This window comes from Natrix helvetica (genome assembly GCF_964273705.1).
Source record: "Natrix helvetica genome assembly, chromosome: 5".
NCBI lineage: Eukaryota > Metazoa > Chordata > Lepidosauria > Squamata > Natricidae > Natrix > Natrix helvetica.
Window position 1 is genome coordinate 50286343 of NC_138551.1, and position 72089 is coordinate 50358431.

The window sequence follows — 72089 nt, forward strand, 5'->3', positions numbered from 1 at the left end:
TCTTCCCAATTCATAAAAAGGGCCCAAAATACAGTACCAGTTTAGTTTCTATGAACCTGTGTGTCTGTGGCACTCTTGAAATGAATGTCCTTGCAAATACAAAACTAAATAAATTTACACAGAATGACCAAGACAAGACAGTTCTAAAATGCTGTGCTTAAATAAGAACAAATGAACTCACACAATGCTTCTTTATTTTGAAAACTTTGGGAGGTTAAATTTACACCTGCTTTTAGAAAGACAGTGAAGGAATTATCACACAGCCCTGTTTGAATCGTTAAAACAACTTCCAGAAATAAATCACCTATACTTTTTTGTTGTATGAAATAAGGAGCCATGGAGTCCTTAGTGCTCTCTGAGCTCTGTTTGCTTGCAGATATTTTATTACCCAACCAGGTAACATCATGAGTGGAGGTAAGTGTGCGGTTTGTTCCCTGTTTATATGTAGTACCTCCACATAGAGGTATAGAGCCGCATAAGACTATTCCCTTCCCTTGTTACTGAAGGCGTCTTCCAAATATGTGGATTTCTACTTCCAGACTGTTCCAGCCAACACAACCATTGCTGAGATTGTACATATTTCAAGGATATTTAAATTGAAAAGATAATATAACTCCCAATTCTGTAAACCAAATCTACCTCTAATTCTTGGGTCTTGTAACATTTTTATGTTAATTCTCGCTTTTTTTCCTTGCCAAATATATTTTCCTATTGTTTTATTTAATTTTTCGAAGTACTTTTTCCCCAGCTTTATTGGTATTGTTTGAAACAATTTTTTTTTTGCCTGTTTTATATAAAGTATGTTACATATTGAATAGGGGCGGAACTTCAAGTTTATAATTGTGTCTGCCATCTTGGCTTTTTTAAAAATTTATATCACAAACTGTTATGAAGGATAGCCAACGGGTTATCATAAAGTGTAGCCCCTTAAAGTAACAGTGGACATCCTTGGAGATAGAATACAGTGCTCTAAATTCACTTACCGGTAAATGGAAATATCTTTCTTTTTTATTTTCTTTGGGTTTTGTAAAAGCTTTGACAGATTAGATAGCGATGATAGGTAGATATAGATATAGATATAGATATAGATATAGATATAGATATAGATATAGATATAGATATAGATATAGATATAGATATAGATAGATAGATAGATAGATAGATAGATAGATAGATAGATAGATAGATAGATAGATAGATAGATAGATAGATCTGGATGGATAGATCTGGATGGATGGATGGATGGATGGATGGATGGATGGATGGATGGAGAGAGAGACACAGACAGACAGACAGACAGACAGACAGATGCACAGATATATAGATATACTTTACAAATTGCTTGGAATTACACAGCTTTTATAGAATAGCCCACCCACACCCCTTTTTTACTTCTAAGATTCATATTTCCCAGGTTTGATTTTGGAGCAGAATAATGAGAAAACATCTTTCTCATTCAATCTTTACCCCTTTAACCAGCCAGCTTGGGAAAGGTGACCAACTATTTAGATAACTGATTTGGATAAAGAGAAATAGCTGTTTCTAAAGTGTTACCTTGGCAAAGAGAAAATAACAATGAAGACCTATCCTAACCTTAAAATCTATCATTGTGGCTAATACAAAAGTTAATCTTTAAGATAACAAGGCTTTCATGGCTGTTGCAGGTTGATCCCATGGATCTTTCAAAGAGTTACACTTCAGTCTGAACCATTTAAAACGGAATATATGCTTGATCTGAGATGATGTTGGTTTTTCCTAATAAAGAAAAAAAGCATAGCTATCTGCAAATGCAAAGTAGTCTGAAAGAAATGTCCTGTATTTTAGATGCCTCCCCGCTTCCCTCTATTCCCAGTAAAGTGAGCAAGACTGTCACCATTGGCCTTATCAGCATGCTGAGCAGATAGAGTTACTTCTCAGACAGAAGCTGCACTGCTTCTGTTGTTTCTGGCCCTCTAGCTAACTGCATCCTTGCTTGATCTTAGCTTCGGCAGACAAGAGGAATTATTACTTTGGAACCCTTTAATGGTTTTCTAGGTGTTTATGCCACCAGTTTTCTCCCCCACCACAAAATCTGGCTTAGGCAGCCTTAAAAGTAGAGTGAAAGAAGTCGGGTAAGCGGATAATGAGACTTAGTACAGATAATAGATTTGGTGGCTTATTTATTTGTTTAGTAGCATGTTTTTCCTCTCCCGAAACTCTTGTTCTTTACTCTAATCCTTTGAATGTCTATCACTTGCTGTAGGTAGCTTGCGTCGACTGTCTCAATCCACAAAACCAGATTTCCACAGCTCGATGCATAATGATTCAAGTCCAGCACCTTCCTTCACTCTGCTGCAATGGGATAGGAGCACCCAGCCAATCTCCTCCGGTCTAGGACCCTGCCGATTCCTATCATCTTTAATCTGCAGTAGGCCTATAGAAGGTAACGGTCAAAGCATCTGGGAGGCCACTAGAGCAGGAGGCCTGCAATATCGCATAGGTTAAAACTGCAGCTGATGTCGCCTGTGAGTGTTGAACACGACAAGGCATTTGACTGTCAATATGTGAACATTTCCCTCCCCAAAACACTTGACTGCTCCCATTACCAGAAACAAAATTACAATGGGAGAAGCGGGGGGAACCACCTGCTCCAGAAAGTCACACTGTGGATTCTAAATTTCAAATTAAGAAATTCCATAAGAAATTGTTATATAATCATGGAAAAATTACAGTATATCGGGACATGCTACCCCATCATCTAGTGAATGAATTTTTAGATGACGTTTACAGAATGGTCCTCTGACTGGTCCTGAGCTTATTTGGGGTTTTCTTGGTATAACTTTGTTCTGTTCTGAAGTTCACAGGATGACTTGACAAAGTGATTGTAAAAATATCCGTTTATCATATTTTATTACTGTCTACAGTCTCTGGGATTGATCCATGACAAATAGCCTCATTTCTAGCAGCCAAGCAGGGCAATATCCAGCTTGTGCCTTCTGTTAACAGAACTGTGGTTGGATACAAGAAGATCGACTTTCAGTAAAAGACAATTGCTTTCCCAGAGCTTGCGTGGTGGTAGCGGAGAAGGAATGCAAGCTTCTCTTTCCCCAGTTTAGTATCTAGATCTGTGAGACGCTTACTGTGATCATTTGCATCCTGGCAGCTGTTGCTTTTTCCTCCCCCCCCCTCTTTCTTCTGTTATACTCTTGATAGGCAAGTATATCATGTACATACAGTTGCACATGCTCGTCTTAATAATTTTGTTTCAAAAATACGTTATTTTCTTCCCATAATTAAATGATGTATATTGCAAAATAATGCGCATGGCTATGTAAAGGTAGGGGAGTGGGGAGGCAGGGAGATGATAAGTTACTGGTTGCATCAGTGTCTGGAAGTAGTTCTTAATGAATGATTTCAGTTTTAAACAGAAAGGGGTAGGGAACCTATAGTCAGGCATTTTTGGATTCTAATTCTCATCAGATTCAGCCAGCAGGACCATTGCTTCAGATTGACCAGACCTATTGTCTAACAGCAATGGAAACATGTACATCAAGGGTCCCCAACCCTGGTCCATAAACCAGCACTGGTCCCCCAGCATGCCAGAAACCAAGTCACACAAACAAGCGAAGCCCCATTTGCGGCAAGCAGGTAGTATGTGAATCCACGCCCCCTCCGGTCTGCGGGAAGAACCTTTCTCCACAGAACTTGTCCATGGTGCCCCAAAGGTTGGGGCCCACTGATTTACATTACATCCCATCTTTTGACTGCAAACAACTTGGAACCAACAAAATGGATGGGGTTCCTACATAAAGCCTCCTCTTTTTAAGGATCAGCTAAGGAGGGTTTCTTCTGGGTAGGAGCTTCGAGGTGGTGACACTAAATTAAGTGTCAACAAACATTTTCATTTTCATAAGCTTCATCTAACATGTCCTTGTTTGTGTCATTTAGTTATACTGTACAATGTTCTGCTCTTTGAGGTTGTTTTGTTTTTATTGTGATAGGGTCAAATATTGTTGGATTTTTGTGTAAGATTTTCAAATTGTGGCAGAGCTGGAGTTATAGGTAAGTTTGGGGTGTTTTCTTTCTTTCTTTTTTAACTTTGGATACCTACAACTGTTTTCATTTATTCCCTGAACATAAAGGGAGGCTTCATAGTAGTCAAGGACAGAAGGAGCTCTGAGAGTTGCAGTTGCAAGTTGCTCACCCACTTACTTTATGAAGTCTGACCAAGCGTGGTAAGCTTCAGTTTGTGGAACTACAACTCCCAGAGTTCCTAACTGCATATCTGATGGAGATCATCTGTTGGAGAAGACAACATGTATTGGGAGGAAGATAGACCCCCTTCTCTCTGCTTTGTCACCTAAGAAAATCAGAACAGTCTTCTGAGTCATATTTTGAGTTTGAGTTTGAGTTTTATTAAATTTATATACCGCCCCCCTCTCCCCGCAGGGACTCGGGGTGGTGTACAGACAGTACAAATAAAACAACAAAGCAAGAACAACAATACATTAGACACCCGACATAAACATACGGTCTGTGACATACCCAAACTCATTTCAAGTTAAAAACAGTCTAAAACCAAATTAAAACCCCAAAATTTACAATATTAAAAAGCCATCCAGGAAGGGCAGTAATAGATTGTACTTAAGATTCCGATTAGGCTAGGCCTGCTAGCCGGAACAGGTGGGTCTTGAGTTTCTTACGGAAGGAGCGGAGATCAACAGTAGTTCTAATGTCAGGGGGGAGTTCGTTCCAGGGGGGTTGGGCCCATCACAGAGAAGGCCCTACTCCTGGGCACCGCCCGCCCGCATTGTCTAGTGGAGGGTACCCGGAGGAGACCCTCCCTGTGTGAGCGGATTGGTCGTAGGGATGTATGGGGTAGAATGCGATCTCGCAAATATAATTTAAGGGGTGCCTCAACTGCTCATGTGTTACTTCAGTCACTCAGAGAGCTTCAATAGACGGTCTCTAGGGTCATTTGTCCCCAACACTTGGTCTTCTTCAGAGGACATCTTTCCCTGAGGACTTTCAATTTCTGGACCGTTATTCAGAAATTGAAAGATACCTGCGTCTTGCAATAATGAAGTTAAGACATTTTATATAGAATCAATTCACATATTGTAGAAAACCATATTGTAGTTTATTTGCTTTTGACTCAGTATGATGTATGAATCCAATCACTATGGCTTAGCAGCATTATGAGTAAACCAAGCCACCATGTTCAAGAACTTGTTCAAGAACCTGTTTTGCCCTGATCCATTTTTAAATCCTGGCTTAGCATTATGTATGAATGCAGAAAGGGTATGAAGTCCTCGAATTCAATTCTTTTCTTTTTTCTTTTCCTAACTACTGTCTAATAAATTATTTTCCTGCTGGAAATTTCAAGTGGCTTTTGAGCCAAGGGAATTCAGTTTGCTTCACTCGCTCCCCATCTTCTTCTTCTCCCCCCCCCCCCCCTGTCCAGTTAGTAAAGGTGGACAGGAGCTGCGGTTTCACCATTCTGATTGCATTTTAATCTTCAAAGCGATTAATTTCTGAAATGCAGGAGGGTTCAAGCTGGTGTGGAAGCTCAGCCTCCATTCTTCTCCCCGCTTCTTTTCCTCTGAAACTTAGGCATTGTTTGGTCTGCCCTGTCTGGGAAGCACTGAATGGTTTCAGGTGTCTTATAGCTGTACCACACCATTAAAATCAACCGGGGCTGAAGGGCAGGTGTGTGTGTGTGTGTGTGTGTGTGTGTGTGTGTAGGCTTGTGTTCCTCTATGTAGTCCTAGGGTGAGGAAGCCATTCCTGGCCTTTGTAGGTATTTGATATTCCTTCACACAAGCTAACTCTTAACAAAGCGCCGTTGGTTAATCAGGTACATCCTATATCTACGTTTTGATGCTAAAGGGAGCCTACAACTTTGAGGAATTTCTCTGCCGGTGTTGGATGTAAATGAGAGGGAATGCTAAATACTCAGACGCTCTATCAGAAGTATCCGAGGTTTGTTCTGGCATTCCTTCCCTTCCCCTTTAGTCTCTTCGAAGCTGCCTCCGAGTCGCAAAGCCGAAACCCGCAGGAAAGCCTGCATTCCCTGGCCGCCCAGGTGACTTTCTGCCCGGTACTTTCACGGGTGTGTGTGTGTGTGTGTTTCTGTATGGCCTGGTCTCCCTCTTTTTGCTCATCTTCTCTCTCAACCCGCTGGATCGTTGCCCGCTTCTCCAACCGGTCAGGGCAAAGCAGATGCCCGGCCAGTCGTGACACGTGCGCGCAAACGTTGGACAGTAAGGAGCGCTGGAGATTTACCCGACCTGCGGTGCGCACAGGACTTTCAGCGGGGAAATCCCAGCAGCTTCTTACGCACGGCTACTTGCAAAGGGCCGCCATCCCCCTCAAATGATTCCCGTGCCTTTTCACCCCGGCTGCAGGTGTTACACCGATAGGCAGAAATACTGCTGGGGTGCAAAGCAGGGGGATCCAAAGGATATCGGTGTTATCGGTGTAACACCTTCCCCGTGCCCTCTTTCTGCACCAAAGCCATAACCGCGTACCAGTGGCGGATGAAGGTTCACTGGTGCCCAAATCACTGACAAATCTTGGTGTGTCTCCCCCCACCCCCAATCTGTACATACTGTACAAATCTTCATTGGTTTTTTTCCCCCCCTCAACTTTGTGGTGCCCCTTTTGGGTCTGGTGCCCTAAGCACGTGCTTCGTCTGCTTCGTGGTTAATGCACCACTGCCGCGCGCCCCAGAAACACGCGAGGCGTTTGCAAGCAGCCTTTTCCTTCGCCCCAAGCGGCGGGGCGAGCGAAGTTGGCTTGAGAGGGAGGAGGGCAGAGGGAGAGTCCCTGGAAATCAGCGCATCTGGGCCAGCGGGATGCTTTCAAGCGCTGCTGGGCTGGTCCCGTCGAGGGGAGGATGGGGGACGGTCTATGCTGGGAGGGGGGGGGAGAGAGAGAGGTGGGGAGGACGCGGGTCTAGGGACATCCCCGGACAGATGAGAAGGGGCTGGCACATTGGCGAGCAACGCACAAGAGGAGGGACCAGGGCCGGGCTGGTGCGTACTGCCCCTCGAGCGCTCCGAGAGTGGACCGCACACCCACCCGGCCGACTGCCTGCCTCCCCTTCCCAGCTCCGCAGCCGCCAGCCTCCAAACGCCGAGCTCGCCTGCTCCTGGCGCGGAGCTGTCAGCGGAGCCAGTCCTCATCGCTTGGCCCCCGGAGTCTTCTGACAGCCAGCGCCGCAGCCTCGGCGAAGCTTCGTCCGGGTGATCCTCTCTGTGCCGCTCGGCTGCGGGACGCTCTTCGAGGGATGGGCTGGAAGCGCCCAGGGACTCCCTCGCCCTGACCAGGAGGTTGAGCCGCCCCGGCGGGAGACGGTCCCTGCGGGCAGAGCGAAGGGAAAAAACGAGGCCCGCGGAGAGAAACCGAGAGCCTCCCCTGCACCCCAATCCTTACTCCGGACTCCTGCCGGTTAACATAAGCCAAAGGAAACCAAGAAAACCACCCGGGCCCGCAGCGCCTGCTTCTGCGCCCGGAGCCAATCAATCAAGTCCCCGCGTAAATATATATATATATATATATATATATATCTCAGGATGAATCTCTTCTCTTCCATATTCAGCTATTTGTAAGTATTGAGTCTTGCCGCTTATGGCCCGATTTGGTTTTCCCTCCCCCCCTCCCCGAAATAGTCTCCTCGATTTTCCATCTTTATTTCTGCTCCATTTCAATGGCAAAATTCATCTCACCATCTACTTTGTTTTCCCCTCCACTCCCCCTTTTCCATTATTCTAGGCTACTGCACTTGTTTGCTTTCTGCTTGCAGGCACAGGTAAGGAATTATTTTAATCATTTCTAAATAGCTGCGATTATTATTATCATTATTATCATTATTATCATTATTATCATTATTATCATTATTATCATTATTATCATCATTATCATTATTATCATTATTATCATTATTATCATCGTTATCATCGTTATCATCGTTATCATCGTTATCATCGTTATCATCGTTATTATTATTATTCGGATATAGCCAAGATTTTTTTTTCCTCTTTACTTTCCCCCCTTTAAAAACTGATGTAATAAAAGGAGCCCCTATGATTAAGAGACTAACTAAGTGCGGGGAGTAGAGAATAAAATGCAAAATGTGGGATCGATTGAGCTAAAGTAAGAATAGACGTGCACGGAACTCCCCAATTGTAAGTGTTGAAGAATCCCGATGGAAAATTAGTGATGATCTATTTAAATCTTAGTAAACTGCTTTTCCATCCAATTTCCAGACTTAAATAAGAGCACATTCCTTCCATTATTATGATTTTTTTTTAAAAAATATATACTTAAGAGATATACATTAATTATAGGAAAGACCTTATTCTTGCTTCCTAGAAATTAGAAACCCCATTAACATATGGAACAACACAGTCTGATACTCTGGAATTTATAACCCTTTTGGTGTAGTATTGATTGCAAGTTCAGAGGGTTAAAGCCAAATGCTTGCAGAAACATTCCCCCTGCAAGAGAACAGGTGTAGGATTCTGAATTAAATTTGGAAGGATCTCTTATAAAGCTGAGTAAACAAATTGAATTCAGTGGATCTGAGTGTAAAGGGAGTGTAGGCTGACCGTGTTGTAATATTTGGGGACACAAGATGGAAATCAAAGAGTATTATCGTTGGCCACATGGTCTACTCATTAGAGCAGGCAGAGCAATCCAGAGATGTTATGGAAAGAAATACCACTAGGAAACCCATGCATCCCTCTGTGTGTGCGCGCCTGCACACACACACACACACACACACAAAACGCACACAAAGGATAAGAGAGTTGCAAGGGAAGACTTTCTATAAAGTCTATTTTTCAGGAAGAGGTTGCTTCCCTGTATCTTTAGTAGCTGATATGGGGCTGAAGATGGGCGGGGAGGCAGTGAGGAGGGAGGCTTTTTTCATGCACTGCCACCCCATGAAGTTGAAAGGAACAAATCTCCTCAACATTTGCTCAGAATACGTCTTTATAAATGTCAGGGGAAAACTAAAACCCTTCAGACTTAAAAGGGGAACTGGAGACATATTGGGGGTGGAAGAAGAGCAGCCTGAGAGAGGAAGGGAAACAGACACGGGGCTCCGGGGCAAAGCCCAATTGCATGGTTGTGGTTGGAGCTCAAATCGCCGTAGCTGAACCTTCAGCTAACAGGCTCACGGTAACTTCGAATGTGGGCGGGTGGGTGGGGAAACCATGGCAAGCTTCTCTGTGTGGAAGGGCCTCATAAATATTAGTGAGAGACAATTCTGAACTGCCTGGACTGCTGACACAACCGATCCCTGTTGAAGGGGATAAAATACAGCTATCCCCATCCCACCCCCCACCCGCATCCACCAGTCACTCTGGTCCAGGGCACGGAGCCACAGGACAAAACTCTCAGATGGACCAGTTGAAATAGCTGGAAAGCCAATATCAAAGCAATAGAAACACATCTAGGCATTGAAAGCTTGATTTCCAGGCAAGTAGGATCCATTGTATTTCAGGTGATTGTATTTAGGCCAGTTCAGGATTTAGGGTGCCTTGCATGATATGGTTGTGAATAATGGGGCAATTTCATTTGTATTTTTGTTTGCCTTGTTGAGTCTTCCTTGATTTAAAATGTCACAAACAGGATTGAGAACCTAGTATAAATCTACGTAATCTCTAGACACATCTCTGAAACCAAAGGAGAGCCATGCCAGTACTCGATTCCGAACCAGGCTCACCTTTGTATCCCCTCTCACATGCTCGTTTCCCAGTGATAAACTCCTGGGCAGCCCGGTAACTTTTCAGTCACGGCTAGAATCCTGGTCTTTGCTATATCAACGCATAAGAGTCTCGACTCTACACTACACCAACTTGGGGCCCTCTCCAGATACACCAGGAGCACACCAAGATAGCCTTTCTCAGAGGAGTAGAGATTATAATGGTGTGTTGTATATTTTTTAATTTCCTAAAGGTAACTGTTCAGTCCCCACCTAATTTTACACAGCATGTGAGGGAGCAGAGCCTGGTGACCGACCAACTAAGCCGGAGACTCGTCCGGACCTATCAGCTATACAGTCGAACCAGCGGGAAGCATGTTCAAATCCTGGAGAACAAGAAAATCAACGCTATGGCAGAAGATGGAGATGCTCACGGTAAGTCTGCCTATGTGGGCAGGAGCATTGGGAGAGTGGGGGGGGGAGGGCATGCACGCAGCCCAGTAATTGATGATTTCCGTCCCCTTTGTTTGCCAGAAATCATTACAAGCATTTGGAATGCAGAAAGCCTCTGACGGAAGAATGTGGGGATCAATATTTGTAATAACAGTATAATGCATTTCCCTTTGCGGATTCGGTCGGAGCTTCTGTGGAGGAGATTGGGCTGGGTTTTACACCTGATCACTGACCACAGAAGTGGTGGGATGAGTGGCAGATGTTAAGAATTAAAATCACAGGACGGTGGGAGAATAGGTGTCTTCTTGCAGTATGTCCCAGTCTAACGGTGCAACCGAAAAGAAGGAAACTGGGAGCATGTTGTGATGTTAAGCCTAGGTTTTCTAGAATCACAGACAAAACTGGCCTTCAGCTAAGAAAAACAAGCTTTTAGGATGCACAAAATATCTTTCCCAAAGAGAAAAAGATGTGAGAATAAAAGACCGGCTGTAAAGTTTTAAGTGAGACTTAGTTTTACAAATGATCAGTTTATATTCAGTTCATCAAAAATGGACTGGAACAAACCATAAGCCCATGTTCTCCTCTCTTACCTTAATTATGCTTATGAAACACTGTATAGAATATTAAACAAGATGCTCCATAATTGCATTGTCCTCAATTTGTGGACTGTAATGCACATCCTAGTATTGAATCTTCATATCGCTACAATTTATGTAACATGACTACAATTATTGACCTCTCACATTAGCCACAATTTTCCCCTCCCGCATCAAACTATTATCTGAAAATCAGGCAGGCTTGCTTATATTTAAGGTGGCTGAAATTTTTATTAACATTTTTAGCAAGCACTGATAGTGAAGGCAAAGTTTGCATGTGGATACAGCATACAACTTAGTTTTCAAGAAAACTGTCCCAGCCATATCTGAAATATATAATATACTTTGATTCTAAATAAAGGGGGAAATGTGCATCCCTTCTTTAAATATACCGTTCTCTAAAAAGTTACTTCATGTTTAAATAACAGCATTACAACACACAGGAATGAATGATTTGAAAAAGAACATATTACTATTAAAACAATTAAGCATTTGAAGCATAAGCAGCAAACTCAGCAGTGATTTAAAAAGAAAGAGAACACAAGCAGTTTTTCAGATGTAAGGTTTTAGGAGAATTGCAAGTCTGTGAATGTTAAAATAGAGGTTCAGGATTGTTCTATATGAATCTCTGGAGAGACCCCCATGTCTGGAAGAGCTATTAAAAGTCTTCTTACTTTCACCTTTTTAAACATTTCCTGAATACTTTCTCCTCTTCGCAGTCCAGTTAGGGGATCAAGTGTGCCTCGCTGCATTTTTTCTGCATCTACGTAGCCACTTTCCTTTCAAAGTTTGAGCATGAAACATAATTTTTACTGGGATAAATCTGTCACTGAAGGGAAAGAATAGAGTTGGAACTGTTAAGCTTTCACCCCTTCGCTAACAAAACCAACTTTTCACACCCTTCACATCTTATGTTATACTTATTTTGCTTTTTAGTTATTCTTTCTTTCTTTCTTTCTTTCTTTCTTTCTTTCTTTCTTTCTTTCTTTCTTTCTCAAAAAAAGTGATTTCTTTCTACCAATGCCCATTTTCTCTGCTGTGACATTTTAATAGCTGATTTAAGGTCAGGTCCATTTTTCTTGGTTATCTGTCTTGATTGTCAATATCTGACTCAGTTTTCTAATTAGGAGTGAAGCCTATGGATCTTCAAGGTTGGTGTCTTTCTGTCTGTAATCTGGCTTTGAATCACTACATCATTATGAGAAGAAGCAGCGTTAGAAATGAATGATAATTGTTGCATTTCCCCCCCCCCCCCAGTTGTGCCGTTTAGGAAATTTTGCAAGCTCAGAAATAATAATAAAACATACAACTTTGGTATGTCTTATTATTCTTTTAGGATTGGAATGGGCATTTTGCTAGTTTGGTTTCTTGCAGGCACTTTATCGTTTTCTCTCTGGCATTTTCTGCTGTGTTTTCAGTCTGCATCTCCCGTGCCAAAGCAGTGCAGTTGAGTTTGTCAAGGCAGCAGCAATTCAGTGCTGGAGGGTGAGTCCCTGAAGAGACTCGTGTGGTAAAGCTGACCAACAGGCAATAAATCAGAAAAAGCCCTTTGAAAAGGTAGAAGAGGAAAAAAGCATGTGGTGCTCTGCCTGTGTTTGAGGCAGCTTTTCTATGCCTTTCCACCAGTCAGCAGAGGAAGAGCATGAAAACTGATGCTCTTTAAATGTTAACTGCTCTCTTGATCGACCTCCCTTACTCGTGTCCCCCAAAGAGAGATAAATAAGGGAACCTTGTCTATGCAGTTCAATGAAAAGGAGTCAGGGGTTCAATTGTCCTTGAGCAAGGAGGAGATTACAGATGTTAATATTTTATAGACCCCCAAAAAAGCAATAAAGTTAAAGGACTCATAATAGGTTAGAAGAAGAAGAAGAAGAAGAAGTGATGTGATACTGGAATTTCGCAGATTTCAACCGGGGGATTATAGTTGGTCCATAGTCGAAAGCTGGTGTGGAGAAGGCTACAGTAGTGTAATCCATATACAGCTCAGCATTCACCCAGGGAAAAGAACTGGTCTGACGCCGTTTCAAACAGCAAGAGTTAAGAGAGGCAGAAAGAGAGGGTGAAGGGTGAGGGTGATGACATCAGGCTAAATGGCTTTAAAAAGGATTCATTAGGTTTCTGGAAAAAAATGGTGTCCATTTCAGTGGCTGAATTGGTGCCATGCAGAAAATGCCCTGCGTGCTTCTACTAGTAGCGTCTATTTCCAATAAGAATATTAGTTTTTAAAAAATAAAATTTATTTTGAAAGAAGTTCTCAAGGATCTGGGCAATGAAGTAGAAAAACAGAAGGTGCTTGTAAAAGGGGGGAAAATGCTGTTGACAAATTTCAATGCTATTTCTGCATTATTATTAAATATTACAGTTATTGGACTTGTCTTGCCATTATGGGAAATGGAGTTCTATTCTAGACAGACTTGATTTGACCCAGCAGTAATTGTGGCTATGCTTTAATTAGAATAAGAGTAGAATAATGTATTTTTATTATAGAACAAACTATGTTTCTGCAGGAAAGCAGATAGATCGCTTGGGAGGGAAAGGTAAGACCATCCAAACCATAGGTTGTTTGGAACCTTAAAGGGTTTCCCTACCTGATCTGTTTTGTGCCCCATCCTAGTGGTGAGAAGGCAGTTTAAGATTTCAATAGTGGTATTTGGAATATTTTGGAGGAATTCATTGATGGCAAACCATCAATGTTCTTTCGATCTTATTGGAAAAACTGCTCCTTGCACAAAATAATAAGACCTTAGAGTAGCCACCTTCATTCCAAGAATGGGGTTTTCATCCCAAAAAAGAGATATGCTTAGATTTAAAGTATTTCCACAATGGTGACTTGTAGCATCTTCTCGCATCACCCAGCTACCACATTATCACTTTAGTAACTCCACAACAGTTGGATGTCTCTAGAACATGTTGCAAGTTCTTAAGGGGGATCTGGAGAAAGTTCAGTTGTAGCCCACAATCTTTGCTCTGTGAAAGACAGGGATGGTCTTCTTTGTGACTGGAATCACTTTTTCACTTTGGCTGTTGGGAGTCACATGATATGGCCATCAGGAGAATGCATTGATTGTGCCAGAGGAGAATGGAATTGAACTTATTTTGGAGAGTCTGTACTTTTGAAGTAAAACATTAAAGAAATAAAACAATTATCTCATCAAATTGGACTTAATAAATCAATCAGTTTATTTGGACTGTTATGTGGCATTTCTCAGATGAACATTGGCATTGGACCTGTGGTGGGGTGGGGATGAGTTCAAGAGTTCAATAAAAAGGAGCTACATGTAAGTCATATGTTGTCCATCTCTGTGGCATAAAAATGGAAGGGGGATAATTTGGGACGAACTATAGAAACCTGTGAAATAATATATCCCAAAAAGTGTTATAACCAGCTTCTAGTAACAGCAAGCTTCCATTAATTCAGGATACTCCTGAGGTTATTGTGCCAGCCTTGACTTGATGATAACAGTATCTTGGCTTCCATTAGTTTATTTATTTAGCACAGTAGAGGGGCAGTTTCTAGGCAACCCACATTGTAGGGTTTGTATGTGGACTTCCGGAGCAATTGATGCAGTAAATAACAAATAAACAAGTTCTTGCATTGCAAGCTGCAAGATGAATAAAGTGAATAAAATCCAAGACTTGATAAAGGTATCAAGTTTTCCAAGACACAGAAGTTGTAGAAGTTGTTTCTGTATTAACATAGTAGCTTGTAGCATAGCAGCCTGGGCACTAAAATGTGATCATGCCATGTAATCTCTCCCACTTTCTCCTACCTGAGAAAAGAGAAAAGGAAATGGTTTGCACTTAGCTTGTTGCATGGTGTAGATTCAAGAAGGCAGGGCAGAAATTATTTTTAAAAAGAGACGGAAAGATCTAACTAACTCCTGTAGAAATGTTTGTTGCTTATGGAGAAAGCATACAGTTAGGCTGAGCCTGACAGGTTTTTGTTTTTTAAATAAAAGCCTTCCCTTGATTATTTATCAAATATGCACTCTTCCTTGTTGCAAAGGAATCTTTCCTTTGCTTGAGGCAAGCATATCACATATTCAGAATTGATAGGATAATAGATGTGATATTTAAATTGATGTGGTAATTTATTGGTGCTAGGAAAACAAGGTATTCCTCCCAATCTAGCATTCCCCAGACACTCAGCATTCCTAGAAGTTACTCATAGTGGTTGGGAATTCTGGGAGCTGTGGTCCAAACAGTATCTAATTGGGCAAAGACTTTTTCTTCTGCGAACAGAACAATTGTGGTTGGAAAATGTGACTGTCTTATTATAATGATTGGTTAAAAAAAGAACAGTTCCTCCCACTGTGCCCAAACATCACGCTGGCAAGCCAGACAGTATGGCTACCTGTGTTAACAAGAGCAGCACAAATGCAAGATTATTGGAGAGAAGGCAGAGAGATGAATCCTCCAGGACTCATCCGTTCTTCCAAATGGCTATCAGAACTGCAAAATTGGGGATGATGCTGACATGGCAGCTGAGAAACTTTAAAAAAAAATCATCCAGTGTTTACTATAATTTTGCAGTGCAGTTTTAATAATTTTATTCTTCCCCTTATACAGAAGTATGTCTTATATTGGAAACTGATTAAAGAAATGATAAAAAGATGGAAGTGAGGGAAAGATCATTAGGAGAATTAATAAACCAGGGTTAAACTATTTGTGCAGTTTCTCTTATGCTCGGGCGTTTGCCCTTAATGTGTAATTCTATTCTTGTGCCACTGTTTTAAAGAGGGTTTTTAATATATATATTGAAGACTTCAGCTGTAGTATTTGGGGTAAAATACTGAGCCTCTCCAAACTTTACACTGAGCTGGTATAATTCCAGTTGTTCTGAAAGTCGACCAGCCTGGTTTTTCACTGTTGTGCTTTGATATCCAGTCTAAAAAGTAAAATACAAAAAGAGACGGGAGGGACAACAAAGAGTATTATGGAAAACATTGTGGCTTATCTCCATTGCTATTTCTCTTTCCCTAAAATTCATTACAGGTGAATAGTGTACTACTGCTTTTGAAAGGACCTTGCAGATAACTATCCTGCAAAGGCTGAAGTGCTATAAAACCAATCATCTGCTTGGCTGAGCATGTTTGTGTTTATATTTGCCCTGGTGTGATTAGCACAGCCTCAGTGAAGTAGGATTTGCATTAATGGATGCAAATTCAGGATCAAACGTGATGCACAAAGTTTTTTTTTTACTGCAGCAACATTATAGGTCCTTTTTGGTGGGTGATAGGTAACTTCATGCTCTCCAGATATTTAGATTGCAGCTTCCTTCGGTTTTAGGTGTCATGGCTATGGCAAGAGATACAGTTGAAGGCTATCTGTACTGAAACTCTTGTTCAGCACTGTTGTTCCTGATTGTAGCTCTGTGGTACATCTTTTCAATTCATAACATATCTTATGCCTTAAGTATGAATATGGCATGTTCTATCTAGCCTAAGCAAGTTGTGGTTTGTCACAATCTTATGTCCTTCGAACTCCTATAGAGGACTGGTCATACTGAATGTGAATGAATACCTTCTGTGGACTCATCCCAACCTTTACTCATAATGGCTAGAAATTCAAATTTGTAGGAATTATAGGGGAGAATATTTGGGAAGGAAAGAAGTAGCAACATAGAACTTTTTATCTATATATATTACCAAATCTTTTGTTGTCATGACCTTTACTGAATGAAATGGTGTAGTGTAAGGCAAAAAATTTTGAAGCAAGGTACCTCAAATGAACTAACTTATAGAATGCTTCCAAAATCTGAGACCCGTGACTTTGAGGGAATGAAATTTGGAAAAGTTGTGGCCTCTTCAGTGCTACTGGCTGTTGCTGTGCTGCTGGGTTACTGCTGTGGTCATGTGATCTTAATTTCCAAGGTTCCATGACAGTTTCCCAGTCAATCTCATAATTCCTTGCTTCTTCCCTCATCCAGCAGCAGCCACTTACCTGCTTGCTGAAAAGGGGGGAAAAGGACAAGAGAGGGGAGGGGAGAAAAAAGAATGTCTGATGATCTTGGTCATTCTGTTTCTCTGTTAGGTGAGGAAATATCTCTGAAACCATTACCCAATGGATTGTCTATTTCATATTCAAAACAGGTCCTTGATAGAATGGGGTAGGGGGGTGGTAAGAAAAAGGATCAAATATGGATCATAGAATAAGAGTTGTTTTATCTGTACAAAATAGGATGAATTCCAATCACTAATGCGAACATTATTATAAAGTTACAGAATTTGTCAGCAAAAACCCTTGTCTGCAATTACTGAAGTATTATTAGAAAAAAAGAAGAGTGGGATGCAATGTAGAGATATATCATCATTTTATGATCAGAAATGGCAAGTAAGAAGTCCGGTTCTTCATGGAAATTTTGGCCACCATTAATAAAAGTTCCACATAGAATCCTTTATGTCTTTCAGACACAATAATATGCCAGAGTTGGAGTGCTGAGATAGTTCTTGGAGGACAGCTGGCTCCAAAACTTGGGTTTTATGCAAAAGCAAGAAGAAAGGACAAGCTATTGATCTATAATTTGCATAGCAGCTCCACAAGTCAATCAATGCCCATTAAAAAACTGAGATTAAATCAATATACCCTCTCAACTCTCACAAAGATAAAATGCATTAAGGGGTGAGCTTTTCTCTGCAAAATCAGCAACCATACAAGGAGGGAAGAAGGTGGAAAAGTGTCTTAAACTGTCTTCTGGCTCTTCATGCCTTACAAAGAATAGAAATGCAATGAAGGCAAGATAATTAAGGAACAAATTCTAAATTCTTTTTGTGGCACAGAACATACTGTTGTCTTTAGAAGTTACCATTATTTTTTATTTATTGCTGACCTAGATTTTGTATTGACATCTGATTTTCTTGTCTCTCCATGTTTTGTGCTTTCACCATTTGTCCTGAACATCGCACAAGCATGAGTGGGCAATGTTTTTTCTTTTCTTTTTTGTGTTCCCATGATGTTCCCATCTTGTCTCTAGACTATGAGATAGACAGGCTTAATCTCTTCTTAGATGTTCCAGTATTAACATAGTATTTTCCCTTTATTTCAACATTGTCCAAGGTCAGTATCGGGGTATACAAAACCTATAAGATTGTGTTAATATAACACAATAGCCTTATGGCAGGGGTGTCCAAACTTGGGAACTTTAAGACTTGTGGACTTCAACTCCCAGAATTAACTTGAAACAAAGAGTTGATGCAGAATAGAGATGCAGGTCCCTATTCTGCATCAACTCTTTGTTTCAAGTTACTATGGGGATAACTAATTTCATGGTGGTGTAGGGTTTTTCCCGCAAATGAAGAATGGAAAAATACTATTTCAATTCAGAAGTCATGAAAGACTGTCCATCACAGATTCCTCCTCTCACTTTCCCTTTCTTCTCTGGTTAGTTAAATTCTAAGAGTTCTAAGTTTAAAAAATTATAAGAAATTTAGAATAGTCACATTTTTTGCTTTGTTTATTCTAACTTTTGGGCAAACGGGCTGCTGTTACAGTAATGAAATGAATTTCCCCCCCTGTTGCTGGGTATATACAACAGGGACCAATGCAAAGAATAATCTTGTGACGCCTTAAAATTAACCAAGTTATTATCACATAATTCTTCATAGATAAAAAATTCCCCAGTCTTTTAGTGACAAGTGGAAAAACGTATTAGTGCTACTGGTATAATTCTTTCATCGACTCCCTTACCATAGGGGAAAAAATAATGTACAGTACAGCTCTTGGTTCCCTGTAAAACATATTCCTTTTTGTCTTTGCTTCAAATGGAGAGCCTTAAATGAGATTTGGGTGTGGATGGAGTTTCAGCAGGCAAGTTGCTCTGTGTATTGAAAAATAAATGTAAGTGATTTTACAGCCATACTCCAAAGTTTTATTCCTTATCACAAGAACAGCACACAACCCCGGGTCCCTTTTGGCTCTACTGTCATTGTACAGAATGCCCAACTACATGGACCATCACTACTTTTCATTGTACTAAAAGTCTTGCTGCAACTGAGAAATGTCATTCTGTTTGGCTTCTTTTTAAAAATCTCTGGGATTTCTATATGATGTTGATCTTATAACTTGACTTCTTCTTCTTCTGTTGCCTTATTCTTTCCAGCTAAGCTCATTGTGGAGACTGATACTTTTGGGAGCAGAGTAAGAATCAAGGGAGCGGAGACTGGCTTCTATATTTGCATGAACAAAAAAGGAAAGCTGATTGGCAAGGTAAGGAGACAGACAATAAACTTTTGGGAAGATTGTAAGAATATGGCTAAATTGGCTTTTGATGAGGCAGTGGACAATAGCCTTATGCCAGGGGTGCCCAAACTTGGGAACTTTAAGACTTGTGGACTTCAACTCCCAGAATTCCCCAGCCAGCATGGCTGGCTGGGGAATTCTGGGAGTTGAAGTCCACAAGTCTTAAAGTTCCCAAGTTTGGACACCCCTGCCTTATGCAAACAGGAAGGCATGTGACTGAAGCTAGAAATTTGCTCATTTGCATACTTTAATTTGTTTTGGGACATCTTCATGCAGCAAGTTTACCTTAATCTCAAGAATCCAGTGTTTAAAGCAGTCAGTTAAATACACTTTTAGAAGGTGGAGAAAAGAGAAGAGGCTTAAATCAGTACTAGGTAGGTGATTTTTTGGGATTGGAGGAATATTTGGATAGATGAAAACATGTGGTTGATTTCTTAACTAAATAGTTGGTATTGGGATATAAACTTGACTATTTACAAAATGTTTACACCATGGCAGATGTGACCACTCACAAAACACTTATTTCTATAACCCCAACAATTGTTTAGCATTTTGTTTTCCCACTTACTTCTCTTTACTCTGCCAATGATTTTTCTGGTCATAAATAGTCAAGAAAACTTTATACCAGTTTTAGATGCAGTGTAAAATATAAACGGATGGGAAGACATTGCATATGGCCCTGCAGCCATCTTATTGCACGAGATCTATCACAAACATGATACTTCAGAATTTGTTTTTCCAACCTCAGACTGTTCATTTTGAAAGATCAACCATTTTAACTTTAAGTCTATGCAGGCTTGCTGGAGACCAAAACTGTTTGTATTGTAGACAGACCTTGACCCTTGTTAAAATCCAAATGAAATATCACTGGATTCGTGAAACATATTTTTGAGTCAACATATATGGCGAGGGAAGGAGAACAGGGAGATTTTTTAAATTAAGAACATAAAAGTGATGAATTTAAAATGAGAACATTAAAGCGGTGATACTTCTGCTAATTTTTACACAACTCACGCATGAAAATTCTACAACTCAAAGGTCTTTTGTAAGAAGACCTTGAAAACGGTGGCTTATCTTTTTTTCTATAAAAGAAAATCATGCTTGGTGCTATAAAAATAGTGATTTGCAGAGTGTACTAATAAGAAACTTAGAATTCGACTCATAGTTCCTTTACCCACCCTGAAAGCTATTATGTTTAATGCCACCTTTGATCACAGTATTATGAAGCATTCCGTTTTTAAATTCTCCCCTTTTTCTATATTTATATGAAGTATTTGCATGCTCTTTATTCCACCAATGCTCCATAGAAATACAATTAAGACAAAAGTACGTTTGAAGACAGATCTTAAAATGTTATTAAAACACTAAATTAAACAGTATGGAACAATCAAAATAACTTAAATATATTTAAGAAGAGTATCTACAAAAAACTTCGACAGCAGTCTAGTTAGGGGCAAAAGATCTGAGTGGCACACCCAGAACTTTTCTTTGGGGTTTGCAATCTAGGCTGCCTGAGGCAGTTAGTTCAGTCTGCTTGATGGTAGGGCCAGTTCCTTCCGGTTAAATCCTGAGGAATTAGACACAACATCAGCATCCTGATCCTTGGGGATTAAAGACGACATTGGGCATGACCATGCAGCCACCAGAAAAAGATTGAGGAAGCTTGGCCCCGGGGCAAGACCAAGCTATTTTACTGCCTGAAGTAGAAGAGCAAATGCAGTCTTTCTCCAGAGAAGATGTGGGGCAGGGGACGGGGAATGAACCCTGGCCAAGTTAGTTGGCACTTGAGACAGAAAATCCACAGACTTCATGTCTTAGGTGTAAAAATAAAGTGGCAATAAAAAAAAATCAAGATTTTTCTTTCTTTTCATGAAAACTCTGAAAAAGTTTTTTCCATGAATGAAACTAACTGCATGTGGGCATTGAGAATAAAGGACAAAGAGGAATCAGTGTACTACAGGACATGGGGCGATTTTACGATTGGCTTGAAAAAAGATATACTGTAAATAGAAAGAGACAGGAACAAAACATGAAATAAATAACTCAAATGACACAGTATTAAATTAGGGGGAGGGGAAATTATTTGTATTATTGCTGAAACGCCACCCCCAAAACCCATCAGAGAAAAGAAATAAGTAAGGGCAACAACGGAAAGGAGGGGGGATGAGGAGGGAAAAGAAGAAAAGGTAAAGCAGAGAAAGTAAGGGTGAGGAATTAAGAATAGGAGAGAGGGTAAGAAAGAGGAGAAGGGAGGAGTGGGGAAAGAGAGGGGAAGAAGAAAGGAGGAAGGAGAAGAGGAAAGAAGAAGGTAGAGAAGAGAGATTGAGAAGATGGAAGGAGTAAGGCTGTTGCAAAATAAGATGGAGGCACGGGGTGGCAAGAAAGTGTCCCAAACTGTATTATATATGTGTGTGTAAAAATGAGTATACAGTCTAATGATCAACAGACAAATGTTAAATAGCAATGATAAGAATATATATCTATGAATGAATTTGAAAGGGAAAAAAAAACTTTTCCAAAAACCTAACTGCACATGCAGCCACTTTAAAGACAGCAATTCAAGTCCTGGAGAGATATTTTAGGGAGGTTTCATATTTTCTCCTGTTATGCTTTCCTAATTCAGATATGTTGCAGGTGGGAGAATTCAGTCTGATAGATTACACAAAGAAAGAACTTCTTTCTTGGGCATTGGGGATCTGCCTGTTCCCTCGCACCTTCACTTCCCCCTACTCCCAGAGGACTTTTGGATCAGAGATCTCTTGCTGCATCTTCTCAACTTTTGAGCAGTTAATAAAAAATCTAAAATTCCATTATATTTTGCATTAAGAAAGAATGAAGTAGCTTTCAATGGTGAAGCCGGCAGGAAGTCACAAATTGTGGTCCTGTCTTTGCTTAACAATGCCCATTGTGGGACTGCAGGAACTGCCAATGCTAAGTGGTGCAGTCAGGTTATTCTTTCAATTTACAACTATGTTGTTTGAGGATAGATTTTTCTGGTCCCAAATAGCATCCTTGGGAAAGGACTACCTATAGAGATGTTTACATACTGTATCTGCACATTTAACATAAAATAAAGATGTTGCCCTTGGTTTTGCACATTTTCCTTTCTCTTTCCTGCTCTCTCTCTCTTAGAGCAGTCTTTGGTTCTATGTGTTCCCCAATATTTTATTTAAAAAATTGTGATGGAGACATCTGAGGCTCTTGGAAGAGAAGCTTGAGGTAGGTTGCAAGCTAGGCTTGGGTAACATGGTATAGTTGAGGGAGATCAGGGAAAATATTTGTTAATATGTCGCAAAAGTTGTTTTACATTAGCTGATGAAAAAGGCTCAACAGTATAAAAGTGAAGCGTATTCCTAAGTCTTGCCGTATGGATTCATTTCTTCCCATAGGCACCACTGCTACTCTTAGTAAAACATATCCAACATGTAGGGATGAAGTGTAGCTCAACATGTGGTGTCTTGTGTTTGGAAACACAAGATCCCAGGTTTAAGCTCTAGTCAACCAAATAAGGCTGCAGCTTAAAAGTGGCTAATATTACCAGTAAGCAAAGACAGTATTAAGCTTGAAGGATTAGGATCATATCATTACTTGTCATGTTCCTATTGAAATGATCCTACACTAGAATATGGGATCCTTTATTTTAAAAAGATATTGTTAGACTTCAAGATGCTTTGGTTTCTTAGCAAAACTTCCAATGTCGTTCAACTTTCCATTCAAATTATGAGGCCAGATTTAGATAAATAGATATATGGTATTCCATGATGACTCTTACTTCCTTTTTGACTTGGTTGTCTTTTAGATACCTCACTTTTCCTTTGCATGTATCTTCTCTTTATGGTTAGAAAGGATCAGCAACAGAGGAGCGCAGAATTGGTTAATCTTGTATTGAGATGTCCGTATTGGAACCTGACTACCTCTGTCAATCAGGAACCACAACACCACTCAATCTACCATGGATAGGCTGTGGTGTATTCTGTCTTCTGAATGAATCTGCATTCTTCTCGTGGCAATTATTCTTTGACATTTTAAGGGGAACATTTTATCTAAACCATATAGTAATTATATACATTCTAGATGTTTCTGCATTTTTTTTGACAGAAAATTTATAACATGCGGAGGACAAGAAATTCACAATCAGAGTGATTCCTTTTGGGCCCCCTCTTGATTTGCCAGTTGGTGTAAAGTGTTAATGTTTGGTTTCTAAACACTCCTATTTAAATCTGTAATGAATGAGGCTGCATTCAAACGAAGTGACACTAATTAGCGGCATCCCAAGTCTACCATGTTTGTAATAAGTGCTAAGGATACTTGGCACCTTCTGTGAGGTGCCACCTTCTGCATCACTTTAGTCTAAGTATTAAGGCAGGGAAAGATCCACTCTATCTAGATACTGCTTTATTAACTAAAACATAATGAAAGGAAATAAATATATACCGTATTTATCAGCGTATAACACGCACTTCCCCCCCCCGAAAAATAGGGGGCAAATGATGTATGCGTGTTATACGCCGATATACGCCAGGCGATATACGCCAGGTGCACAGAAAAGGATCACGGAGCGCTTCGCCCCAAAAGCAGCTGCTTTTCTGTGCGCCTGGCGTTTAAAACATCCGGCTATCTATCTAAACACCAGGCGCACAGAAAAGGATCACGGAGCGCTACTCAGCGGGGTGTGGGCGAGAGGAGGAGAGAATGGATGAGCCGTCTCTCCTCTCCCAGACACCCGACTAAAACACTTTCTTTCGCCCGCGGAAGAGCTCGGGCGGGCGAAAGGAAGCGCTTTAGACAGCGGGGTGTGGGTGAGAGGAGGAGAGAATGGATGAGCCGTCTCTCCTCTCCCCGGACTCCCGACTAAAAGTTAATAAAAAAAAGGAAGGAGGGAAGGATGGAACTGGAAGGGAGGCAGGGAAGGAGGGAGGGAGAAAGGAAGGATAGGAGGATAGGGAAAGAGGAAAGAAGGCAGGCAGGCAGAAGGGAGGGAGGTGCAAGGAAGGAAGGAAGCATAGATAAGCAGGAGGGAAAGAAGGCAGGCAGGCAGGCAGGAGGAAAGAGGAAGGAGGGAACTGGAAGGGAGGCAGGAAGGAAGGGAAGGAGGAAGGGAGGGTGGAAGATAGTAGCAGTGAAAGCAGCAGTGTTCATAGTTGCTTTTACTGTCCTTTTACATTATTTACCTTATAAGTGGTAATAATATTAATAAAAAAAAAGTTCTGAGCTACCCTTATTTTGCTTCAAAGTTCTTTATTTGAAATTTAAATTTTTTTCCTGAAATTTCCCTCTTAAAATGAAGGTGCGTGTTATACGCCTGTGCGTGTTATACGCCAATAAATACGGTACAAACTATAATTTATACATGTGTGTATATGTAAGAGAGTGAAGTAAGTGGGAAAAAGTAGACATGACAAGGTCATATCAAATGCCTCTTTCAGTTTCTCTAACTTTACATTTCTAGAAATATATGTTTGTTGACTGGAGAATCAAATGAAAGCTGCAGTGTTTGCGCTACTGAATATATCCAGCATTAAAATTAATAGTCTTATTGTTAACAGACTCTAAATTTCAATCTAGTTTTTGTACAATGTAGGGGAAAAAGTTTGAAAATGACATGTAGTACAGATATACAGCTTTGCAGGTTTTATGGAATCCAGTTGTTAAGGTATTTAGCTGCACACATGGTGGCTGAAGTATAAACAGATATTATCACTATTTATAGAACTGTTCTAATTCTGATTATACACAGGGATCTTGTTAAACAACAGTATATAAAATATTTGTCTCTTTCTATTTAAATTAGAGCTTTGGGTAATAATAAAAGAAAACTCGTTGTAGTTGTAGGGATAAAAGGATAGTCAAAGGATAATAAAGAAACAAATAATCATAAGAGTGAATATATGGGTACTCTCTATAATTTTTATAAACTTAGTTACTGTATCAGCCACTGCTATTTACAACAGACTCTCTGAATTTATGAAGAAAAGATTTTTCTTCAGTCGTGAAATTATGCCATATCACAATCATTCTGTTCTTTGCTTCACTAAAGCTGCTTGGTGTAATGGAGCTTAGAAGGTTGGATATAAATTGAAGCAGGAGACACCTAAAATGTTTCATTGGAAGAGGCCTATCCTAAGTGGGAAGCTGATACCTGCCCAAAGAGGCTTTAAGGACAAGAGAGATGGATAAGATGAAAGATGTCAAATTATTATTCATTCTTTTTCACTTGCAGAGCAATGGCAAAGGCAAGGACTGTGTCTTCACCGAGATTGTGCTGGAGAACAATTACACAGCATTACAAAATGCAAAATACGAAGGATGGTACATGGCCTTCACCCGGAAGGGACGTCCCCGCAAAGGCTCCAAGACTCGTCAGCATCAGCGTGAGGTGCACTTCATGAAGCGGCTGCCCAAAGGCCACCAAACCACAGAGCCTCATAGACGCTTCGAATTTCTCAATTATCCTTTCAATCGAAGGAGCAAAAGGACTCGAAACTCCAGCCCAAAACCATCGCCCTGACCTGCCTCACCTTGTCCCACTCAGCACCACTTTCCTTTGCTGGAAGACATTGTGCAGAGACTCAGTTGATGGACAATAACTAGAGACTTACCTATGGCTATAAAAGGGGATTGGAAGAAGAGGGGGAACAAAACTTGATTTAGTTGTTTATAATTGTTCTGTGTTTTTTTTTAAAAATAACAAAAGAGGCTCTATTTTTGTATTCCAACTTTAATGCTTTTTTAAAGAAAAAGCTGTATAATGTTTAAATACTCATGGAAGGTTGCTCTCCACTTAGGAAGATTTTGAGTTCTTTGGGAGGGGGCATGTATTATGTTTTGTTAGATTGGTTTTTAACTTGGGGTAGGGTTTGGTAGGAGGTAGTTGATCTAGGCATAAGCATAGAACATGCCCTCTTCAATAAATCATACACGTAGAAATCTTACAAATTTCTACCTCAGATAAGATAAGTAACTTAAGAGGATGGAGTCCATCCCCAATTCTTTGTACTAGGGGCTTATTTTGATGTGTTTGTGAAATGTCTCTGATACTTACAATACAATACAATAGTAGAGTTGGAAGGGATCTTGGAGGTCTTCTAGTCCAACCCCCTGCCTAGGCAGGAAACCCTATACCGTTTCAGACAAATGGCTATCCAACATCTTCTTAAAGACTTCCAGTGTTGGGGCATTCACAACTTCTGGAGGCAAGCTGTTCCACTGATTAATTGTTCTCACTGTCAGGAAATTTCTCCTCAGTTCTAAGTTGCTTCTCTCCTTGATTAGTTTCCACCCATTGCTTCTTGTTCTACCCTCAGGTGCTTTGGAGAATAGTTTGACTCCCTCTTCTTTGTGGCAACCTCTGAGATATTGGAACAATGATATCATGTGTCCCCTAGTCCTTCTTTCTCTTAAGCTAAACATACCCAGTTCCTGCAACCGTTCTTCATATGTTTTAGTCTCCAGTCCCCTAATCATCTTTGTTACTCTTCTCTGCACTCTTTCTAGAGTCTCCACATCTTTTTTACATCGTGGCGACCAGAACTGAATGCAGTATTCCAAGTGTGGCCTTACCAAGGCATTATAAAGTGGTATTAACACTTCACGTGATCTTGATTCTATCCCTCTGTTGATGCAGCCTAGGACTGTGTTGGCTTTTTTGGCAGCTGCTGCACACTGCTGGCTCATATTTAAATGGTTGTCCACTAGGACTCCAAGATCCCTTTCACAGTTACTACTACTGAGCAAGGTATCACCTATACTGTACCTGTGCATTCCATTTTTGTTGCCTAAATGTAGAACCTTACTCTTTTCACCATTGAACTTCATTTTATTAGATAGTACCCAATGTTCAAGTTTGTCAAGATCCTTCTGTATATTAAGCCTATCTTCTGGAGTGTTGGCTATTCCTGCCAGCTTGGTATCATCTGCAAATTTGATGAGTTCCCCATTTATTCCCTGATCCAAATCATTGATGAAGATGTTGAAGAGTACTGGGCCTAAAACAGAGCCTTGGGGTACTCCACTGCATACTTCCCTCCATGTAGATGCAGTTCCATTGAGAACTACACGTTGAGTGCGGTTGGTCAGCCAGTTACGAATCCATCTGGTGGTGATGCTGTCTAACCCACATTCTTCTACTTTATCTAGTAGTAGGTTATGGTCTACTTGCAGGAGGTAATCTTCCTTGAAGTCAAATTTGTTTAAAGAAGTCTTTTCGGTCCTACCCAGATGGGACATGTTCATCATTTTCATTTTTTGTGTAATAGAGAAGAGATGATGAAAACGTAGTGACTGCCCTTGCTGAAGGAGATGCTAAGGGCATTGGTATGCTTTGTTCTTTCAATGCTAATCATTTTTCCAAAGGTTTGAATTAAAAAAAAAAACCATGGATATTTTTTTTGTATTTGTTGTCCTGTCAGTAAAGTGTTGATAAGTTAAAAATGATATTTCACCTATTACATTTCCATTTCTAAGGATATTCCATAAGACTGAATAAAATTCTCTCGTATACTAGGGCCATCAGAATATTTTCAGACCCTAGGTAATCCAAAGGACAAAAGAAGCCTTCTTCCAGAAGGTTGGCAACTTTTAACCTCTGATCTAAAGTCAGTCCTTGAAGAATTTTTCTTAGTATTGCAATTTTGCCACTCTAGAATTTGCAATTTTATTTGTGAGCCAACTTCCCAGAAACACTTTGAGGAAAATTAGCAACTGAATTGATTTGTGATTATTTTTGTTGCCATATTGTTAGTACAGATCAGTTGTTCTGAACCTGTAGGTACTGATGTGTAGGTATTTGTGTGTGTGTGTGCTTCACATGAGGTTCAAGTGACATATATGTCAGCTGGAAAACTATCTAGAAACATTTTGCTGTTTTGATCATCTTTCCTAGTTGTCACTGAACAAACATAGCTATTAGGTTTATAATCTATTAGTGTTATGTTTATGTTTTCATATACTGCTCTGGATTGAAGATGGATTTTTAAGGCAATAATATAAGTTGATAAGTTTTAAATTTTTTCCCTTATACATTAATTTGATTAAAACAGAGGAGGGGGGATCATGTATGAGAGATATACCAAGTCCAAAGGGCTTAATTTCTCACAAGCCTTTCCTGACCAAGCAACAATATTAGTTTCCCACCATCCTCATGACTGTTTCATTCAGAATTTACCACGGAACATTATTTACCATTCTGTCTTGATTAGACTTCAAATGGATTACTATGCTGATGTTGTCGACTTCCTTTCTATGCCCTGGTTTAGTTCTTTATCTGGACAAAACAGATTTTGATACAGTGCTCAAACCTGCAGCGGTCTGGAACGATATGTCCTGCTTAAACAGGGATTTCAGAAGGTTTCAATAACTCCAAGGAATGAGATTCGATGTCACAAATTTTAATGGAAACGTGTATTTTCAAAGGGTCATTTAAAATAACACCAATAGGAAAAAAAGTATGTTACAACGAGCATGGAAACTGTGAACAACTTTGCTTTAACAGCACATCTTTTTTTTTTTGCTCCTTGAGGGCCTAAAAAAGTTTACTGTATACAAATTGAAACATGAAATTGTTGGAAATATTTATTTAATATGTGCATTAAAATTTCAACTAGTACAAATGGACTTGATGTTTTGGCTGTGTGATTTACAGTAGGGACAAGGATCTCCTAGGAGTGGAAGATGTGACTGGGGAGCAAATCTGCAAAGAACTTTGTTGCGGGGGAAAAAAGATTCGGGCCTCCTGATTTTGGCTCTGAGGCATCATAGCAGCTTGGCTGCACTTTCTGCAGACATTCTAACTATGGTTTTCCACTCAGCTGGGGAGAATTTTAATGATCCTTAATTTTTTTTAGAAGAATGGTAAGCATCAGTGCAGGAAAAATTCAAATGCTAACTTTCAATAACTGAGAATAATACAATACAATAGCAGAGTTGGAAGGGACCTTGGAGGTCTTCTAGTCTGCCTAGGCAGGAAACCCTATACCGTTTCAGACAAATGGCTATCCAACATCTTCTTAAAGACTTCCAGTGTTGGGGCATTCACAACTTCTGAAGGCAAGCTGTTCCACTGATTAATTGTTCTCACTGTCAGGAAATTTCTCTTCAGTTCTAAGTTGCTTCACTCCTTGATTAGTTTCCACCCATTGCTTCTTGTTCTACCCTCAGGTGCCTTGGAGAATAGTTTGACTCCCTCTTCTTTGTGGCAACCCCTGAGATATTGGAACACTGCTATCACGTCTCCCCTAGTCCTTCTTTTCATTAAACTAGACATACCCTTCTTGGGTTGGCTAATGATTTAAATTTATTTCAGCAAAAACTTGATAACTTAATTTTAATTTTTTTTCTTTTAATGTTTGGGTTACTTTCATAAATTATGTTTAAAATGATATTATTTAATAGCTTGTACTACATGATTTAAACTGAAATGCTATATGTACTTGGAGGTAAATTCCATTTAACTCAATAGGTTATTTCTATAAATAAGATTACTCTATTAAAGAAGGTAAATATTCTTGTACCTTCTTTAACACTATTGGATACAGTCATCATGCATAATCAACTTATAGATTTCATTGTCAGACGGAGACACAGCTTTGAAAAATTAGAAAATGGTGGACGGCTCTATTAGCAGTATAAGTTTTTATATATGGCAAAAAAAAGAGGGAATATGCTAATACCAGATATGAGTGGGATGGGGGTGAGAAACGTTACTGTGTGAGAAGTCACAATGGGCTTCACAATCCCAATAAGAAAGTTTAGTCTAAAGGTGTTGATCTATGAGCCCTTGGAAGTCCAGCATTGAAACATAAGCAGGGGATCTAGAAAGATTAAGCAGCATGCAAATGTTGAAGCTGAGGTAAAATAAGTGAAAACATATAATAGGTTTAAAAGTTGCAGAAAAGTACTTGAAAACCTGCTAATTTCAGGCCTGTCAAACTCCTGGCCCGCAGGCTGGATGTGTCTTGTGCTGGCCCCACCCATGCCCGGTTTAGTGAAGGGGGAAAAATCCCTGATACATCACATGATGCCGCCATGACAATGTGAGTTTGACACCACTGTTCTAATTCAACACTTCCAGTTGCCTTTCGAAGTACACTCTTCCTTTAAAATATTGCTACTGTATATCTGCTGAGATCAATGACCATCATTGTACTTAACTTATAGATGAATATTTATCCCAGCAGAATGGATTCTGAACATGCAACAGGGATTGGATATAATTCATCTGGAGTGTTCTGGAGAGACTTAATTTGGTTATTAATTCTCTGTAGTATTTTCAACAGTGGTTCACATGACCTCGTTTTCCAACGTTAAACACAAGAAGTGCAGACATTTCTTCTTCTTGGCTTGCTGGATGAAGTCAGGTGAAGATAAAGCAAGAACAGTAAGAACAAACTGCAGACTGATTCAGAATTGGCTTTGGGGTCCCTCTCAGAGTATGAGGGTTGAGTCCACCACCTGAATGACATTGGTAGAATCAGGAAATCGTCCATCATAGTAATAATACTTTCATTAAATTTCCATGGATTGAAGCCATGGATTTTTTCTGATGATTCTTAGTATGTGCCTCTGCTAAATGAAGTATAATACTGTACTCTCCCTAATGCTATTTATGAAGGACAGTGAAATAATATTTACTGGCAACATAGATGTGAGAAAGAGGCATTAGTGTTCTGAAGAATATTCCTTGACAATATTGCTTTGTAGATGCTCTGTACATTATCTTATACAGAAATTCTTGGGGGGGGGGGGAGAGACACACACTGAGATTTGAGTGTGAAACTAAAAATATCCTAAAGACTATTTGGCTCATTCTTCCCTATATTATGGTGCTACAGACTGTGGGATTCAACCTCTATAGTTCCCAATTTGCAACTATATATTGCAGTAGAAAGGTTGCAGGTTCTGTAAGTCATATTAAAATCAAATGAAATAATAACAAATAATCAGTTGATGTCTTTGGGGAATTTTATATCCATGCTTTGTATAAGGAAGAACACTATCATAGAATTACAGCAGAACTGACACAATTACTATTAACAGAGACTGATAGACTGTGGCCCTTACTAAGATTCCTTTTCTGATAACCCTTTCCTCTCTCCCCTTTTTAAAAACTCCCTTCAGGGTGGTAATTATTTGAATGATTCTAACCTTAATACACTGTCTGAAGTGTATTAAACTATCCAAAACAATAACTTGTGCAGCACCTGGAAGTAAGGGAGAAACCATCAGTATGGTATGCTAAAGCTTTGGTAAGACCACACTTAGAAAACTGGTCACCACAATACAAAAAAGATGTTGAGACTAGAAAGAGTGCCGAGAAGATCAACAAAGATGATTAGTCAGCTGGAGGCTAAAACATGGTTGCAGGAATTGGGCACATTTAATCTATCAAAGAGATGGAGTTGGAGGTCACACAATAGCAATCTTCCAATATTTGAGGGGCTCCAAGGACCTGAGGGCAGGACAAGAAGTAACAGATGGAAACTTATCAAGAAGAAATCCAATTTAGAACTAAGGAGAAATTTCCTGACAAGAGAACTATCAGTGGAACAACTTGCCTCCAGAAGTCCTGGTGCTCCATCACTGGAGATTTTAAAGAAGAGATCGGACAGAATGGTATAAGGTCTCCTGCTTCAGCAGGAGATTGGACTAGAAGACCTCCAAGGTCCTTTCCAATTCTGTTATTCTATATTCTGTGAGATTCTAGTCCACCTGAAGTTATAAATAGACACTAATAATATTTCATGTTTCCTTGTGGCCCTTTTTTCTGTGAGGAATTCATGCTATTTTGAGTGTTCATTGCCTTTTGAAGGGAAAAGGCCTTACGCAGTTCCTTTCTTGGCATCTTGCTTTCCTTTGCTACTGTACCCCCTTCAGCACAAGCAAAGATATATACTGTAATTCCATCAACTTCTCTTGTTGTTTAATGACATGAAGGCTTTTCAGTTAGGCAGAACTTTTTGGTAGACACACTGACTCACTCACACTCAGCTTCCTCCTGATATCCTATTCTTTATGCAATGAAGCTCTTACGGAACAACATAGATCATGGTGCCAGGACTGAAAATGGAAGCTCCTGAGTTAAATCTCCCAGGTGCCTTGACTCTACAAGAACAGGCCAAGAACATTTGTTTATTGCTTAGGACTCAGCTTTCAAACATCTTCCCTTTAGTCCTGTGTGTCCTCCTCCTGCTCCAATGGCCCTCCCTAGTCCTTTAATTAATTCTAGTTACAAAGTGCTGCTTTATTGTACCATAGAGCCAAGGGCTCCCCGTGGGAAAAGTCACACCTTCTGAACAGCTTCTGATGCCATGCAAATGAAGGAGAAGTCCAGGAAATGCTTTCATGTGGGACTTGTCCAACCCCCTGCTCCATTAATTACACATGTTTCATTTGTTTGAGAGCAATTCCAATTGATGGGGGAGGGAAAGGGAGGGAAAGAGGGCTTTGGGTTTGCTGCTAATTTCTCCTGCATTTTCTAAAGACCTCCCTCCTTTTCAGGAGATTTATTGCTAAAAAGGGATTGTAAAAATCCCACCTGGAAGATTCCATATTAATTCCCTTTTTTCCATTCCCCACTTCAAATTGGCTCAACTTGCAAACTTTTGCCCCACTATTGCTGACTGCTGAATGTCCCGAGAGCAAATTGTATTCTTAGCACCTGTCAAGATAGAACCACCAAATAGTTCCTGTCTTCCTTCTTACCACTTTTAAAACTAAGGCTAGGAAGGTATAGCTGAAATCAGCAGACAAATCTTTGATCAACATTAAAATTGGCATATGCCAAAAGTCATGAAGAGAGCAGAATTTACTTTAGATATTTTTTTTAAAAAATAACATTTCTAAAATAATTGAAAGTAGGAAAAAAGGTACTAATGCATATCTCTTGGGGCGGGGGAGAGGGGCAAGGGAACAGAATTTGGATTCCAAGTGGCATTATCTGGCATTTAAACCAAATACTAGATTATTTAGCTGTTTAAATTGGATATCTTTGGAATAATGTATTGATAGAGGACATTACATTTCCCTTCCAATTCTGAAGAAAACTACTCTCTTCTCCCACAATTTGCAAACTAACAAACAGTGATCTGGGTTTGGATTTGTTGTGCAACTAGTTTAACCCAATACACAAAAACGTATATTTACCTAGCCAGTTATGATGCATTTTCTCTGTTAATTCCTTTGATTTGGGTTTCCCATCAAGTTCAGTTCCCATGTATTTCACTAAAATCCTACCCAAATCATGATCAATGGTGCTTCCATATGGATGGTTTGCAGTCCCTAGCTCCCAAAAGATATTGTGTGTATTTATTCCAACTTATTCTCTTTAACAGATTCTCCCTCCTTTTTTTTTTTACTGTGTATGTGTGTCAAGAAAAAAGAAAAAAAAGTGCTGGGGAAACAAAGAAGAATTATAAATGAGAGATGCTAATCTGAATCTCCATAAGATTTCATGAGTAAAAGAGGTGGTTGCATTATAACATGCTTAGCAAAAGAACTCCAAGACTTGTTCTTCACATCCATTGCATTGAGAAGTGATTGTATCATGATACTCAGAAGTTCTATTCTTAGTCTCCTTTGCAGCTTTGTAAAGGTTGCTGATTGGTACCTCTAGAACGAGGTACAGTATCCCTTCATAAGTCTCTAAAATATAGACATTCCAAAAAATGATAACTTTGAGCAATTAAACTATTCGCTAAATTGTTTTGGTGTATTTTAGTCTATCTTTGTGAAAATAATTATGTGGGGAGCTTGGCCAGTGGTAGAGGGGAAGATCCAAGGAGTGAGACCAAGTGAAATTTCAATTAAACATTCTTTGTGGCCCCTAAGAAGACATTGGTGAGTTGGTGCTGATAGACTAATACAGTCTAAATACAGTACTCTATTCTACTTAAGAAGAGTCCAGACACATAGGAGCAAAGGTGTCACCCAGACTGGATTCAAACAATGTATATTGGAAGCTGTTTCACTCAGACTGTATGTTATAATCTTTCACTTGTCCTTTCAGTTTTCTCTTATTGACTAAGTTAATGTATTTTCAACTCTTTTTCACTGTTTGTCACTCCCTCTTAGTTCTTCAAAGTAAAGATGCCCTGGTATGGATTGGGGTTTTCCTGTAGATGATAGTGGAGCAGCAGGAGGCATTTGATTGTTGGGGATGTTGAACACGTTGGAGTTTTCACAGCCACTTTGCTAACAATTCTTAGTGTTTCTAGTGTAAATTAAAAATGCCATGCTATCATCATCTAATTAATAACATGATTTTCACCCTCTTCTTGAATAATGAAGGTAAAATAGAATTAAAATAGGCATACAGACAATTAGTTCTAATTTCTACCCATCTCATACTCAAGTTCTAGATGATTTCCTTCCAAATTGTACTTCTGTTACATGGATATTATGGCATGTATTGGAAAGGTTTTCCTCTCTGCTCCAGTCAGTGCATCATTGCAGGCATGTATTAGATTTTTTGTTTTAGACATTTATCCTGACATTTTTTTTTCATGCATAACTCAAGGTGATCAACCCACAACAAGGAGAACCCTGATGTGAGTTGAGCTAAGAGAGAGTGACTGATAAAGATATGATGCCATCAGTAATAGAGACAGAACTCAGTTCTATATCATTCATATATTACTAACTTTTTTAAAAAAAAAATCTGTTTACATTTTTAAAATACAATAATACAATACAATACAATAGTAGAGTTGGAAGGGACCTTGGAGGCCTTCTAGTCCAACCCCCTGCCTAGGCAGGAAACCCTATACCGTTCCAGACAAATGGCTATCCAACATCTTCTTAAAGACTTCCAGTGTTGGGGCATTCACAACTTCTGGAGGCATTTTCTGTTCCACTGATTAATTGTTCTCACTGTCAGGAAATTTCTCCTCAGTTCTAAGTTGCTTCTCTCCTTGATTAGTTTCCAGGATGACTGGGCACGTTGCTACACTGAACTGATAATTCAAATGAGGCTTCGAAAAACTCTGAATGCCGTAAATTCATATTAGGCCTACACTAGATTCTAGTGTAGAATCTAAGGTAAATTCTAGTGTAGAACGTAATTCCAACACTTGCATTCAAAAATGGCTCTTAGGACCTTTGGTGGTGATAAAACATAGCCCTTGTTGGGATTTTTCAGTTGCTTCCAGTGGGCTTTCCTTGCATATTCCAAGCAATTTTGATTTGCTCCTACTGTGTGTGAGGTGCATATATAGCTTATCGTTAGCCTAAAAAAATTCTCTACAATCAAAGGGAGATGAAAGAGAGGTGGAAATTAATCAATCACATCTTTAGTCCCTGAAGCTTCCTCAATTCAATCCAAGATATGGTAGGATCCCAGTTCTTAGAATCTCAGGTTGATGGGTGGTACTAGTTAGGTGAAGACAGGGCCGGATTTTCCTATAGGCTAACTAGGCTTCAGCCTAGGGCCTCAAGATCAAGAGGGGCCTTTTATTTTTATTTATTATCCGTGCCACATTTTTTATAAAGGTTAGTACCAATTACAACATGTTTCATTTAATATATTGATATATATCACGGTAATGATGTATTTGATTATCTCTCATGTAATTTGCAAACTTAAAAATGGGAGGTGAAAGGGCCCCATAAGTGGAATAGCCTAGGGCCTCTTTTCATCTAAATCCGGCCCTGGGTGAAGAGTAAAGTCATTGGTAGAGTATTAATTAAATATAAACTTTTTTATTTGCCTACTAGTATGCCTTTCCTGAAGACATAGAGAAAATGAAACAAAACCAGGCCGTTTAATAGATTTCCAAATATAGTCTTCCTTTCAAGTGCCTAGCCTCGGGCCAATGATAGACTAACTTCAGAGAAGAAAATAGGTCCCAGTGCATTTAATCATTTTTCTAATGCTGGACAAAATCTTTTAAAGATGCTTAAACTAAATGTGATAATCCAAAGGGTGGTCTTAGTTGATTGAATAATCCACAATAAAGTCATCAAGCACCAGATTCATCTTTTATCATGAAGACATTGCTTTGTTGCTTACAGTCCACATAAAGTGATACCCAGTAGAGAGAGAAATACCTTTTGCTAATAGCTTGTGAACTTCTCTTTATTGCCTGTTATCACAGTCCTGCCTGCTAATTTTAACACAAGGTAAATTGCTGAGCATCTCATGTCTCTGTGAAGCAACTGCTGGAAACCAATTCTTATTGCAATTAACCACCAGTTGGTTTCAGTTCAGCCTGTTAACTATCAGCCTCCTATCAGGAGCTGGTAAAGATTGATTCTTCAATAGCTGCAAATGGATGGAGAATGAAGACATGGGTCATGGAATCGTTTTATACTTTTTGACAATTTGGGGCTTGCCAAACACCCTTTCCATAATTCTAAGAATAATTACCAAGTGAATTATGAGATGAATATCTTGCTGGGAGTTAAGGGGTTTTCTATCCACATAAATTGAGGCATTTTAATTTCCAGATTATATTTTTGGGGAGTTATGGAAGTAAACTCTAATACAACTGAAGGATTGCAGATTGGGAAAGGTTACACTATTGAATTTTGAAATTTGTATTTCCTTGAGCCATGTTATCTGGGGATTATGGGAACTAACAACAGTTATATATAATTACAGAGTTGGAGGATACCAATTTGGGAGAGGCTGTTGAATGTGTTGGACAACTGATTGAAGGTGAAACCTTTTTCCAAGGGACTTAGATGGTGGTATGAGGGCCAAGGAACATCTAGTAACTCAAATCTCTTAAGAGGTATCTCAGAACACATTATTTATTTATTGCATTATTATGCTGTAGTTTTATCCTGTTTCCTGTGGCATTCAGTCTGTTATGGTACTGGCTTACCCAATAATAAATATTATAAAATTTTCTTCTTAGAAGTTTAGCTTCTTCTTTCAGTCATTTCCACCAACTGCAAAAACCATTCTCAAAAGGCATCTCCAGGGCCATTAAATAGGGAGTTTATATTAGTATTTGTATTCATATTACAATACAAATGCACATGTAGGAAATGTCTTAGGGCTAGTTTAATTTTAGTTTTAAATAATTGCCATACAGTTTTTAGAGTGGTCTCACAAGAGAGATTTTTTATCATCTGATATACATACACACTTGCCTTCAACATACAGAAACTCATTTTAAGTGAAATATTCTTAATTAAAATATGAGACAAAAATTGATATGGAATTCATAATTGCAAAGATTGTAATAAGTGAGGCAAAAGACACTGGCATAAGACAACCACTGCTGTTTGCTGATATACAAATGCTGTAAAATAATAATGATTTATTTCCTCAATTATTTTTCTCATCCTTCCTACAGGATATCATCTGTATAATTCTTTTCTCTAGTTTATCAACCATTCCATAAAACAATGAGACTAAGACACAGCCGTCAATTGAAGATTTCCTGGAGAAAATAGTTAAAAGGAATTTTGAGCTCAAGTCTCAAAGTTCATGGTTCTTCATTACATTTCATTAAGACATTTGCTTGTTGATGACCCAAAATTCCATTCTGATCTTGTAATGCAATTGTTTTTACATATGGGAGGGATTGAAAGTGTCCATATACCTGAGTAACTAGGTAAAGCTCTTAAATACATGGATAATGATTATTTTTGAGCAAAATAAAAAACCCAATATAACATCTGAGACATTCTTACGTATGTTTATGTTATGCCTTTCAGATGAATTATCTATTGCATGCAAAACCCCTATTTTATGAAAGAGATGGAAATTGTGGCCATCAATTGACCCCCCAAAATATAAGTGTGCTAAATAGGTTTATGTCATGAAATCACTTATCTATGTTTACAAATCAAAGATTTTCCTTCTTTATTCTTGCAAAAAGAGATTTATAAATAAATGACTTTATAAGTAACTGTAAATTTTACACCTTTTCATAGATCATTAAAAGGGCACTAAGCATGATAAGCTGTTGGTATAATTGAACTATGAAATATAAACAGAAGTTTCAGCTTTCAATATATTTATTTGGAAAATGTGTATAGATCTATATGACCAAGAACAGATTATTACAAAAGATTCTTGCAATATTTGTGGGGCAGATGTGATTCTAATGCACTTATTTGTTTACCCAGGCTTGTTTTTAAGGAGAGACAATTACATATTTTTACTTAAATGTAAAAATCTTATTTTAACATTAAAAAAAAACACCAAGAGAATTTTTAACCGGGGGAAGGGAAGAAGGAAGCTTCTGGCCAGCTACTAATCTGCCCTTGTCTATTGCTTTTCTCTTGTCTCTAGCAATACCTGATATATCTGACTGCGAGTTTACAGCATTGTTTCTGGTACTTAGGAGCTTTGCTTACACATATGATCAAAGCTTCTGGTTCAAGCTGTAGCATGTAAAGGAGTGGAAAGAGGCTGACACCTGCTTGAAAATATTTAGAAGACAGAGAGAATGTGCTACAGTGATGGAATATCCCTGACCTTATGAAATGTAAAGAGATATAGCTAGGCAGATGTTCATGCCATCATGACTAGGGAAAGACTAGCAAGTAGATAACGCAAAGATTGAATTATTGTATTAACTTCTCTTTCAGGAGATGGACTTATAGGACACTCTCTTTGTCAGCATACTGTCGTGTTTATGGATAATTCTTGGGGAGAGGGAATAAATCTGCAGTTTGTTTTTTCATTTGAGCAGAAACTATTACAGTGATTTGAAAACTGCTATAGGTGAGATGATGGCAAACCCATAGCTAAACTCAGTACAGATAAAGTGCCAACTTCTGTTAAGTCCACTCTATGATGAAGAGAGGGTGAGTTCATTTTATGTTGTGTTTGTGTATTCCGTATATTCCCAATGACGTATTCATAGAACTTCTGTCGACAGAATTTACTGAGGTCATATTGGATTTCCAATTAGAATTTTAGCCCTCAAGAAAATATGTTTTGATTGCAAAATGGTTTTGAAAGCAGGAAGTTATTTAATCATATGCCAGTCTACTTATGGATGAGCAGCTGAGGCAGTCCCCTTATGAGATCATATTGTGATCTAAATTTCAATAAGGTTTGAAGAACACAATATTAGCATTTATTCAAATTATTTATAGGATGCTTTTAATGCTTTTCCAAATTGTCTTAGAAGCAATACAAATCATTGTAAATTAAAATACAATTGTGTGCATTTAATGAGAAACAAACCAACTTCCAGGATTCTTCCCACAGGTGGCAATGGCTCTATGACCCAGTGTCAAACTGGCCGCCCATGGGCCAGATGTTTCACATGCAGCCATGCCCACCCCAGCTCTGTGGATGTGGAAAACATCGCAAAACATGCTGCGAGTTTGACACCCATGTTCTATGCGTTGAAGGTGACATAAAGAAAGAGCCCAGATGCGCAAGCTACAATGATGATTGTCAACTGCCTTCCCCCATCTTTTTCCAGGAATCTTGATCCTTCTCCTATCACAGGATGGTTGATAGCAATGGCCACGTTGGGGCCAAAAGGTAGTGTCCTGATGAACAGGCATCTGGGGCGCTTGTCACTTGCTTGCTTCAGCCTCTTTAAATAGACACTTAATTACGTGTTTAATTGCTTAAAGAAGCTGCAGGGCCCACCATCCATTTTGCTTCGGATCTAAGTATGATGATGTAGAAGTATTACTCAGAACCTCATCCCCCAAAAAACTATTGGGAACATAAGATTTGCGTTGAATGGGATTTCCTCCGAATAGAGAACGTCTAGTTTGGTCTTTGTAAACATGCTTGCATTTAGAAATTATGTAACATAATCCTTCAGATGTAAGAGAAGCACTCATATGTCTTGGCAATAATGTCCAAAGGAAAGGAAATAACTGCAAGAACAGCAGCAACATGAAAATGCCATAGTTTTCTGAAGCATATAATCTTTGCCCCTTCTTTCTCCTCCTCCTCCTCCTCCTCCTCCTCATTTTGGAATTGGCTTCTTCCTGGAAAAAAACAAATCTATTGGATTGCATCCAATTTTAATAATATTTGGTAACTCAACATAAATTATTATTCAAACAAATTGTGGAAAGATGTTTCTAGCAGACAGAGAAAAGATTAGTGGAGTCTCTCAGGGGTCAGCCTTCTGTTACATTCAGTAATGTTATGCTGGAGAAAGAGAGTGGGCTGATATAATACAATCTACAGATAACTAGGAAACATTACTGTTAGAGGGAAAGTGCAGGAAATTAAGCAGGATGGGTACAGATTATGTCATGAATAGGAGAAACAGAAAGCAAATGCAACCCAGTAACAAAAAAAAAGTAAGTTCATACCCATTTTTCCATCATTTGGGGGCTCTTTTGCTTGAAAACTACAGAGCAATGAAAGCCTATAACAGTGATGGCGAACCTTTTCGGCACTGAGTGCCCAAACCGAAAAGCATGCGTGCACGTACACATGCACACCGGAGAGCCAGAAACCCGAAAGCCAGTCGGTTGGTAAGCATGCGTGCACCAGCCACCTCTTCTTTAGGTTTCCGACATTCTGATGTGCGCAAAAACCAGGTGGCTGGCGTGCATGCGAGTGCCGGAAACCAGAAGAGCAGCTGGTGATGGCACAGTTGCCCACAGAGGGAACTCTGTGTGCTATAGGTTCGCCATCATGGGCCCATAGCATTACCATGAATGAACCATAGTTGCAAAAAAAACAAACAGTTTGGATTCCTGATAGCTAAGCATTTTCAGAAAAGAAAATCATTATATATATATATATATATATATATATGTATGTATGTATGTATGTATGTATGTATGTATGTATGTATGTATATGTATATGTATATGTATATGTATATGTATATGTATATGTATATGTATATGTATATATTTTCTATATATATATGTATTTGTGTTACAACCCCTGGTATGCCTAAATATGGGAGGAAGGTCACTACTCCCTCTTTCTGTCCTTCGGCTCATCACAGAAGACCATGCAGGCAGAAAACCATATTTTTATTTTTAATGTTGCCTTTTTATATTTGTGTTGTATTTGTACTGATAAATAAATCATATATATATATGATAGATAGATAGATAGATAGATAGATAGATAGATAGATAGATAGATAGATAGATAGATAGACAGACAGACACACACAGAGAGATATTGGCGTATTCGGATCTTTTCCCATGTAAAATTGACAGTATCTTGGCGACCTTTTGATGAGGTCACACTCGACATCTTCAGGCTGGTGCCTTTGTCTTCATGCTTGTGCGAGCAAAGCGTGATTGGAGCTGCTGTTTTTCTGTAAATATAGGTGGGGTGTGTGGAATGTTGGCTTTGTTGCTTTAAACGGATTGGTTGGCTGTGTTGTCACATCTTAATTGATGTTTGGTGAGGGTGATTGGTGATGGTGTCCTGTGTTGTTCTGGGTCCTGTGTCGGTCACCCTCAACAAATAATAATTCCATTAACCAATCAAGATGTGACAACACAGCCAACCAATCCGTTTAAAGCAACAAAGCCAACATTCCACACACACCACCTACATTTATAGAAAAATGGCACTTTGCTCGCACAAGCATGAAGCCAAAGGCACCAGCCTGAAGATGTTGAGTGTGACCTTGTCAAAACGTTGCCAAGATACTGTCAATCTTACATGGGAAAAGACCCGAATACACCAAGACTTGCATACCTACACCCGTGAAAATTACGAAAACACACACACACACACACACACACACACGTGTGTGTGTGTGTGTGCGTGTGTGCATGTGTGTATGTGTATGTGTATATGCATATGCATATGCAAATGCATATAGATATATAGATATAGATATTTCTCACTGCCACAGACAGTGTTCATTAGCAGTTACAATGAAAAAGTAACTTTGCGACTAATTTTATAGAAAATCTGTAAAGTGAAGCAAAGCTGAAGCACAATTTTAAGCACAGTTGCTATTTTACTTAGCAACTGTTTCCTTTAATGACCGAGTTGCCAGTCCCAATTGTGGTTGCTAATAAGGACTAGCTATAATGGAGGAGTGAAGCTGTATTTAGGTTCTTGTAGGCATAGTGGAACAAAATAGATAAATTCATTGTCCTTATTCACAAATAAGGCAGAAAAAGAATAATAAAAATATAATTTTGGTTGTTCTTTTTACTTTTTAATAGCTTAAATTCTTCATCCTGGATCAAAACAGGATGAAGGTATCAAAATCTTCCTTGTCAATGAATACACAATCTAGAAATATCTCAGCAAAGACTATTTTCCATTTAAGTCCCTCCCCCAAGCTTAATAGGTAGAGTTCAGTTTGTGTGTGCGCGCACACACACACAAACTTATATATGTATCAGTGGTGGGTTTCAAATTTTTTTAGAACCTCTTCTGTAGGTGTGGCCTGCTTTGTGGGACTGGCTTGCCGGCCATGTGACCGGGTGGGAGTGGCTTGCCAGCCATGTGACTGGGTGGGTGTGGGCAACTTGTAAAAATGTGGTGAAACTCACTTAACAACGCTCTTGCTTAGCAACCGAAATGTTGGCTCAGAAACTTTGGCATTTGAAGCACGCAAGTCTTAAAGCTGTCAAGTTACAAGATCCTTGCACCCCTAACCCTTTAAAAAAAAACCAGGGGTGTTCAAACTTGACAGCTTTAAGACTTGTGGACTTCAACTCCCAGAATTCCTCCTCCAGTCATGTTGGCTCAGGAACTCTGGCATTGAAGTGTGCAAGTCTTAAAGCTGTCAAGTTATATGACCCTTGCACCCCTAACCCTTTAGGGAAAAAACCCCAGGGGTATTCAAACTCAACAGCTTTAAGACTTGTGGACTTCAACTCCCAGAATTCCTCCTCTCGCTCTTCATCTTGATGATATGTGGACAGGCGGCGGAGGGAGCTGGAACCGTTTCTCAAAGGCACTGTAGATTTGTGGAACCTCTTCTATAGAAGAGGTTAGAACTGGCAGGGACCCATCCCTAATATGTATGTACCGTATGTATGTAAAGGTTGATTGGAGCATAGTCTCCTAGATTTGGATTATTGTCTTAATGGGCTACAGCATCACTGGATCAATAATATCACAAAAGAAACAGCTAATGCTGACCAGCAGAAAACACAATAGCCCAGCACAACATGCTTGCACAGGGCAGTGACCAACTGCTGGAGGGGAGTCTGTGTGCTGGCCATCAGGGCCAATCAGAGCTGGGGTTGTTACTAGAATGGAATGAGGAGCTGGAGACCATTCTCCTTGAAGGGCTTAACATGGCTCAGGTTGGCAGTTTTGAATTGAATCTGGTAAGGGCTGCTTGCAATGGATTGAGAGTGGGAGGAGTATGACATCATCTGTTCCTACACTCAGGAAACAGTGAGTAGCTTGTAGTCATTGTAGCAGAAAATATGGATTTTCCCTTAATTTTGATTACTATTTTCTGAGTTTCTGATTGATGCTACTTTGGATTACTGAGAGGACAAAAAATTGGTCTTCTTTCCCAGAGACAATTAAAAGCTTTCCTTTGTTTCAGGTAGAATTCTGGTGACTTTTTATAAATTCAGTTCAAAATAACATACTTGTATAACCCTTTTCAAAATTTTATCTGCATCAATTTGTTGCAGCAAAATAAATGTGTAGACTTGTAAAAGTTATGTTGTAATACATTTCTTGATTTAAAAAAAAATGCCACAAGATCCCTAGTTTGTTGTTGTTAGTTGCTAAGTTATGTCTGACCCATCGTGACCCCATGGACAACTTTCCTCCAGGCCTTCCTGTCCTTTACCATCCTCTGGAGTCCATTTAAGCTCATGCCTACTGCTTTGGTGACTCCATCCAGCCACCTCATTGTCGGTCATCTCCTTCTTCTTTTGCCCTCAATCTTTCCCAGCGTTAGGCTCTTCTCCAGTGAGTCCTTCCTTCTCATTAGGTGGCCAAAGTATTTGAGTTTCATCTTCAGGATCTGGCCTTCTAAAGAGGAGTCAGCGTTGATCTCCTCTAGGACTGAATGGTTTGATTGTCTTGTATATGCAAAAACTTTTTTTTCCCTGGCAGATGGTCTTCAACAAATATAGAACAAGGAGAAATTTAACCAATTATGCTTTATTCAAACTTTTTACTGTAGAATGTATCCTTGTAAGAAATCTATGAAAGGTATAGGAACTCTGGAAAGGAAAGGAAAGACACGTTTTTTTCTAAAGAAAACATTTAATGCAATGCATATCTCCTATTTTAAAATTTACAGTAGCATTAGGTGCATAGAAATGAGAACAACTTATTTTAATTCTGAAGAATCAATCAACTTTGTAATATCAATATGTGTAGAATCCCCAGAGCACATGCTGTTTGACTTTTACATGTACACACACATCCATCATTCACCTATAACATAAAATATATCTAATGGGAACCCTACATTATTTTCAAATGCCCGTGAAAATTTTTTGAGAATGAGAGATGACTGTTTTTAAAAAAGAGAGAAAATGAATCTCTCCTACTTGGTTGGTGCTAAGTGGAGATGGAAAGTCTCTAGTGGCATTTGAAAAAAAATTAGTTATCTACATGCAGACTACAAGAAGGACAACGGGGAAACAACCAAGCACAGAAAAAATCACTTCAAAGGTAAACAAGCGTGCGAAAGTCTCCTGGAACTGAATGAATTCCTACAGGTGATAAATTCAGAAATTCAGCTACCGGGAGTCAGATGCCTCCAATGGGGCTTTGTATGATTGAATTGATCCACCATTTATTCAATAAGCCATACTTTCCTTAAACATAATTTGTTGAATTAGCCATAAGTGGCTGGAAAAATGTGAAACGCAGCAAATTCTGCATCCCTAATAGGGTGCTGGGATTGCTAGTGCCTTTCTGCTTTCAATCATGCCATATTTGTTTTAAAAAATGTTAATAATCAGAAAATTTCCCTAAAGTAAAACTTTATTTCCAACAATGTTCCTGGACCCTTGATATATTCTTACATTAACAAGTGCTAGAGAATTAAAGCCTAGTGTTTTCTTAAGAACATTACTTGCCTATTGAGTGGGGTGGGATAATAGCTGAAATTGCGAGAGAGAGTCTTGCAGATTTAGGGAAGGAAGCTGGAAGCAGCCTTACCAATGTTTTCCTCTGGTGAGTATGTTTCATGGATGACATGATCACGAGAATGCCCATAACAAATTCCCAAAACTCCATATGTGCCCACTCATCTCTAAAGTTGAAGACTCCCGTACTAAACTATAAACTGTGGTTTACAAACTACATTGGTTTGGTCCTTACTGCACAGAAACCCCAAATCAGCCACACACATTCTAATTTAGTAAAATGTGGGTGTTGGATCTGGGCAACGAGAGAACAGACTGCGGACACGAAGTGACTTAACAGCTCTTTATTAGTAGTAATAGTGATCCAGCTTGCTCTGTGGTCAGAGGGTTCCCCTTTTATAGGGATCGGGTACGCCTCTCGACCAATCAGAGCGATACCTGTTTCCCGCTGTAGCAGCGGACCAGAGAGGACACTTGTACCGATATATGTTAATATCTAACACCCCTCCCCTCTTAGACGGAACATTGCGGTTTGTTATGTAGTCCTTAAGGTATGTTGGCGTTTGCCTTACTCGAGTGGAACGTCGCAGTTCGGGTTGGTCAGAAGTAGTTGCAGGATCAGTTGCTTTCTTTGTTTCGAGTTCTGGGGTTTGAGGCTTTCGTTGCTTTGGCGTTCGGGGGTCTGCTCGCTTACGTTGCTTGGGGGTTGTTCCGTTTCGCGCTCGACCTCTTGTTCTGTCCTGGGCTCGCAGGTGTCGTAGTTCTCTGTGTTGGGGCTCTCGAGTGGCTGACTTTGCATCAGTAGGTAGCTTTCGTTCTCGGTTCGTAGGTCTGAGTGCGCCAGGCGACCCCGGAGTTGATCGATGTGCCTTTTCCAGTTCCGCCCATCTTCCAGTTCTAACAGATATGATCGTGGACCCGTGATGCCAATGACCTTAGCCGGCATCCACAATGTTCCCCCTGCATAGTTGTGGGCGTATACCGAATCCCCTATGCTAAAACTCCGAATTTTGCTTGTGGAGTCTGGGGGTGCTGTGGCAGAGTAATTGGGGTGAAGACGGTCCAGGTGAGACCGTAGACGGCGGCCCATGAGCATTTCAGCGGGGCTCCTACCCGTCGTTGCGCTGGGGGTGATGTGCTGAATTAGGAGGTAATGGTCAATGCGTGTTTGCCAATCACCTGGACCCATCCTAGCGAGGGCCTCTTTTGCGGATCGCACCATCCTCTCCGCCTGTCCATTTGATGCCGGATGGAATGGCGCGACGAGGGCATGCCGAATTCCCTGACCTGCTAAGTACGTTTCGAATTGCATGGCCATGAATTGGGGCCCGTTATCGGAGACCAGGAGGTTGGGCAAGCCATGAGTGGCGAAAAGTCGCCGTAGAACCTTAATGACTGCCTCTGCTGTGGTTGAAGTCATTAGGACTACTTCTAGCCATTTGGAGTATGCATCCACAACTATAAGGAAAGTCTGACCTTGAACTGGCCCTGCGAAGTCGATGTGTATTCTCGACCAGGGTGCTTTCAGCTTTTCCCATTCTGTGGCGGGCGCTTCCGGGGGTGCTGGTCTCGATTCTTGGCATGGATCGCAAGTGGCCACCCACTCCTCTATCTCTTTGTCCATGTTTGGCCACCAAACGTAACTTCTCGCTAAAGCCTTCATCCTAACGATCCCCAGATGCCCAACATGTAATGCATCTAACACATTTCTACGTAAGGCATAAGGAATAACAACTCGATCCCCCCACAATAAACAACCTTGTAACACTGAGAGTTCGTCCCGTTTCGACCAAAACCCTTTGAATTCCGGGCCCACCTTTCCCTTCGGCCACCCCCTCCAAACCCAAGTTTGAACTTGCTTTATTATATTATCTTTAGAGGAGAACCTTGCAACGTCGCAGGAAGAAACCGGTCCTGAGTCCAAACAGTCAATGAGCAACACCGGTACTTCGGGAGTGGGGTCTGGCAAAAGGTCCGGTAGTGGGCAACGGCTGAATGCGTCTGCGTGTCCTAGAGTGGCGCCCAGTCGATGGATTAACTTGTATGAGTACGCAGCCAGGAAAACAGTCCACCTGGTCATGCGTGGAGAGAGGGAGACTGGAGTGGGGCGGTTTCCCGCCAAAAGTCCCAGCAGCGGTTTGTGATCTGTAATTACTTCAAAATCGCGGCCGTAGAGGTATTCATGGAAACATTTTACTCCAGCTACAGCAGCTAACGCTTCCCTGTCCATCTGGCTGTAGTTCCTCTCGGCCGATGAAAGAGTCCTAGAGTAGAAGGCGATGGGTGCTTCGTTCCCGTTAGGCATCCTGTGGCTGAGGACTGCGCCAACTCCAAAAGGTGATGCGTCGCAGGTCAATACCAGCGGTAGTGTCTGGCTGTATTGGACTAACAGCGAGTCAGTGGTGAGCAGGCGCTTTACTGCGGCAAAAGCTGCTGCTTCGGATCGTCCCCATCTCCATGGTGCGTTCCTCTGGAGTAGTCGATGTAATGGCTCAGCAACGGTCGCCTTCTGTCTCAGAAAAACGCTGTAGAAGTTAAGTAGTCCGAGGAAGGCCTGCAACTCGGTCTGATTTCGTGGTGTGGGGGCGTCCTGGATCGCCTTAATTTTCTTTGAAGTGGGGTGTATTCCCTGACCATCGATTCTATAACCCAGGAATTCTACGCTAGGCACGTTAATTTGGCATTTTTCCTTTTTAAGGCGGAGACCCTTCTCTCTGATTCTGGCCAAAACAGTTCTTTTATTTAATTGCTCCTCGTTTGCAGCGGACACCAAGATGTCGTCGAAATAGGGGACGACTCCCGGTATCCCTTGCAAAAGTCGCTCCATGACGCTCTGGAACAACCCTGGAGCAATGCTTACACCGAATTGTAGCCGGTTGCATTTGAATGCTCCTCTATGCGTCACTATAGTTTGGGCCTCCGCTGTGGCGCTATCCACGGGCAATTGCTGGTAAGCTTGTGCCATGTCTAACTTCGCAAATATCTTTCCTGGCCCCAACGAGTGCAATAAGTGCTGTACTACTGGCACAGGATATGCGCTTTGTTGTAGCGCGACATTAATTGTGCATTTATAGTCCGCGCAGATGCGGACTGACCCGTCTGGCTTAACTGGGGTCACAATGGGAGTTTCCCAGCGCGCGTGATCCACCGGCTCAAGGATTCCTTGCTCCACTAGCTTATCTATTTCCTTATCTATTTTTGGGCGGAGTGCAAAAGGCACTCCTCTCGGTTTAAGTCGGATTGGCGCCACTTTGGGGTCTAAGTTGAATGAGATTGGTTTACCCACATACTTACCAAGACCGGGGCTGAACACATCCTCGAACTCCTTAAATATCTGCTCAGCGCTGCTGTTCTCCACGGCGTTGATCCCGGTGACTTCTAACCCCAAGGCTTCAAACCAATCTAGTCCTAGAAGGTTCTGTAACGGTGCGCTGGCTATGGTCACGGGGAGCTGGGCTACGATGTCTTTGAAGCGGATCTGGAATGTGCCTTGGCCCACGATGGGGACTCGGTTCCCCTGGTAGTCTCGAAGCAGGATGTCTGGAATGCGTAGTTGGCTCTTTTTGAGGCTAGGGATAGCCTGTTTCATGGATGCCCATGAAATGATCATCAGGGACGATCCTGTGTCAACTTCCAGCTCGCAAGGTGAGCCCTCCAAGAGGACTGTGACTTTCAGCTTTTTAGGCCGCTTGGTGCGGACCTGACTTATTGTGGTGAGATACGTTCGCAATTCCTCTCTCTGGGTCAACTCTATCTCAGCATCTGTATCCTGAAAATACTCTTGTTGAGCGTCCTGATAGAACGCTCTCTCAGCTCTTTGTGTGTAATCTCTCTGGGGATACGCTCGCTCAGCTCTTTGGGGATTTTCTCTCTGGGTAAACATTTGTGGATTTCTCTCTGGGCGCCCTTTTTGATTTCGCCAAGCCCCTGGGTTGGGCTTCTGTTGGCGGTACATAGGTGGCTGCCATGGGGCAGGGACTTCGCTCCGGCACACTCGTGCGATGTGCCCAAGTTTGTTACAGTGCGAACAAACAACGTTCCTGAACCTACAGGTAGACCAGGGGTGATTCCCTCCGCAGCTTGCGCAGGGCGGCAAACGGAATCCGTGTCTCCCCACAGGCCTCATGTGACTGCTCCGCATCAGGTGACTGTCCTCGAACTCGGGATCCTCGTAGTCGGGGTTGGTGTCCTCATAGTGAACTCTGGTGTGCCTGGGTGCTGGCTGGCTTGCGCTGAAACCGCGTTGTATGGTCACCGATGATTTCTCCGCTGACTCTGATGCCCTTGCTTCGTTGAGTGCTATCTGTAGGGTTAAATTTGGGTTTGCCAACAGCTTCTTTTGTAGCGAAATGTCTCTTAACCCACAGACAAATTGTGCCAGGATGTGCTCGTCCAGATCCCTGAACTCGCAGTGAGTTGCTGCTTTACGCAGGGCTGCAACATATTGGTTGATTGATTCTCCCGCCTTCTGGTTCCGCGTGTAGAATTCCTGGCGGCAAACGTGGCGGGAAGGTTTTGGCACGTAATGAGTCTGTAGAGCCTGTTGCAACGCCGTCCATGATACCGCTTGTATCGGAGTAGGCGCGGTTAGGTCTCTGGCCGTGTTGAAGACCTCTTTTCCACAGTAGCCGAGGAAGATGTTTTTCTTTCGGGCGTCGGTTATCCCCGTGTATTCGTTTGCTTCGAGAAAGCAATCGAAACGAATCATGAATGCCTCCCATTCGTCGTTCGCTGGGTCGAACGGAGCGGGGGGAGTGTGCATCGCCATCTTCTCTAGTTTGAATTTGCCGCGCTGCGGTGTCCTGAGATGGCTGCCGGAATTTCTGCCGAATTCCTAGGCTGGATCAAATCCGGAGATTCTGAAGTAGCGTTCTTCGTCCTATCTGTCTCTCGATCCCATCCTCGTCGCCAATGTTGGATCTGGGCAACGAGAGAACAGACTGCGGACACGAAGTGACTTAACAGCTCTTTATTAGTAGTAATAGTGATCCAGCTTGCTCTGTGGTCAGAGGGTTCCCCTTTTATAGGGATCGGGTACGCCTCTCGACCAATCAGAGCGATACCTGTTTCCCGCTGTAGCAGCGGACCAGAGAGGAGACTTGTACCGATATATGTTAATATCTAACAGTGGGTTATCCACTGTTTTAGAATGATAAAGAAATCAAGATTGCCAACTTCACGAATGAAGGCAAATATACGTGTTCCAGGATAATGATGCAAGGTTGAATCTGGGTCAGTCGCCCGGACCAGAGATTTCGGACTCAGGCTGGAGCTAATCTTCAGGGAACTTCTCTCTGTTGGAATACCTGCTTTGGACTATTCTGTGCATCATCTTTATGTGGTGCCTTCCTATTGGCTTAGTAAAGCACCAGATAAACACAATATTCTAATCTTGATTGCAAGAAATACGATTTCAGCAATGGAGTAGTAAATGTTTGGAACACCCTACCATATCCTGTTGTTAGTTCCTCTAACCCCCATACCTTTTACCTTAAGCTGTCTACCATGGACCTTACACTTTGCTTAAGAGGTCCCTAAGGGAGCATGCATAAGCGCACCAGCGTGCCTCTTGTCCCCATTTATATGTACTCTTTTTATGTGGTTATGGCTATGTTTTGCTTATTTATATCCATTTATTTGTGCCATTTTTCCGGTGTTTTCATACTTGTTTCCTTGCACTTGTTGACAAATAAATAAATAAATAAATATGCTCATGGAATAGCCCAAAGCATGTATTCCACTAGAGAGAAGTTCCTTGAAGATGGGCTCCAGCATGAGTCTGACAGCTTGGAAGTGTAAATCTCTGGACCGACCCAGATTCGACTGTCAACTTCACTTGTCCTTTGGTATCTAAGAGTTTGTCCGTTAGAGGCAATCTGTAGATGGATAGGTGCCAGGTGGATTTTTCTTGAAAAAAGAAACTAACAATTTTATTATATAGCTAGGAGTGGACAAGCAAAATACCCTAAACTATTTATAGTTGATTTTTGCATCCATTTCTGGCTAGAACTGCAAAAAAAATGATTAGATAGTCGCAGAAGAAATGTTCAAAATCTGTAGTGTAAGCTTTGAAATAGGCTTGGCATAGCAGAATATCCCCAAATTTCCTCCAAACCCAGGAATTTCCCTACATATCTTCAGTTTCCCTACTTAGCATCATTATCCCTGCGGCTCTTGGATATCCCAGAAATATTAAATGTGGCTCCAAGACTTCAAAATATTTTCCAACCCTGTATTACAGTATTGTCTTTTTTTCTGTATTGTTACTGAACATAGGCAGCACAATATGAGTTCTGCCATTCATTCAATTCCAGCTGGTTACTAATTGAAATACTTGTTAGGTGAAAAGCTTATATGCTATGCTACAAGAGAAGAAAGTTCCAAAGAACCTTAGGTTGCAGTCTAATGCTACTTTACATGGGAAGTGAGCCCCTTATTCAGTGGGTATCCAGGAGTACAATGAGTGCATTGTAAGGTGTATAAATGGGATTCTCATATCATGCTGAGTCATAATGTAATTTGTCTGGTTTTAGCATGATGTGTGAACCAGACAACTATGCCTGGTGATTTTCTATGGTAACACCAGTACCTTTGTGGGGTTTTTTTTTTTTTAAATCAATTTTAAAAAATCAGGATTGCTGAGCCTAGTTTGGCTCAAGAGGCCCTAGCCACAGAAAGATTTTGAGCAAAAATACTGAAATCATGCAAAATCTGACAAAACTGTGACATTCACCTTTTTAAAAAAAAAAACTTATTTTGAAGTTTCAGATTTGAAACTTGACATTCATTTCAGAATATTGTGGTGACATGGTGTTGATGGGCATGCATGGCCAGCTCTTGAGGTACTGTAATACATGACCCCAGCAAGTGGATTTTCACTCCTAGTTTTTTTTTCTAGTGCAGCCTCTCCAGCCAATATCTATTTGATGCATCTATTTTACCATGTGTTCTTGATATTTAGACTATGGGACAGTGGATTATTGTCCACTAGTTGTTGTTGCTGTTCTTTTTTTAATTTAAAGGCATTTATGAAACTCTGAAGTTTCCTTTTATTTGGAAAGTAGAATGCTTATGTTTATCAAGAGTATAGGAATAGAGTTTGGTACCAGTATATACACGAGGCACATACGATACAAAGACATGTAAGAGGGCTTAGCGTCATGTATGAAAGTGCAATTCATCCTAAGGAAAAAATAATGGCTAGCAAACCTCAACACAAAGGTTAGTCTATTATGCTAAGTCGGGGTTCTTTCAAACTATATTACCAACATTGATTAGCATACTCATCAAGAACTGATAGTGGTTTCCTCACTCAAACATTCCTCTCTCAAAAGAAAGAAAAAGAAAGAAAGATTTATTTTTTATAGCAATCAATGTACATAGTCAATCTTAGTAATGCTACATGCATAAACCTGTCCCTGCCTGCTAAGAGTCATGACCCCCCAAAGATTGGAACCTTCAACCTTCCACTCACTATAAAAGCTGAATGGTTTCCCAGCTCTGCACTAGTCAAAACATATCATATTATAACTTAATATGGTGTGTACGAACCTGTTTTCCAGTGTTTGGAATTAGCTTTCCCAATGTAATCTATGAAAAGCATATAGAAAGGAATGTTCTGATTCCTAGAGCTTAACGTTTTAGGATTTGTCCTTTAGCTCAGATAGTGATCCCAGTAATGCAAGTTATTTCACTTTGTTTTTGTCTTTGTAAAATGAAAGGTCAGAGAACGACTTCCCTTTAGTGATGATGGAGAAATGTGTTTGGAATACACTTTGGTGCAAATTTATCCAATTTGTTCTTTTTATAATGTATACAAAATACGCACAGTATTTTTGTTATGTGTTTATGTTGTATGCTGCTCAGAGTTATACTGAGTTGGGCAACTTTATAATGTTTGAAATAAAAGCAAATGAACAAGCAAGCAAATATGTGAACTGAATTGCCTTTTATACCAAAATTGCCCTTTCCCCCAAATTTACAATGAATGTACAGTTCAAGGGGGACAATGCACACAAAAATGTATTAGCAAAGGTCATTCGTAAAGCACATGTAATAGGCACGCAAACACACATCCATTAGACAAAACCATGGTTATAAAAAGAAACCCCTGGGACAGGGGTGTCAAACTCGTGACAACATGTAGTCATCACATGACGTATCACAACTTTTTCCTCCGCTAAAATGGGGGTGGGCATGGCCAGCATGTGATGCATCCAGCCCGCAGGCCGTGAGTTTGACACCCCTGCATTAGAACAGATGTAAACAAAATACATGTGGATTTTCATATGGATATTTAGGCAATTCCAGAGAGATGGTTTATCATTGGAAAGATGAGAATCTTTCGCTAATCTCTACCTCTAGCCCTGAATCTAACACAATCCCTTTCCAAAAAATGAAGTTTTTTTTAAAAAAGCCTTTGTTTTTATATTCTTATGAAATGTAGACATCTGAGCCACAGTATGAAAATGGCTTACTGTTGCCATCTTCCAGGATTTTTAAAAAAATACTCCCCAGTCTATTTTACAATCCTAGAATTTTCACTGCACTGGGGATCCATAAATCCAATATTTCATTATTGCTCTTTCATGGTGAATGTGGGGGACATTGTGTCTCATTTTTTTGTACAGTGCACATGGCAAAAAGACTATCTGGGTACATAGAAGTTGCCATTTCAGTTTGTTTCCATTGCACATAAAACAACTTTTACCTACTATTAGTTTTTCCCTCCCGTGATCCTTGCTTTAATATGAATACACTTCATGGTTAAACACCTTTTACTCTGTGAGAATTCCAGATACCAAATGGTAAAGATATATCAGGTGATGTTTTTCTTAGATGGGTGTTTAGTGTAGCTGAGAGGGTATAGGTCAGTGATGGTAAACCTTTTTGGCTCGCGTGCCAAAAGCAGGGGGGAGCACAGGGGGGTCGTGCGTGGGCTCGCCACACCCATAATGCTATGCTCACGACCCCAGTGCGTATGCCCCCACGACCAGTGTCCCCCCCATTTTTTGGCATGCTTTTTTTGCCCTCCCCAGGCTCCAGAGGCTTTATAGGAGCCAGAGGGGGGCAAAAACAACCTCTCCCGCCCCCCCGGAGGCCCTTCCAGGTTGCTCATAGGGCTGGTTTTAGCCCCCCGGAGTCTTCAGGGAAGCCTCCATAAGGCTCCTGAACACTCCGGAGAACTAAAACCGGCCCTACAAGCAACCTGGAAGTATGTTCTTGAAGCTCCGGTTTTCCTGTAGGGCCGGTTTTTCACACTCCAGAGGTTTCAAGGAAGCCTTCGGAGGGCGAAAGATGGCATCAAAAGGAGGCAGAAGTCAGCTGGCCAGCTGACAGGGCAACGCCTCACGTGCCCTGCCAAATGGCTCCGTGTGCCATCTGTGGCATGCGTGCCATAAGTTCGACATCATGGATATAGGTGAATGTCTGGGGAAATGAAAAACGATCTGCTAGAAATAATCTGCTTGGAAAAGCAAGAAACCAAAGCGAACTATAGCCATAGTTTATGTTTTCTGCCAGCAGAGGGAGTACCACATCATTAACAAATACATTGTTTTCCCGCACTGAAGCTCGCAACTTGGGAAGCAACGGGAAAAGAAAGAGAGGTAGACCATGAGCAAAAGACAAGTATAAAAACTCCTTGATTTAATGTTGTGCACTTAAAGTAGAATAGACGCAATCAGGAAGAGGTAATGCTGATAGTGTGAAATGTAATCAGTTAAGCAGGAGACAGAATTTAAGACTACGAGAAACCATACAGTGTGGGACTTCCCTTTGAAACTAATGTCTCTCATAGTTAGGCGCTATTAAGGTAGATGATCTGATTTCCTGGTGACTGCATGGATAAATATTCACCATCTTGACCCTTCTTCTCCAATAATTCAAAGCTCTTCCAAGGACATCCATCGATGTTACATTTTTAGCTATATTTATCTACAATCTATAGATATGCCAGACCCCAAAGACATCAAATTAAATGCTTTCAGCTCAAGAGTCAGTGCGAGTCCTCATGAGATTTATAGGAGCATAAACTGTATAATAATAAGCTTTGCTAATGATATTATGTAAATATCTAGAATAACTATATTACCGTATTAGCATTTAAGAATAATTTATCTTTGGTGTCAACCACACCAGCACACTTCTAATATCTTAAGACTATCTTAACAGAAGAAAACAATATTCATGAACCAAACTAAAGATTAAATGAGACCAAAAACACTTTACTAGGTGTTACGATAAAACTTGATAGATTTATTGAGAGTCGTTTTGATTACAATAGCATAGAAATATGCTAAGCAAACAAGGGGGCAAATAGATCACTTTAGGAGCCATTGGGTTAAGATGTCACATTGAAATCCAGTGTACAAACGATGGTAGAAACCTGTTGTGAAGGTTCATTTATTTCATAAATTTGAGTCGAACCATATGAGAGACCTTTTCAATGTATAATTAAATTAGGACAACTGATTCAAATTTATTTGCTTTGATACCAAAGAATCTATCACCAGGCAGCCATTACCAGATGCTTGTCTATATATTTTTTTATAAACCCATACTAAGATGGGTGATTATAAATGGTATTACTTTCTGCAGCCTCTTGCCTTGTGTTGCAGTTAATATTTTAGTATCCATGTTGAGCAAAGATATTGGTCTATAATTTACACATCCAGGAACGTCTTTCTCAGGCTTTAATATTATTGTAGTTCAAGCCTCATAAAAGAATAGAGATTAAATGATTGATTGCAGACCTCTAACAATATAGATGCCAATAGGGTTATAAAAGTTCTGTATCATTCAGCTGGAAATCCATCTGGCCAAGGGTTTCCCCAAAGTTCATAAACTGAATTGTCTCTGTAATTTGCGGTTCGGTTACAGAAATCTCTGATTTATATAGCTGAGTACCACAATCATAAAACTGAAAATTATTAAATTGTGTCAGTAAATAACTGTCTATCAGCAGCCTGAATTCTAAATAAAAATTGTATTGCTTTTATCATTTCAAATGATAAATAATAATAAGTAACTTTTACAGTTACCTTTTACTGTTTTTATTTATAAACTGCTGAGTGTCACTTAGGTGAGGTGAGTGATACAGAGATTTGATAAATAAATAAACTTTTCAGCTTCCCCTCCCCCCTGGATAGTCAGTGGAAAGAATATTCAAAGTACATTCAAATTCTTCTGAGAACAATGAACACAAGTTAAACTTTGTTGTTACTGTATAAATATTTGACATGATTCATTAGTGGAAGAAATAGGGATATCATATTGATAATATTCTGAAAAGATTTACAGAATCTCTCTGATTCACCAGGATATAAGATAGGGAGATAAAGCATATTCAGGTTGCAATATTCTTATTATGGTCTATCTCAATAAACTATAATTCCAATTTTGAATGGATTACTGCAATGCATTTTCCATGGGTCATTCTCGAAGACTACAGCTGATGTGGAATGCAGTGGCATGAGTACTTATGGTTGCACCTTAACCATAAGGCACATCTAAGTAACACTGATACTCTGTAAACTGCACTTGGTTACCATTTGGTTTCCAGAGCAACTCAAGGTGTTGGTAATCATCTATAATGGCAAAGGCCTAGCGTCCGTCCCGTCCCCCCGCAAAACACAACTTTCATTTCTATCTGCCACTATTGTAGCCTAGTCTATCTAGCAAATTGTATGAAGGCAGTCATGAAATAGTCATCTAAACGACAGGTGGCGTTTAATGTCTAGTGATGGAATTAAAAAAAAATACTACTGGTTCTGTGGGTGTGGTTTGATGGGCATGGCAGGGGAAGGATACTGTAAAATCCCCATTCCCTCCCCACTCCAGGGGAAGGTTATTGCAAAATCCCCACTCCCTCCCCACTCCAGGGGAAGGTTATTGCAAAATCCCCATTCCCTCCCGATCAGCTGGGACTCGGGAGGCAGAGACTAGATGGGGGCGGGGCCAGTCAGAGGTGGTATTTGCCGGTTCTCTGAACTACTCAAAATTTCTGCTACCGATTCTCCAGAACTGGTCAGAACCTGCTGAATGCCACCTCTGCTTCTATCCCAAGAATGAATGTGGCTGATGCACCAGATGAAATCAAAGGCATTCGTGGCTAGTGCCATTCTCTGATTTTGCAAGAGCAACACTAGATTCAAAATCAGCGGTAATCTGAGCATTCAGAGGAAGTGCGGGGAATAATACTACAGACTCAAAGAATCTCCAACCCAAGACCGTTGACCTTCTTGTTATTTCATCACATAGAAAGTCTGGTGTGCAGATATTCTGGGCAAGTTTCCTCTAGCAGTTTCAGTATTTGGGTCCTCACATGTGCACCACTACTGTGTTATTTCTGGCTTTGACCAAGTTCCAAAGTGTGAGCAATCTGGGAGGTAAAAGTATCAAAATGTAGATGTTTCAGAAGCATTTTAGGTTGTCCAGAGAATATTCTACCAAGTGGGGGCAATGGCAGAGAAGGCTCTCTTTCTGGAGCCCGTCAGTCCAAATTCTTTAGTTGCTAGAGTTCACAACATACCTTCCCTGCCTGATTGGGTGGGATGGGCTGATGTAATGGGATAAAGATGGTTCTGTATAAGTGGCCTGGCACCATGCCATGTAAGGTTTTAAAGGTTATAACCAACACCTTGGATTGGACCTGGAGGCAAACTGTCACCAATGCAGCTCACGCAGCAAAGGTGTTACATATGCCATTCTTTGGATATTCAAAATTGTCTGTGCAGTCACATTCTGTACCAGCTGAAACGTCCAGATATTTTCAAGGATAGCCCCATGTAGAGTGCATTTCAGTAGTCCAAACGGAGATGACCAGGGGTTTAGTGACTGAATGGAGAGCCTTCCTAGCCAGGAAAGGGCCTAACTGGTGCACAATACAAAGTTAGGCAAAGGTCCTCCTAGACATGGCTGCTTGTCAATTAGAAAGGCCGGCAGTTCGAATCCCTAGTGCTGCGTAACGGAGTGAGCTCTCATGACTTGTCCCAGCTTCTGCCAACCTAGCAGTTTGAAAGCATGTAAAAATGCAAGTAGAAAAATAGGGATCACTTTGGTGGGAAGGTAACAGTTTTCTGGGCACCTTCGGCATTTAGTCATGCCAGCCACATGACCACAGAGATGTCTTCGGACAGCGCTGGCTCTTCAGCTTTGAAACAGAGATGAACCACGCCCCCTAGAGTCGGGAATAACTAGCACATTTGTGTGAGGGGGACCTTTACCTTTTAACTAATATAAAAATACTACAGATATGACTGTGTGCTATTGTACTTATATATCTTAATTCTTATATTCTCTCTATTCAAAGTTGGCATAAGATTGTCTTCATGCAGCTTACATTGTGAAGATACATTTGCTTATTGGCTAAAGAGCACAAAGAAATATTTCGGAGATATCCAATATACTGTAGCCTGGAGATACGTTGTGGGTTCACACCTTATGCAGGTGCTTGAATCCTTGTAGTCCTCACTGGTGAGCAATAGCTCTATCAATGTGAGAAATACACTGGATTAAATGTTCCCCCCACTCCACCCGAAATGAATGGCTAAGCTTCTTTGGGTGGAAAAGTTTTGTACCAGGATTAGAAAACTCTTTCCTACTGATTGCTGGATCTGGATAACTGTATGTTTAAACACAAACAGCGTTCTATACAGAATGTTCAAGTTTCTTTTTATGAAATACAAACTGGGTTTTTTTTAAAAAAATAATTTTTTAGCCCAATGCTTTTTTCCACTGGGCCATTTATTGATCCATTGTGGAACGCTTTCAGCTCTTCTGGTGGGAGCATGAAATTCAGCCTGGCAGGATGGAAAAGCAGCAGACAAATGATCGTCCAACCTGACTCTTGAAAAGGAGGCTCAATTTCTCCGAGATAAAGTGAGCCAAAATGAGTTGGAATGCTAACCCCTCGAGACCATCGCTATGATAACAGTTGTTGTCCTGGAAATCTAATGCCTGCAAAAGGGTTAAATGCTGGCCAATGGGCAATATCAGTGACATGCCTCTGAATTCAACATGCTCCTAGAGTGAGACTGTGGACTGGTGTTTCTCAATGAATAGGGGCCACTCCAAGGGAGTTTTCCCTTGAATGGAATGGGGTCAGGGAGCCGCTTTGGGGAACAATGGTTGCCACCAGCAAGCTGAATTTCTTACAATCACACACCATACCCCCTGATCAAATAGCTCCTTTGTCAGGCTGATATAAAAACATGTCATACAATGATGATCTGGAAGAATGACATGGGCTAGCCTTTCATGGAGATCAGAAGGGCTTGTTATGCACAAAAGGGAGCCCCTGTCAGAGTCAAGAATGGGGGAAAGAAACAGAGAATAAAAGGGAACGAATGGAAACAAACAGTAACAGCCACAGCAGCAGCAGCAACAACAACAACAGAAAAGGGAGTGAGTGAGTGGAGAAGTCGTGCTTGGTTCTGCTGCAAGATGCTTTGGGGGGGACTGAGAAAATCGCTCTAAATCTGCTGTGGTGTCAACAGATAATTCTAGTGGGTTCGGTCCGAGGGGCTCTATTGTCATTCTGCACTGGGACAGAAAAAATTGCTGGGTGGGAAAAGGTCAGCAGGCCCAACAAACCTGCCCCAACCTTATTTTTTAAACTTTGCCTCAATCTCTGAGAAAACAGCATTCATAGAATAACAATAAAGCTGATAAAAAGGAAATAACTGTTATATAAAAAGAGGCAGAATGCATTTCTTTTGGGGGGGGAGAGGGAGGGAAAATTCCCAATATTCTAAAGCCTGGTATTAAATAAAAGTGAAAGTTAACATCAAGAAAACAATTGGAAAAAATAAAAATGCCTGGGGATAGTCTGAATGTTTCATCACAGGAGACTTTAAAGAAAAGTCTTAAGTAAGTATCATTGGGGATTCTTGTAAAAATCAATACAACATATACAATGGACTATTACAGCTATTATAGGAAACTACAATTATTATCTTTGGCAATAAAGGTAGGAATGAACCATATGAATACTCTGATCATAGTTATCCCTTTTTATTTCTTACCTAGCGGGAGATTATATGTGATTGCAACATTATTTGCTGGTGTTTTAAAACTTCTATCTACATTTGTCTTTACTTATCCTTGCTAACTTTCAATATTTTTATTTCCCTTTTTTTGGCTTAATGCCAGATAAAGTTTATTTTGGCATCTGAAGGGGAAAAAAATACAATGTTCCTTCTTTCCTAGTGATAAAAAAATATAAAATAACATCTGAGTTATCAATCTGATGACAATAACTTAATTCCATCAAAATATATCAACTGCATTTACTAAACAACTCATTTTTGCATAATAGCAATAATTCGACTCTTGATAACTGGGATGAAATAAAATGTTAGTACTAAAGGTAGGCTATAAGAAAAAACTTTTTGTGAGGTTGCTGCATTGGTTGCATTACAGCTTTAAAATTAAACTTTCTGCAGATAAGGCTAACCTAATTCCTTAATATCTATTGGATAGCTGATTGTTAACAGAAGCTACTGCACTCTACATCAAGTCTGCTAAAAATATAAAGGAATGATTTTAATTTAGGGCAGTGCAATTGTTTTATAAGTAACAGGCTTCAAATTTAGTTGCTGTTATTTCCATGTGTTGGGAAAGACCTAGAACTACTGCCAACAAGATAAGACAGTACTGAGCTAGCATAATATGATGTAATGTTAGTTCCTACTATATTTGCTATTATCAACTTGGACTTCTTTCTTTACACTTTTTCCTATCTTTGCAGATGAGCAAAGACCACTGCATTTTGATATCTATCTCTTCACTCTATTTTTTGTAGAACTTTTTTTTTCTCACAGAAACTCTTCAAATCCAGAAGTATGGGAGGGCTTTTAGTGATGTGGTTAAATTATTTAAAAAATGAAGTATTTATTACATAGTTGAACATACCTGGGGCATATTATATGTGCTTTTTAGAATATTAGTATACTGTGTTGTAGGCTAGACATAAGGGAAAGCAGAAAATATAAATCAAAACTGTACCATCAGTTTTAATACTGTCTTGACTTCCAAAACAGGGAGCTGATTCTGATCAGTGCCATACATTCCACATTGATTATAGTACATATTTGATCTGTAAGCACTTAGAAAAGGAAAGAATTAGTATCGTGTAGCTACTTGTATACAGCTTCAGAAACTACTGTAGCTCCAAAGTTTTTGAATGATTGCAGGGATAATGACACCTGTCTTATCTCCCTCCCTCCCTTTTTTCACTTAAATAATAAACACATTTATGTAATTAATAAATGGAAGGATCTGAAACTATAACCATGGTAGCATAGTTAATCCAATCATCTTAAAATAAGTTTACATATAGGTGGTGGTAGGGTAACTTTTAAAAACAATTAGATCTGCTTTTGCGTTAATACCACAGGAATAAGTTGATGGGATCACTTACTTCCTTTCCAGGAATTAAAGAACAAGAATTCTACAAACTGAAAAGTACTTCAAATTACCATACTATACTCATTTAGCAGAGAAATAAAAATGAATTGGAACAAAGCATCTGAACATAAGGAGACGTCTATATTCACTCTACTTCTAAAAATGTTCTCATGCTTGAATATCAGATATGTGGACTTACATGTTTTAATATCAAACTATTAGTCAAATTTAAGATCCATCCATAGATATAGATGCTATATCTATTATACACAATCCCACTGTAAAATTCCTACTACTGCGTTCCTACAGTTGAATTCCTAATTAGATTTACTCAAAAGTAAGTCCAGTTGAGTTCAATGGTTACTTTGTGATAAGTATCCCCCAAAGACGTTCACTACAGATATCAGTACACACATACACAGTGTTACACATTTGTTTTCTTGTAACCTTGCAAGTAATTTTCTAGTAAATCTGATCTCCAGTGCTGTACCACAATGGATGCCTGGTGTCATGTATTATATTAATACAAAAGCACTCAGATACCATGGTGATAAGTGCATTAGAAATCCTTAAAACAGCTGCATTCTTATCCTACAAATTGCACCCCTCCCTATTCTGGGCATTTTGAACTGACGAGGCACTTGAAACCTATGAAAAAGACCTTGTGTTTTTACAAGAAACAGAAGCTGCTGGACAGTTCATTGCTATGGGGATGTAACTAAACTGGACTTGTTTAAGGCAGAGGGCACAAACTAAGAACAAAAAATAGACACAAGAGAGGGGGGGAGAAGGAAGGAGCTGCATTGATTTCAGTCTGTTCAGGTCTAGCTAGAAAACACAATGCAACGAAACGGTCCCTTAGGCGGCAAATCTCTTTAGTGAGTTTTTTCCCAGGGTTTGAAGTAGAGTTGGGATGGTGCAACAGAGATGAGGCAGAGACGTGAAGCATGTCTTACAGAAGTGTAAAGTGCTATCTTTCTGCTTGTGCTTTTGTATTTGTTTGTTGGCATAAAGGTGAAGCAGAGCCAGGTAGATAAAGATCTCAGTCTTGTCTTATTGTAGGTGCAACTTCTAAAAGTTCTAATGCCTTTGAGAAAGTCGATAGGAAAACTGATTTGATCAATTCATGAATCCTGCTCTCTTTGTTATTCTAAGGCTTGCCCCATGCTTTTTTCTATTGTTTAATTTCCACTCAGATCTCCATATTTTCTTTTAATGTTTATAGTAGATGCTGTAGAGTACAGTCTACATTTCTATCTTCCCTTGTTTTCTTTTTATGATCCTTTAATCCACGGGTGTCAAACTCATCGCATCACGTGACATATCGTGATATTTTTTTGCCTTTGCGGAGCTGGGTGGACCTGGCCTGTGTGTGAAGCATCCGGCCAGTGGGTTGCCAGTTTGACAGGCCTATTTTAATCCCTTTCTTCAGAGTGGAGTTGGGGTGGCTGAATGGAGCTAAGTGTTTACTGGCTGGATGCCCTTTCTGATGCCTACATGGAGCTTGCAGCAGTTATTTTCTCTTTATGGCATGATAGAGAACATCTGCCACTGCCTAGGATTCAACCCTCATCCTTCCGAGTTGGAGGAGAGCATCTTCATCTCTAGGTCACTGCACAGCTCTTTCTTTCCTCCCCTCTACTATATGATTATTCCTAGTCTCTCTCTCTCCTCCCCCACCCAATATTATCAGTTGTTTTACATTGACATGAACCATTATATACGTATCAGTCTTGTTTACAAAGTTATAACTGCTAGTTTCATATATTGCTGCTAAGACAAATTATTGCTTTAAAAATCACATTAGTTGAACTGACATATCATGCTAAACCATCAATGTGGTAAGCCATGTATGTGAATCCTTCTATCTTATACTGAAGCTGCTTTCCGTGTCATTTTCTCACTTGAAAGACAATGAATTAAGAAACTTGGAAATGTCTATTCTTTTTACTGGTCTTCTTTGAAACAGTTAGCCATCTTCCTTTAGATTTTTCTCTATGCCTAATTAACAATTATGTTATCAGCTGGTTTATTTTATTTTCTTCATCTATTGAATAAAACAGAATGAAGGATAATCAATATGCTAATGAAACTAAATTCTGTAATTGTTATCGTTGCAATCAGAAAAACCCGCATGGTATCTGGTCTCAGGAATGAACTCAATGAAGCCAATGAATTGAAGTTAAATCTTGACAAGATTTAAGCTCTATGATTCACTTATTCATTTGTGGACATTGGGTATACATTGTTTTAGACAGTCTTGCATGCACCTTGAAAATTTGGGAGACTTCCTGGATCCACTATTGTCACCTGAATCGAGGTTCAGTCCCTATTATCACTCCTCAGCTGATTTATGCAGCATGTCAGCTATAGATCAGAGGTTGTCTGGTCATGTTTAACTATGCTTTCATAGGTCTTTAAGTAGCCTACAGTACTGGTTAAAATATAAGTCAGAATGTTTCACAACTGTAGTATGAAATGTTTATATATGTGATCAAATGAGACCATATTATATTACATTTGAAAGAGCTGCAGTTGTTGCCACGTTGTTTTAGTGATTAATGAAAGGAACAGGTGTTTTTCTTTAAAATATTAACTATTTGAGGCTAATTATTTAAAGAAACATTTCTCTGTTGCTGCTTTCCCATATTTTAAGACCTTCCTAAAGGACCTTTTGCTCATTATTTTACAATGGCAATTTGTAAAATACTTTTCCCAGAGAGATATCATTGCTCTAATGTTAAAATCAGTCTTTTTAAATTGGTGATCCTTGCCCAATGTATTTTCTTGTCAATATTGATTTTAATTGTCTGTTCTTTTATTGAATTTTAAAATATTATTTTCATGTCTGTAGACAAAACAGAGTATCTTGGTACAGAAGATTGGTATAGTTTTCCTATCAATATTAATTAAAGTCCCCAATTAAAAATATGGTCTGAACTAGCTTTGGATTTTTGATTATTATCTTATGTTGTTGCTATTCTTGCTGTTGCCAGTACTATTTAACGTTTATTAAAATTAATTAAAAATTAAGTGAAATTATTGTATACACAAAGATGGAATGATTCAGCATTACCCACAATGGAAAAATGGTTGGTGAAGAGGATGGAACATGCAGAAATGGCTAAATTTATTTCTTTGATCAGAGAAAGGACAATAACCATATTTTTCAGAGTATAAGACTCACCTTTCCCCCCCCAAAAAAAGTGGGTGAAAATCTGGGTGCATCTTATACACTGAATACAGCATTTTTAGCCTCCTGAAACCCCGCCCCCTTTGCAAAAATGGTCGTGAATAGCCTTTAGGAGGCTTTGAGAGTGCTGCTGGGGCTGAGGAGGGCAGAAATGAGCAAAAAATGGGCCTTTTTGCTCGTCCCCCCCCAGCCCGCAGGAGCACTCTATAAATCTCCTAAAAGTTATTTAAGTTTTAAATAAAGTTATTTATTTAACAAAAACGGGCCCGTCTTCACGAAAAACGGGCCATTTTTGGGAGGTCTGCAGAGCTTTCCCAAAAAGAAAAACCTTTTTTAAAAAAAATTACCTCTTCAAAATCTTATACTCTGGTGCGTCTTATACTCTGAAAAATACGGTACATTTATTACTGTCTGGAAACACTTTGTAGATTTTTTTTGAATGAAAGAGGAAAAAAGGAACTTATGATTTAAGGTTTTGATAAATGGAGGGGAATAGATTATATAAAAAAGGGGGTGATGCTGTAACAACAGAGTAAGAGTAAACGTTTAATTGGGCTTCAACTGTGGTAAAGAAAATCAGGAGCTACTTCTTTGAGTTTTTTTCCCTGTTTTACTTTTCTTTTCCTTCTTACACGTTTAGCTTTCTCTTTGATCCCCCCCCCCCGTTTCTTAATTTATATTAGTTTGTATTAATTTTTATCTTCTCTTTAGCAGAATAACAGAGTTGGAAGGGATTTTGGAAGTCTTCTAGTCCAACCCCTTGCTCAAGCAGGAGATCCTACAGCAGTGTTGGTGAACTTTTTTGGCACTGAGTGCTGAAACAGGAGCGTGCATGCGGAGGGGGTGTAGTACTAGAAACCGGAAGCGCACTTCCCCAGCAAGCATGTGTGCTGGGAAGCTGAGCTTCTGGTTTCTGGCATACGCATGTGCGCCGATCACCTGGTCTTCCAGTTTCTAGTGTGCGTGTGTGTATGAAGACCAGCTGGCCGGCGTGCATGCGCATGCCAGAAACCAGAAGCTCAGCTTCCCGGTGTGCGCATGCACCGGAACCCAGAACAGCAACGAGCGACGGCTGGTATGCCCGCAGAGATGCCTCTGCGTACCACTTCCAACACACGTGCCATAGGTTCACCCCCATGGCCCTACAGCATTTCAGAAAAGTGGATGTTCAGTCTCTTCTTAAAATCCTCCAGTGATGTACACATAGTTTCTGAAGGCAAGCTGTTCCACTGGTTAATTCTTCTCACCATTAGGAAATTTATCCTTAGTGCTACGTTACTTCTCTCCTTAATTAGTTTCCACCCCTCAAGTATTGGAACACTCACTGCTGTATATCATCTCTAGTCCTCCTTTTTGCTAAACATACCCAATTTCTGCAACTGTTTTTCATATGTATTAGCAAGAACGGTTGCAGAAATTAAAATGGTTAAAATATTTAATAAATTTATGTAAGAATTAATTAAAAATTAGAGAGTCAGTTTGGTGTAGTGGTTAAGGCGCTACACTAGAAAACAGGAGACCAGGAGTTTTTAGGCACAAAGCCAACAGGATGACCTTGGGCCAATCATTCTCTTTCAGCCTTAGCAGGCAGTGGCAAAATAGTTCCAAAATCTTGCCAAGAAAGCTGCAGGCATTAGTCCACTGACAGGAAAGAAGGAAGGAAGGAAGGAAGGAAGGAAGGAAGGAAGGAAGGAAGGAAGGAAGGAAGGAGTACACTGAATCATGTAATAGGAAATTTTCTTTGCGCTCCAAATATAGCTTTCATATAACATTATTTAAGTGGTCATTTATCTTTTTTTTTGGTATAAGCTAACGCTCATTTTTCTAAGAACAGCATAATAAAACTGATCCAAATGCAGGAAATAGTTTTATAAATGAATGATGCATTGTGGGGATCAAAAAGAATAAATAAATTGATCTAATCAACAATAGTTGGATCAGGTTAGACCCAATACTAGATCTATAACCTTTTGCAAATATTCAGAAAAGAAACTAGAGAAGAGTGGAATGGAGCCTTAAAGAATTCAGCATTCTACCTCTGAATTTATGTATCCTTTACTGTTTCAGAAGAGAGATTTGACATAGTTGAGTGTGGACTAAGAAAGGTAATCTCATTCATTTCTCTCAGAATATATTACACTGCACACATATATATCAAAAATTTGTGTGAACTGGTCACCCATCTACTAGATCGCAAATGTTAAAACAATAAGAAATGTCAGTCCTCATAGTTCTGAAGAAAAACATTTACTATTTTAGAATGGGGTTGTTTTTAATGTAAACAAATAAACACACAAACATACCATACTTTCTGTGGTAAGATTGACATATTACATGAAGTGATCTTAACAAAATTATTATAATATTAAGAACTCTTAAATATACTATCAAAAACATATTACTTCAATGTTATTGATGAAAATTCAGTAGCTGCCCCCCAAAATGAAAGATAGTTCCATAAATCTGTATAATTTGTCATAAAGGATAATAACCTTATTATTCCATTACTTCATATACCTCTATTTTATAGCTATAAAGAAAGACTGCATATTCTGTCAAAATTATAAAAATGAAAGGAATGCAGCATTTTGATTATGGCTTGCATAGATATATTGATGTTTAATAACTTGCATCCCATTCTTACTACAAATAACTTATAACTCTATCCTAGTGCTACTCCATCCCACAATTACACTTAGTACTAATATAAATTATAATAAAATGCAGACTTCTCAAATGTAAACTTATTCTTTTATTTAATAGTATATATTCATGTATTGTAAATCAGTCTTGAAAACACAATATTGTAAATCATGAAGTCTGTACCTAGATACTAAATTAATCATTATTGTATAGAAAGCAAGCATAGAATAAATGCTTAAATATATGTGTTTGCTGTTAAATCTACAAGGAATATTTTAAATGATACTGCCATTCTAAACACACTTATCTGGAAATAGCCCCCATTCATTTCAATAGGCCTTACTTCTAAATAGATACACATAAGAGTACCTAAATACAATGTTTTCCATCTTTCATCTTAACACTTTCACTTTTTTTCTTTTAATCTGTAGAGGTTTTATAAGAAAAGGGAAGGACAATTGATAATATAAGCATCTTGATCAGCAAAGATTATTGTGGAGAATATGAAAAATATATTACATTTTTAATATATAAGCTATACATTTCTAGCAAACATAGCATACTAAATCAATTTGTACTTATCATTATAGGGGATTTATTGTTTAATTAAGCAGAAAAGAATTTGTTGAACATAATTTTACGTTTAAAGGACACATGCCCGAGGATAGTAATGCAAATGAAAAGCTTTAAAAGGGCTGTGAATCTTGTGTGTGTGGTTTTTTTTTTTGGGGGGGGGGAGTCATATTATGGACTGTTTCTTTGACTCTTGCCTTTGCAGTAAATAGAAAGTAGGCTCAAGCAGTCTTTCTATGAAGTTCTAATTGTTCATGACAAAAGCTTTCAGCATCCCACAAAAAATGTTCATTGAAATGGGCCCAATTCTGCTATCAAAGGAGTAGGTGGGATTTTGCTATTGATTTCTAGAAAAGCAAGGTCAGGCTTCAAGTGTGAAGGGGGGGGGGGAGGCTTCTCTTAAAATAAATATCTTTGTAAGAGCCCACTAAAAAGACCCAGGATTCAAACACATTCCTTCTGGAGATCAAGGATGTCCGGCCTTTGAAGCCTGAAGGGTTGGGGCGTTTCACAGTCTGTGTGGCAGTCACACTGTGGCATTAGAAATTGTGCATTTGGAATTGTAAAGCATTTTAAATGGAATCTTTCAGAATTCCACAGCTGGCTGGTGAGTGACAACCTGATATAGCCTGGGGCACAAGGAGAGATGACATTGTTTGGATTAAAGTTAAAATGATCTCCTTGTGAAGAGATACTTAAGAACATTTTGGTTAAAAAGAGGGAATAAAATAAAATTCAGGAACAGGGCTGAATGTTTTGTATGGTAACGAAGAACTCTGGTCCAAAAATTAAGTGGATATACTGGAAAACAGCTGGATTAATAATAACAGTCCTATACATATTTGGTTAGATATTGCATTTTATGGGATTTATAACTACCTGGACTGTTTTTTGGAGTAAACCTTACTGAACTAAATTAAACTTATTCTTGTACAGAAATGCATAGTAGACATTTCAGTCTGCTTAGTGGAAGCTATAAATTGATTTGTGGATTACAATCAATCTTGAACCCTAGAAGTAATACTGAGTGTATTGGATGGAGAAGATACTAAACCACTGACCAGTCATCAGATTTTGCTACATCTCTCTCTCCTTATCTTTTAAAACTACTAATATTTACCTCTTTTTATTGTCACAAGAGACCAATATTTCTTTTAAAATAAGTCTGGAAAGGAGACAGGGATGTTCCCACTAAAGCTCAAATCAGATTCAACTAAACATGATTATTTTGTTCCCATACAGAAGAGGAAATTGGAGTGCAGGCACTGATTGTCCTGTTCTCTCTTCATGCTAAATTTATGCTTTATGCTTACTATTTCAAACACACAAATATACCTAGAGACAGAAGCTGAATAGCTGGGAGATGATAGGTACTCATATAAGAGAAATTATATCTTGGTTGGACTAACTACCGATTCTTAGTAGAGTAGGATCCTCAGAGAACGACAGTAGAAAATTACTGAACCTTTTCTTGATCCAAAGTTCTTTGATAAAAGTATTCCATTTTTTAAATAGTCAGAATGTTATGTGTCTTTCAGATTTCAAATCTGCTCTGTTTTCCTATGAAAGGAAATAGCATTATAGTCTTCATTTTTTAAATGAATACAGTTACTTAAATCTGGGAAATTGCTTAAAAGGTCAGAGGACATGGCTTTGGGGTTGGTTTCTGTCTTAATAGCTATAAATAATGCTTTTTTAAAAAGTCATAAATGCAGAACAGCTCTCACTCTCTTTTTTGCTGTGATTTGCTTTGCTACTTCTTCAGAGAAGTGAAATCCATGAAGCATAATTTGGAGAAGACTGCACCCCAAATTCAATGCAACCTTTTTTATCCCTCTTAATCCTTTGATAATTTTTTGTGCTTCTCTAGTAGAAAAGCAATTTTGCTAATCACCTTTGTGCCGATGCCTGCATTCCTGACAATAGCGTGAACAACTTCCATCAAAGTCTTTGATGTGGGAAAGACACGCATGCACACACATATAATCTGAAAACAATTCCATTCCTTGCCACTCAATGGAGAGCACTCTGCTTTAATAGAGTGCCGATTCTGTAGAAGTTTCTAATCCTTTCTGCCAAAGAAGAGAGGGACTCAGCCAGGTAGCCCACCTTATTCAGGAGTTAAAATAACATGGTTTTGCTCTCAAGAGAAAATCAAAACAACTCAAGATCAAAACCAGATTTCCCCAACCCTAACAGGGCAGCCTCTCTACTCAGATAACTCTTGATCTAAGTGTGTAACAAGTAACTGGCTTTAATCCCTCAAAGTGATGGCGTTACAGATAAGTACCTCACTAGTATCAGAGGTGTCTTGAATTTCAGGAATACACAAAAGTGTTAGCTGGAAAGAAAAACAAAAGAGAAAAATCTCATCCGCATGGCTAGTGTCATTTGCTGAAGAGGTAAAAAGCTTGAGCAGCACAAAGAGCAGGTCTTTGAAAAATGAACTGCAAATAAAAGTGACAGTCAGGTAATGAAGAGGTAATTCTTCAATATAGTGGTGCCTGGTTACTTTTGGTTATGTTTTAATATCTTTCATAACTGGTTGTCCTATGGGTATATTGGACTTGATATTATGCTAACTAGGAAGATGGGAAGTTTAAGACCAATAATGTGAAAAGTACAGATTAAGCATAAATTTGTTCCATGTTCTAAAAACGATCATATGCAGTGCATAACATAAGCATATCTTCGTAAATTCCTGTACATCTAACAAAAGGACTGGGAATCACCAACATATCCAGGAAAACCTATTTTTGAGAGATAGTTCACATAAGATCTAATAACTTTATTATCACATTTATTCATTTAGAGCACATAGGGTAATTGCTCCCAATAATTGAGATTTTTCTCTCCCATCTGAAATCTTGTTAGGTTGGCTGCCCTCCCCCAGTCCCCCGCATCTGAATTTTTTACCCCATAGACTTACATGCCAACCAGCGTGTGACTAATCCCTGCAGATGGACATTTATGCCTATCAAATATCCCATCTTGTTCTACATACTCCAACTTTTCATAATAGTAAGTTTAAATTGTATTCACATAAACTAATCACATGCACTAGTTTGAAGACACTTAAGACTGAACCATGATAAGCTGAATTAAATGCAGCCTAAAAACGGCATAAACCAGGGGATGATGGCTTTGTGTGTGTATGGAGGCAGGACAATCATTAATTGACACATTGCATTTACTTAAGAAATTGGTTTTAGCAGAAACACCAAATGGAATATTGTATAAGGGTTTATCCAATCAAGCTGCATGACTTTTGATCAAAGTGGGCCTGTCCTATGAGAGAGAAGGAATCTGTGTCTATTCAAATTTTCTTGACTATAATATTTCAGTGGTTATTCTAGCTGAGATGGGAGAACTGTAGATTTCCTCTAACTGCTGTAGTAATTCTAAGGCTGAGCAATATATTCTATGACTATTCCTATTTTCTTCCAATGTTACTTATGTCAGGAGGACCAATATAATTCTATATTGGTCCTTCTGACAAAATTATTAATTCACAGCATTAAAATAATCATGAGATAGAATTTTAAATATTTTGGTCCTCCTGACATAAGTAACATTGGAAGAAAATAGGAATAGTCATAAAATATATTGCTCAGCCTTAGAATTACTACAGCATCTTTTGGTAGAAAAAGCTGTTACTTCTTCAGGAAAAATTCCCAATTGAAACCAAAGGGTTTGTTTGTTTTTCATTACAAGATGAATTTTCTTCAAGATCATTATATCAAATAGCTAAATTTCCATTTCTTGCCTTCTCTGATTCTATTAAATATCTTTTCATTTGCCTGCTCAACAAATGCTATTTTAAAAAAAACCAGAATATTAAATGAAAAGGCATATCCAGTTATCGCTTTGAAATAGAAAAGGATAGAAGGGATTTCCAAGGTTAGCAGACATAAGAAACAACTTTAGGACACCTAAAAAGCCACTTCCACAATGGAAGATTGATGAAGCTTGAATCTCCCTATGAGCCACAATATATTTCGTGCAAGTTGTCAGAGAAAAATCTAAAATTGTGATCAAGACTGAGCCCCTTCATGCTGATATTCTGGAAGAATAACTATTATTATAATGAGCAGCACTTACATTGGTGGGGAAAGAATACTCTGTATTCCTTTTCTCTTCTTTTAAACAGAATCTTCTCAGATGCCCATGTACCAAGTTCTTCAATTAAAAAACCAATAATGATCTTTCTCAATGTCTGAATAGCTAGTAAGACTATGACTTGGAAGATCATTTCTTCCATCTTGAAAAGAATTGAATAAATAATGCTGAGAGTTTGGGACTTTCTCCCAAACTCTCAGCACTGTTACTTTCTCCAGATACTAGTGTCAGTTTTGAT

At 39.6% G+C, this 72089-nt stretch overlaps 1 protein-coding gene across 1 annotated transcript; it reads left to right on the forward strand.

Annotated features, from left to right (window-relative positions):
• Nucleotides 1-7556: 7556 nt before the first annotated feature.
• On the forward strand, nucleotides 7557-25486 carry FGF8 (fibroblast growth factor 8; the record flags this gene model as incomplete). The annotated part of the gene is made up of 5 exons (XM_081954191.1): nucleotides 7557-7588; nucleotides 7756-7792; nucleotides 9946-10126; nucleotides 18839-18945; nucleotides 25199-25486. The coding sequence occupies 5 exons, from the start codon at nucleotides 7557-7559 to the stop codon at nucleotides 25484-25486; spliced, it is 645 nt and encodes a 214-aa protein (XP_081810317.1).
• Nucleotides 25487-72089: the final 46603 nt, after the last annotated feature.